This window comes from Camellia sinensis, chromosome 15 (assembly GCF_055761805.1).
Source record: "Camellia sinensis isolate YWXY chromosome 15, ASM5576180v1, whole genome shotgun sequence".
NCBI lineage: Eukaryota > Viridiplantae > Streptophyta > Magnoliopsida > Ericales > Theaceae > Camellia > Camellia sinensis.
In genome coordinates, this window is record NC_138975.1 from 107,228,795 (window position 1) to 107,300,883 (window position 72,089).

The 72,089-nt window shown below is 34.9% G+C and overlaps 4 protein-coding genes across 15 annotated transcripts; 3 read left to right on the forward strand and 1 right to left on the reverse strand.

Annotated features, from left to right (window-relative positions):
* The first annotated feature begins 961 nt into the window (after nt 1-961).
* LOC145813189 (uncharacterized) lies at nt 962-1,636 on the forward strand. Its single transcript, XM_082908459.1, has one exon. It carries the CDS (start codon nt 962-964, stop codon nt 1,634-1,636), a length of 675 nt encoding a protein of 224 aa, XP_082764585.1.
* Nucleotides 1,637-13,807: 12,171 nt separating this feature from the next.
* Nucleotides 13,808-23,273, forward strand: LOC114287990 (ABC transporter A family member 7-like). Its single transcript, XM_028231488.2, has 18 exons — nt 13,808-14,003; nt 14,952-15,333; nt 15,947-16,026; nt 16,201-16,345; nt 16,871-16,990; nt 17,078-17,202; nt 17,984-18,142; nt 19,129-19,291; nt 19,371-19,496; nt 19,596-19,679; nt 20,316-20,693; nt 21,077-21,273; nt 21,557-21,666; nt 21,794-21,878; nt 22,128-22,256; nt 22,363-22,468; nt 22,606-22,694; nt 22,873-23,273. Exons 1-18 carry the CDS (start codon nt 13,926-13,928, stop codon nt 23,170-23,172), a joined length of 2,856 nt encoding a protein of 951 aa, XP_028087289.2. The 5' UTR covers nt 13,808-13,925; the 3' UTR covers nt 23,173-23,273.
* Nucleotides 23,274-26,983: 3,710 nt separating this feature from the next.
* On the forward strand, nt 26,984-27,682 carry LOC114287989 (uncharacterized). Its single transcript, XM_028231487.2, has one exon. The coding sequence runs from the start codon at nt 26,984-26,986 to the stop codon at nt 27,680-27,682; it is 699 nt and encodes a 232-aa protein (XP_028087288.1).
* A 581-nt stretch (nt 27,683-28,263) lies between these two features.
* LOC114287988 (putative serine/threonine-protein kinase PBL3) lies at nt 28,264-48,851 on the reverse strand. Of its 12 annotated transcripts, none has more exons than XM_082907952.1 (7): nt 48,500-48,851; nt 48,070-48,129; nt 30,734-31,059; nt 30,354-30,489; nt 29,931-30,067; nt 29,573-29,696; nt 28,264-28,893 (listed from the first exon to the last, which is right to left on the reverse strand). In XM_082907952.1, exons 1-7 carry the CDS (start codon nt 48,561-48,563, stop codon nt 28,451-28,453), a joined length of 1,290 nt encoding a protein of 429 aa, XP_082764078.1. In that variant the 5' UTR covers nt 48,564-48,851; the 3' UTR covers nt 28,264-28,450. The 12 variants fall into 12 exon arrangements, with proteins under 12 accessions (XP_082764078.1, XP_082764080.1, XP_028087284.1 ...); XM_082907954.1 differs by having other exon boundaries at nt 29,976-30,067; nt 48,500-48,789; XM_028231483.2 differs by having other exon boundaries at nt 48,070-48,132; nt 48,500-48,786.
* Nucleotides 48,852-72,089: the final 23,238 nt, after the last annotated feature.

Sequence of the window (72,089 nt, forward strand, 5' to 3'; positions counted from 1 at the left end):
TGTCAAGCTGCTGAAGGCACAGTTCATCAGAAATGTGGACTATCCCAGATGGTTGTCCAACGTGGTCTTGGTCAGTAAAAACAATGGCAAATGGCGATTCTACGTTGACTATTCCGACCTTAACCGAGCCTGCCCCAAAGACAGCTACCCCTTTCCTAAGATAGATCTATTGATCGACGTAACTGCAGGACATCAGATGCTTAGCTTTATGGATGCTTTCTCTAGCTATAATCAAATCTTAATGCACACAGCCGACCAGGAGCACACCTCTTTCATCACTGGCAGGGGGATTTATCACTATTGTGTCATGTCGTTCAGTTTGAAGAATGCTGGAGCCACTTACCAACACCTGGTTAATGTCGTTTTCCAACACCAAATAGGTCGAAACATGGAAGTCTACATCGACGATATGCTCGTCAAGAGCAAACTCTCCTCCGACCACTTGGCAGACATGTACGAGACTTTCTAAACCTTGCACAAGTATCAGATAAAACTAAATCCAAAAAAGTGTGCCTTCAGCATTGGGTTTGGTAAGTTTTTGGGATTTTTGGTCAGCCAAAGAGGCATTGAGGCCAACCCAGAAAAGATCAAGGCCCTAATAGAAATGCGGTCTCCCAGAACGGTCAAGGAGTTTCAGCAACTCACAAGTAGAGTTGTCGCCTCAACCGTTTCATTTCGTGAGCGACTGACAAATGCCTTCCATTTTTCAATGTCCTCTAACAGGCCTTCGAATGGAACATCGAGTCTGAGGAGGCCTTCCAGCAACTGAAACAGTGCATGGCTAACCCCCCTCTTCTCTCTCAAGCATTGCCAAGCGAAACCCTCTTCCTCTACTTAGCTGTGTCCAACACCGCAGTCAGTGCTGACCTCATCAAGGAAAACGGCTCAGTACAGCGCCTAGTTTACTACATAAGCCGCGTACTCAGAGGAGCCAAATAGAACTACCCTCTATTAGAAAAAAATGGCTCTTGCCCTGGTCATCGCCTCCAGATGCCTCCGACCTTATTTCCAAGCTTATTCCATATTAATTCTCACTGACCAGCCTTTGAAAAATATCATGCAACAACCAGAATCATCAGGCAGGCTCATGCAGTGGTTCGTTGAACGAAGTCAGTACGACATCTTTTACCGACCACGAACAACCATCAAAGGCCAGGCTGTCGCCGACTTTATCTTGGAATTCACAAATCTTACCCCGCACGCACCCCCTCTACCAGCACACGACACTATTGAGGAAGAAAAACCCCATTCTTGGACTCTTTGTGTCGACAGTTCATCCCACAAAGAGGGTAGCAGAGTCGGTTTAATCCTCATCACCCCAGAAGGAGAATACTTCAAATGCGCCCTCCGATTCCTATTTGCAGCAAGTAACAACCAGGCCGAATATGAAGCTCTTATAACAGGTCTCCAACTGGCTAAAGATATTGGGGTCAATCATCTCCAAGTGTTTAGCGACTCTCAGTTGGTAGTTGGCCAGATAACGGGCGGGTTTGATGCCAAGGAAAAAGCCATGCGATCATATAGGGACATTGCTCTTCCTCTGGCCCACCTCTTTAATAGCTTTCGTATCCGACATGTCCCTAGGTCAAAAAACTCCCAAGCAGATGAAATGACACAGTTAGCCTTAGCAGACTAATCAGACCTCTGCCATGGCATGCAGGTTGGGTACCTGACCCATCAAGTAGTCTCACCAGATCAACGAGCAATTCACCTACTCCAAGACAAACCCATCCTATTGGGCCAGGACATCATCCCATTCCTCGTGCGGGGAACACTTTCAGCAAACAAACTCGAAGCTGCCAAAGTCAGGACTCGGTCATCGAATTACGTCATTATCACTGGCACCTTGTATAAAAGGGAATTCTTACAACCATATCTCAGTTGCCTCAATAATTACCGAGCAACCTATGTAATGAGAGAAATACATGAGGGAGTTTCTAGGAATCACTCTGGGGGACGATCTCTGGCTCATAAAATTCTCCGAACAGGTTACTTTTGGCCCACACTCAGTCAGGACGCCATTGATTTTGTGATGAAATACGATAAATGCTAACGCTTTGCTAACATCCCTCACGTCCCTCCAACGGAGTTGATCATGCTCAACAGCCCTTGCCCCTTCGCTAAATGGGGAATTGATCTCATAGGTCCCTTACCAACTGGCAAGGGCTAATAAAATTTGTCATAGTCGCCATCGATTACTTCACCAAGTAGGTCGAAGTGGAACCTCTTACCAAGATCATTGAGCGGAATACCACTAAGTTCATCTGGCAGTCCATTGTGTGTCGTTTTGGGGTTCCTCAAGCCATTGTCTCCGACAACGGCAAACAGTTTGACAATGCCAAATTTAGAGAATTCTGCGTAGACCTCAACATCCAAACCTATTTCTCCTCCCCAGGACATCCTCAAGCCAAAGGTCAAGTGGAGGTTACCAACCGCTCCCAATTGAAAATCATCAAGACCAAGCTGAAGGCCGCTAAGGGCCTTTGGGCAGAGGAATTGCCAAACGTCCTCTAAGCCTATCGCACGACCTCCCGACCTCTAACTGGGGAGACCCCATTTCGCCTGACATACGGTGTCAAAGCAGTCATCCCTGTGGAAATTGGCTTATCGACATCTAGAGTCATCCACCCTAATCCATACCTGAACGAAGACCTTTGGAGGGCCAACCTAGACCTCATCAAGGAACTGTGGAAACGGCCGCCGTCTGACTGGCCGCATACCAACAGAAAGCAAGGTAGCACTATAATCGTAGAGTCCGACCGAGGGCATTCACAATGGGAGACCTAGTCTTACGTGAAACCACTCTCGCTACCAAAAACCCAACCGCGAGTAAGCTAGCAGCTAAGTGGGAAGACCCTTACATTGTCAAAACGAGACTCTGCCTAGGCACATACCGTCTCCAAGACATGGAGAGCAAAGACTCTCTCCATCCATGAAATGCTGAACACTTGAAACGCTATTTCCAGTAAAGCGTCATTTCCTACTTTCTGTTTGATTTAAATTGTTGTATGTTTCATTTTGGTGATCAGAACACTTTTCCATTTTGGCTCTTGTCATGCAATGCATATATTTATGATCGCAGGACTATGACAACAATTCGAGATTCCCATTGTGTATGTCGTGCCTTAATCCAAAATTAAACAAATTCGGCTGAGTTAAATATAGACTAAACCTGAAGAGCTTAGCCCGATTGAGTTAAGCAAAGTCTCAGCCAGATTGAGCCCTCCAAAGCCTCAGCCAGACTGAGCATGAAGAACTCAGCCAGACTGAGTTAAACATAGCCTCAGCCAAATTGAGCATGAAGAACTCAGCCAGACTGAGTTAAACATAGCCTCAGCTAGATTGAGCATGAAGAACTCACCCAGACTAAGTTAAACATATGCTCAGCCAGACTAAGCCCTCCAAAAGCCTCAGCTAGATTAAGCATGAAGAACTCAGCCAAACTGAGTTAAACGTAGCCTCAACCAGATTAAGCATGAAGAACTCAACCAGACTGAGTTAAACATAGCCTCAGCCAAACTGAGCATGGAGAGCTCAACCAGACTGAGTTACGCAACACCTCAGCCAAACTGAGCCTCAAGAGCTCAGCTTGACCGAGCTTGAAAAGCTCAGCTAGACTGAGCCTTAAGAGCTCAGCCAGACTAAGCTAAACAAAACCTGAGCTAAGCAAAACCTCAGCCAGGCTGAGCAGTTTTTATAACTTAACTTTATTACAAACTGTAGTAACAAGCCGTTTTGACAAATTTTTGGCAAGTGCATTACACGCTTCGTTTAATTCATTTATAGGTCTCCCTGGACAAATTATTTCAAGTTCTTGACAAATCTTACGTCCTACCATACACACATTCATTATAAACACAAGTTCTTTACAAATTTCAAGCAAATTCATTATAAATACAAGTTCTTTACAAATTTTAACCATTCTTTACAAGGAGCTCTCTCAAAACAACAACTAAAAAAAAAACTACAACCAAAAAACAAAACAAAACCAAACAAAAAACCCAATCTTCACTCCCCTTCGCTAGACGCTAAGTCTTCCTCTTCCACCCCCTCATCCAGCGGAGTTTGGGCGATGTCCTCATCTCTTGGCTTCATCGGGTTAAAGTCCACCTCTGGGAACAGCTCCTGCGCCCTGTACTTAAAGCTTGTCCAGCCGCTGTTCCAGTACTGGCTCATCTCATATTTGTAGTAGTCTGACTATTGAAAACCCTGGATTATTTCTTCTTCGGTCCTCCCAGCAGTAGCCAATCCTGACGGGCTAGCACCACCTACTCCCTCTCTAGCCAAGCCCCTCACCACCACCGCATTAATGGCCATTTGGAACTCAGGGGACGCCTTAAACTACTCCACTGCCGCAACACACAAGTCCAGATAGACAGCCCTCTCAGACGCCATCATCATGGATAACTCTGCAGTCTTGGCCCTTTCTTCTCTTAAGGCCCTATCCAACTCAGCAATATGCGCATCTACCTCTTCTTTGTCCTTTAAGGCCTGATCGCATAGCTCTTCTTTGTTTGTGAGGGCCTCCTTCAACCTCTCTTTGGAGATGTTGCAGGCTTCTTGGACCTCGCCAACCTTCTTCTGCTCGCCCGCCAGCTCAAACTTTAGTGATACCGTTTTGTGGCGCACCACTTCAAGTTCAGACTTGGCGACTGACAGCTCGGAGGTGACCCCAACCAGGCTTACCCTGGCGTGCTCAGCCAAGTAACCCTGCACCACCACCAAAACCTCTATCTTTTTCGCCCTCTACGCATAGGCCAGGCCCTTTGCATAGGCGCTTTGCGCTGTCTTTCTCCAACCGGCCGTCTCTATTCTTAAGTTCTACAATTGTGCCTGCACCCCTTCCAGCTGGCCTTCAACAACTCTATTTTCGTTTTTGCGCCCACTGCCTTGCCTAATAGGGCCGCCGCCAGGGTTGCTGCTTCCATCTGCGTTGAGCAGAACCCTCTCATGAGGTCGACCTCCGTAAATTAGGCCATACTCCACAAGGCCGCGTCCTCAAGGACCCCTAACGGATGGTCTGCGGCGATCCTAGCTTCACTCCTATCACCCGCCAAGCAGCTGACCACCACACGGACGTGATGCGTGGTGGTCCTTAGCGCGGCGTTGGTCCTTGCTCTACCCGCTCGCTCTCTCCCTACTTCCTGACTTGGGAGGCACATCTTGTAAAGGCACGTCCTTGGAAGGTAGATCGGCCGACCGGTCGGTTTCTGCCAACTCTTTTTGCTCGTTTGTCTCGTTCACCACCTGGCCACTTGTAACCTTTCCTCTGCCCCCATACTAACCCTGGTCTCCCTCTCCTGACTTGGCGGCAACTCCACTTCTTCCTCCTTCACCTTCTTCAACACTGATCCTCTCTCACTTCTCTCTGCATCCACCTTCCTCTTCTTCTTTTTCTTCAACACCAACTCCACTTCCCTCTTGCTTCTTTGCTTCAGCGGATCCACTGGAGCCCACAAAGGCACAAAGTCGGTCAGGTCTTTCTCTCTCAATGGCTTGGAGCGTGGTCTGACTGACCTCTTCACAACCAGCTTCGGCGCTAGGCCTAATTTTTTCTCCTTATATTTATCTGTCATTACAAAAGCTTGCTTGTCCTCTGCCCTCTGAACTTACCTCATCTGGCGATGGATCTCCCTCGGCTGGTTGCGGCCCCAGATTCAAGGCAAACAAGGCTGAGGGTTGGACGAGGTCGTCACATTTTAGCCCCTCATTCTCCCTCCAGTCCTTCACCTATTTGACCTTCCTCTCCGCCTCGGCATCTAACTTTGGCTCCTACAACTTGGAGGGGACTTTCCAAATTGTACGCACTCCTCTTCCGCTACTCGCCGATACAAAAAACCACTTTGGCCGCCAGCCCTTCACCGATGAAGGCAGTCCCGCTATTAATCTCCTTCCTGCTACGGCTTGTAAGGTCACCCATGTCTCCTGTTGCCTTGATGCCTTGTAGTAGGAGAAAAACTCATCCACCGTCATCATCTCCCCTTCGGTCACCCGCGGCCACGCGATTGCACAGGCGAACAGAATCTTCCACGTGTTCGGCATAAGCTATCCTAGGGCCACCTTCAAGCAGTTTAACATGTCAACCACCAACTGTGGGAGGGGTAACCTTAGGCCCCCACGCAGCGCTAGGAATGGCAACGGGCCGAGGTGGGGCCGGGGATCACCCTCTTCGTCCCCGATCCTTGAAACTACAAAAATCCCGTCCCCGGCCCCGATCCCCGGCGGGAACCCATCACTCCCCTCACCCCCGCCCCCAACGGGGATCGGGTTTTCCCGACCCCAGAAAATCCCCGTACTCATCATCAACAACATCATTGAGCAACATCATCAAAAAAAAAATTCATCAACACCATCATCAAGGCAGCAACATCATCAACAAAAAAAAAAAAAATAAAGACAGATTTGGCGGAGGAGGGATCTTTTCAGATCTGCCGTGGCAGAGAGAGGGGGAGGCAAAAGGCGAAGGAGGAGAAGACCGCAAGAGGCAACGAAAGAGGAGGCCACAAGAGGCGACGGAGGAGGAGGAGGCGGCAGTGGCCTGGACGAGGAGGAGGCGGCGGTAGAGGCGATGAGAGGAGGAAGAGCCGACTGTGGAGGGAAGAAAGAGAGTAAGAGAGACAGATCAGAGAGTGAGGGTGAGAGTGATGAGAGAAACAGATCAGATTGTATATAGAGGGGGGTTATATATATGAATGGAATAGAGGGGTATTATGGTAATTTTATTTCGGGGAGAAACGGGGCCGAGGATGGGGACGGGTTGGGTTCGGGGCTATGAAAGTGATCCCCGTCCCCGACCTGAAACTGATCAGGGATTTAATTTCAAATACCATCCCCGGTTCGTTAGGGGTATTTTTTGGGAAAAAATCACACTTATCGGGACGGGGGGTCAGGTCCCCATCAGGCCGGGTTCAAATTGCCATCCCTACGTAGTGCCTCTTCATAAAATGCGAACTCCATCAATCGTGCGTCCGACGCCCTCTCCTTCGTCGTTGGCAGCCTCAACTCTATGTCGGTCGGAATCTGGTATCTATTGCGCAACTCCTTCAGATCCTCTACCGTTAAAGTGGATTTGTCCGCCTTCATATGCTAATGGTCCAGTGCCACTTGGCTAATCAGCTGTGCCACTAAGATCATTATCGACCCCAAGGGTCGCACTGGATGCTCCGCCCCCCTCTCCACCCACCTTTCTGCCGTATACTACTTCACCAACTCCACCCCATTATCCTCTCCTAATATATTCGCTCCTATGGCGAGCGCTCTGTGTTGTGCCGACTCTTTCACGTTTCTAACTATTGCTTCGGTTGCAGGGCCCAAAAAATTTGCGATATGCCAGATGGGCGAATCTCCTGCGATGAAGGAACTTAAATCTGAAATGTGCTGGTTTTTTGCAATTAGGTAGGTAAAACACACAAGTCCAAAAGCCCAGAGTTTACCTATTTCCCAAGGATCGCGATTAAAATTTGCCAGTTTGAAAATTCAAACAAAAATACAACCCCCACCTTTTCAACATCCCAACTTACCAACCCCCTCACCTCCTATACCCTATTTGTCTCCCTCATCAGCAACCCTTGTTATGCCACGTGTACAGCCACGATCCCTTCCTCGCCCCACTAATTCTCTTTCCTCTTTCCCGTCTATTCCACTTCACATCATCACATGCTTTTCCCCCCCTTGAGCCCCGCACGCCGTCAATCTTTCTTGGTCACCTTCGCGGTTGGGCCACCTCACGGTCGGTCACCTCGCGCTCAACCACCTTCACGATCAACCCGCCTCACGATCGGTCACCTCACGCTCGACCACCTTCGCGGTCGGCGCACCTCACGATCGGTCACCTCACGCTCGGTCACCTTCGCGGTCAGCCCACCTCACAGCCAGTCACCCCGCTCGACCACTTCGCGGTTGGCCCACCTCACGGCCAATCAACTGGCTCGACCACCTCGCAGTCGGCCCTCCTCACGGTTGGTCTCTTCACGCTTGACCATCTTCTCGGTCAGCCCACCTCCCGGTCAGTCACCCCGCCTGGTCACCTTTGCGTTCGGCCTTCCTCCCGGTCGGTCACCCCATCCGATACCCCTCGCGGTCAACCTACCTCCTGGTCAATCATCCTGTTTGACCACCTCCCGGTCAGCCCTCCTCACGGTCGGTCGCCTCACGCTCGACCATCTTTTCGATAGGCCTACCTCCCGGTCAGTCACCCTGCTCGGTCACCTTCGTGTTCAGCCCTTCTTACAGTCGGTCGCCTCACGCTCGACCATCTTTTCGATAGGCCTACCTCTCGGTCAGCCACCCTGCTCGATCGCCTTCGCGTTCGGCCCTTCTTGCGATCGATCACCCTGCCCGGTACCTCTCGTGGTTGGCCCACCTTTGGGTCAGTCACCCCGCTCAGTCACCCTTGTGGCTCGAACCTCCATACGATCGGTCACCGGGCTTGGGGGACTACCTCCGCCTCAACTATTCCCTTCATTGAGGGACTACTAATACTAATGGGCCTCCCAGAGGGTCCAGCCCACGACCTGCACACAAGGCCTAACCCACGGCCTAGATATTAAAGCCCAGCAACCTTGAGAAACCAATGATGGGTCAGGACCAATAGCATTCAAATACATATAGGGCAGGGAATCAGCCATGTAGGCAAACAAAGATCCTGCAAAGTTATTGCATCCACGCATCAGCCATGAGGCTCTGATAGCATTAAATACGACAACCCTTCCACGCCGACGGATGCAGACTCACCATGAACGATGCAAACTAAAACATAGACTTTCTACCAATAAGACAGGATGGAAAAGACAAGGAAATGATAAGCAAATGATATAAGGAAGCTTCTGAGATACAAAGAAAAGGTTAAGTTCTTCGTTCCCTTCTCTCTCTACACAGTTGATCTATCATATTCTAACTTGATCATCGAAGGGTCCGCCGGGGGATTACCTCCCCCTTTTGGACCTTTTTGCAAGAACATTCTGTGGGTTTCAAGACCAGCAAAGCCATTAGAAGTGTGGATTAGTCCGACCCACCGTTGTCGGAATTATCGTACCATCAATTATTATTATTATTGTATCATTATTAAATGAGTAGTGGGAATAGTGTATTGATCCCTTATATTATCTCTAGTATTTACTTAAAGCATGTAAAGATCAATTATTCAAATGTGAAGTAGCGAAAAAATTATATGCATTCAGAGGAAAAAAAAAAAAAAAAAAAAAAAACCTTAAAAATGAAACGTATAATGTAAATTCAAATTTAATATAATGCAGGTCACATTCAAAATAAATTTGATTTACACATTTCATTATTTGAGTAATTTTTAAAGTACTTTTTGTAAGTGCGTATTATTGTTATGTTAATTTTAGAGTGAATTATAGCCATAATCTCTCAAGTTTGACACATGTTTCATTTTAATCCCTGTAGTATCAATTGTATCAATTAAGTCCCTCAAATTTCAGTTTCAAATCAATTTAGTTCCTAAGCCTTAAATATAAATAATTTATCTGCCCAAAAGTTGGATTAATTACCAAAAGGCCATATCTATTTAGTAGTTGATGTATCAAGTCCTAAAATGTTAGGTTAAGTTTGTTTCAATTCTTCCTATGCTTTTAATTGCATAAATAAGAGCATGAAATAAATAGTAGTTTAACATATATTCCTGAAAAATCAATTAAATAAATTAAATTTTCTTTTATCTATTGCGTCTGGACAATTCATAGTGATTTATAGTCGCTGGCATTAAGGTGCAAATAGCCCTTAGAAAAGGAAAGTGTAGAATTCCAAAGATGAGTTTTACAAGATTTATTAATAAATTAGTCCACATATGTCAATAAAGTAGTCTGTATTTGGAAGCATAGTAGGTCTAAAACCAAACAACTTAAAAATATAATAATAAACAGAGCTATTGTTAAACTTATATAAATCAATAGTTATAATTACAGATTTTGATAAATAAATAAAAATACAATTTTATAATGCAACAAAACTTAAGGGGCAAGAGTATAATAAACAAAATCTTAGAAAGGTTGTTAGGATCAAATTGGAACAAATCAAAAAGTTCAGAGACCAAATTGATGAAATTCAAAGTAGAATGATCAAGCTGAAACCTTGAAGAAACTAGGAGGACCATGTAATTTTATGAGAAGTTTTGAGAATACTATCACACTCACAAGGGTTGTTGGAAGGTCAGGCTTACCATGTGTTTTTGTGTCTATCCAATGATAAGACAAAGGGTAAATTACACTAATAATCTATGTAATTTAGTTTTTGTAACATTTTGATTCGATTTTGATTATGAATTTATGATTTTGTTTTAATTTAATCAAATTGCTTACAATTGTTAACATTTTTTAATAAAAAAATATGCACATAAGTGACATATGCTTTTAAAGGTAAAATTATAAACTTGATCAACTCAGCAAGTGTTGATCATTTTTCTTCAAAAACACTAAGGGGCCTATCAATTGAATTAAATTGACACAAAATTTAAAATTGATGGTCAAATTTAACCCAATTAAAAGTGTAGAGACTAAAATAATGCAAAAGGCAAAATGTAAGGACTATTAATGTAATTTACTTTAAGACAAATGATCATCTTTTTTGAAAAATAGAAGATCATGTGATCGTGTGGGGATCAAATAGTTTATTGCTTGTTTTGATTCTTTAGACATGTTCAATTTATCACAAATTTTTGAATCTCTGTCGAACTTTATTTTATTTTTCTCTGGTCAACTGCTTCTCCTAGTTGTATGACTTGCACAGAATCATCTATTAGCATTTGAAAGTTGCATTTTTTTTCTTTCTTTCTTTCTTAGTTACTAAGGAATAATAAAATATATAAAATGCCCTTCCTAGCAGCTACATTCACGTGCAAAAGTATATATTAATTTTATTAGGTTAGTCTTTTTTGATCAATTTCTTTGTGTATCCTTGCTAATTGTCAAAACCCAACAATGACCCCATTTGGCAAAGGCTAAAATTGAGTTTTTAAGGCTAAAATTTATAAAAAGACAAAATAGGCTAAATAGTTAATAAGACAAAATGTCACGTCAAATTTATAATCATTTCACTTTTTCTTTCACAAATATCACATTCAACTACAAACCATCTTCCTAAATACAAAAATTTTAACTTACTAAAATAGCTAAATACTAAAATAGCCAACTTCCCAAAGACTTGAATATAAACTTTATTTATTAAGAAGGTGACAACAGTTTCACTTAATTGAAACAACAGGTAATCATTGAGAAGAGGCTTTATATGTTTAGATCTTATATATACTAATTCAAAGGGAGTACAAACTACATCTACTCACCCCAAAGAAGAAGAAAAAATTTTTTGGCAAGCACACAAACTCTATACTAACAAGCCAAGTGGACTTTGACCTTACGTAATTGTTTATGATGAAACTCTCTAGTGGATATTGATTAGGTACTTAAGAGCAATGTTACATAAATAAACAAAATTTACAAGTTTATTTTACAAACTGATGTGGAAAGTTATCAAGTTATAATTTTTTTGGGGTCAATCAATAGAATTACAATGGGTTTGTTTGGTGCAGCTCATCAAAATTGCTTATATACATACATATATACATATATATATATATATATTATTTTGGAAGTCTACGTCACACTGTTTGGTATATTTTTGCTTGCATCTTATTAGACAGAAGTAATTTAAATAATTTAAAAAAAATTGATTAGTTGGAAGATTGGTGCTTTTGATTTCTATTTTCTAATTATCAACTTTTAATTTATATAAGTTGTACCAAACACTAGATAATCATACTAGTCCAACAATACATATATGTAAACCTAATAACTAACACAAATAATCAACAAGTCCCATTTTACAAACCACAGTTTTAGTATTGCATGCTATATAAGTTTGTAAGAAAATTAATATCTACCAAAATTTTAATTAATTATTGTTCTCCCTCCATGACCAAGTAGTTGCTTTGAGTTTAATTGGTGGCATCTGTATATATTACTCTTCAAAACAAGAGTTGGGAAATTTCACCTGATGCAGACCTATTATTATTATATATTTCTATAAAATAAAAAATAAAATAAAAAATAAACCTGTCACATAGTTTCGCATAGGTTAAGCATTTTTCATGAATTAAGCTCATTATATATTCATATTCAAATTCTTACTTATTACCACACGCTTTTGAACTTTAGTCTAAAAACTAAAGAATCCATGTTGAGATAAAGACAACAATTGTAGACATTATTGTTGAGATCAATCCAGGTATTTTAAAACAAAGAAAATCCTGAGACAATAAAAAAGCACAAAGTAACAAATAGATAAAAGGGTGAGTGTGAGTAACCCCATACCAATCAGTGGGCTTCACATATCCTTTGACCATGTTTGTTTGGACGGACTGGATTAGCATTCCCATGACTAATAGTCCTAGGATTACGAATCCGTTGGATTATGTATCATATCTTAACTAATAGTCAAGTTTAAAATAATCAGTCTGTATTTTAATTGTTTAACCAAATATCGGATTAATAATTTTATTAGACTATTAGTCCAATCCCAAACTCATGTCCACCCAAACAAACATGGTCTTCATGTCTATTTTGTGTATGTTATTTTTTTAATATATAGCATTATTAAAAAAAAACTATTTTTATTATCAACATTTGAAATATTAAATTTAGTAGTAGCTTAGATGGGTGGAGACAAGGTACACATCAAATGTTGATAATAAAAATTGGGGAAATGCCTGAGGCCTCGAATCTGAGGCCTCGAATTTGCCTCGAATCCCAATTTTTTTTTTTTTTTTTTTTTTTGTCTTTTCTTTTAACTTAAGACAGTTAGTTTGGTATTTTTTTTTCTTTTCTTTTTGCAAGGATAGTTTATGTATAGGGATGTGCTAAAAAATTAGATATTTTGCAAGTGAGTTGGGTTAGACTGATTGAATGATAAAATTGACTGATAAATTTTTTTATTTTATTTTATTTTATTTATTGGGCTGTGTTATTTATTTTTATTTTTTTTAAAGGTAGTCATATGTATGGATGTGCCAAAAAATTAGACATCCCGCACCAACTCATCATACAAAATTATTTAAAATTAATAAATTTTAACCAGCAGTGATCAATCAATTAGGTTGGACTTGTTGAGTGATAAAATTGATTAATCCAAAATTGACTGATCAATTTATTAATTTTATATATTTTTATACGATGAACTAGTACGAAATATTTAATTTTTTTGGTACATCCCTACATATAACCACCCTAAAAAAATAAAATAAACAAAAAAAATAATACACAAAGTCAAAATAAAAAAATAAAAAAAAGCACTTTCGAGGCGAATTCGAGGCCTCGAATTCGAGGCCTCTATCACTGCTCTAAAAATTGTGTGCAGAGCAAATAGTTTTCTTTTAATAATGCTATATTTATATTAGATTAACCTTATTATTTTATTTGTCAACACAATATTTGTGTAATAAATCCTACAACTTGTGTATATTTCTAATGTAGCACAAAAAACTAAACTAACACATTAAATAATAAAATAAGATCGCAGAAATAAATAAACATTATAATATTACTCATTTTCTTTTTCTTTTTAAAATTTTGTCCCTCAATAATAATATCTATATTGAGGAATTCGAAATTGCTTGTAAATAGGTACTTACAAGGAATTCAAATGTAAATAAATAAGCATGAATGGCAGGCAGGGCAGTATAGTCATTTCATTTAATTAAGGGTAGTTTCGGCCGGTAAATAACTGAATAAATGATATTGAAAGGATAATACAGTCATTTTACCATTGGATATGTACACATACATGCCTTAAATCACCGAAAACACTTGCTTGGCGCCAAAATTTTTATTTTAACGGTCACATTTCAGTGTAGAAACAGAGAAGCAGATAGTAGAGAGAGAGAGAGAGAGAGAGAGCTATCAATCACACTGTCAATGGCGGATTCATCACATGATCGTGCGAGCTTCAGCAATCAAGCCAATGCTTTGCTCAGAAAAAACTTGACTTTTCAGGTCTCTCTCTCTCTAGTTTTCTATTTAGGGTTGATCTGTTTAAGATTGCTTTGTTTTGCTTCCTTTCTGATTGTTTGCTTTTTCTTTTTTTTATTTTTTGAATAAATTACCAATAGCTCCTAATAGTTAAATCGTAGCTATAAATAATTTTTTGTGACAATTTTTTGCATATGTCGTTAAAAATTGACAATTTACTTTTTTTTAATGATTTGTATAAATTGTCACTACATCTAACGAATTTTTTAAACTGTTGTTAAAAGTTGAAAATTAATGACTTTTTTATGACAATTTTTTTTACTTGTTATTAAAATTTATAATTAGTAACATTTTTTATGATAAAATTTTCAAACTATCTCTGAAATTAACAATTAGTGTCTTTCTTTCTTTTTTTTTTATATAAAAAATGTCATTAATTATTGTAAGACCTGTTGAAGAATAAGTATACACCCAAGTGCATATTTTTTTAATTTTATTTTTGCTTTAAGGATTTGTATTTACAGTTGATTGGTTAATTACTTGATTATTAGAGCTGATAATATCAAATTACGTGTTCATAATACTTGAACTCATTATTAATTTATTGAAATTTGGATCTGTTTGTAGATTGAGTGATCTTTAACACACACACACACATAATTGATGAGATTTCAGGATTGATTGATGTTAAGCCCTAATGATTTCATTGTTTGGTACGTGGCACGAGTGTTTGATGTTTGAAATTTTGAATTCACTTCTCAGAAAATTTGATCTTGAAAGGAGATAATTTTAGGTTGAATTGTGAAAGTAATTTTTCCTGGACTTCCCTAGGTAGCAAAAACTTAATAATTTCAATTTCTAGTACCAGAACTTATGGGTTTTACAAGTATTTATCATGGATTTTTGTAATGATATCTTCATATATTCTTTTTTCTTTCGTTTTTTTTATTTTTTTTTATTTTCTCTTTGCAGAAACGAAATATCAGGGCAAATCTTCGGCTCATCTTTTTCCCATTTTATTTCTGCTTGATACTTGTTTTGGTCCAAACTTTGGTTAACAAGGAACTGGATAAACCCAAAAACAAGTGTGGGTGCACTTGTATTGATACCAATGGGGATGGTAAATGTGAGAGGGTGTGTGGGATTGAGTACTCGACTTTGGATCAAGTGAGCAGCTGTTCCATTCCTAGTCCCCCAGAGTGGCCTCCCTTGTTGCAAATACCAGCTCCTGAGTTTCGTGCAGTTAGAACCGATTTTCTTTCATTCACAGACTTGCCTGATGAGTCTTGCAGGAGTTCGGGATCCTGTCCTGCAACTATTCTTTTTACCGGGAATAATCAATCTCTTGGACAAAGTATATCCTCTCTCTCTCTCTCTCTCTCTCTCTCTCTCTCTCTCTCTCCTCTATTTGTTTTATCTTATTTGGGTTAATTACACTAATCTCTCTCTCTCCTCTATTTGTTTTATCTTATTTGGGTTAATTACACTAATGGTCCCCAAAGTATACGCTATGTTACACTTTAGTCTCTGACATCAGCGCCATTCAAAATTAGTAATGGGAGGAGATATATTTTTATAATTTTACACAAAGCCTCAAGAAAAGCAAAATGACCAAATACACACATGGTCAAAAAATGTGCATTTTGTAGAATTTTGGTTCTTAAAATATCTGTTTTGTTTCATTTTAGTCTATCTTGCATTTTTTATCCTTATTCTTTTAATTTTGTTGCATTTTTTTTTTTTTTTTTTGTAAAAATTTGAAAATACTCTCCCACACTGATTTTGAACTGTGCTATTGTTGTGGACTAAAGTGTAACTAATTGCATACTTTAGGGACCAAAGTGAAACAATTAAAAGATTGAGGACTAAAGTATAACAACAGAACGAGTATAGTAGGGACCAATTGTGTAATTAACCCATCTTATTTTATTGCACTAAATGATTATTTGATCAACAAATCTTGTTAGGTTTGGCTGGAAATATGTTCCCTAGTTCTTCCACTTTGAATTCCTCTGATATTTTGTATAGCTTAGCCAATGATGTATCAGTAAGTTGTCCTTCCTCTTTTATTTATTTATTTATTATTATTATTATTATTTATGTTTTCTTTCTTTCAAAATCTTAGTTTCCTTGTTATAAAAATATTTGTTCATATCCATCTTATTTTCTCTTGATTTTTATATTCATTTTGCTGCTAATATGAATCTTTGAAACATTTCAGGGATCAGAAACAATGACTGGATATTTCAATTTTCTTGACCCAGCTTTCTTTTCAAATTATCCGCTTTGTCGCCTCCAACCACAGTGCTCTACAAATTCTACAACTTCTGTTACAATCCAGATTACATCCATTTCAGTACCGGCGGGTATAAATCATATGAATAGGAACTCCAATTTTGTTATTGTCATTAACATATTTGAGATTCACATCTATGTCACATCACACGGAGGCACTGGACACATTTAATGCTTTTCAGTCACAGTGACACAGCATACTCAGAGAACATAAACAAGAACTAAGCTAACTTACAGTAAGGAAAGCTTCCATTTTGTATCATCCTATCGTGAAAATCTTTTGCATGGTTAGTAGACCTCTAGGAAACTCACAAATTAAAGATTGGTATTAAAAAAATGTACAAACACCAGTATTGGTTCATTTCTGAGACCTACGCCTCGGACTTATATTTGGCATATGGACCATGTTAAATTATACATTGTTCAATATTCTCTTGTTTAGTACAATTTTGTCCAATTGATATTTATCCAAACAAAAAAAAAAAAAAATTGTCCAATTGATGATCCCCTCAAGTGTGTGTGTTTGCATTTATGTATGTAATTTGGGTAGAATCTTTATGATTTTTGTTTATTGGCTTTTTTTTCCTTGAATTTAGAGATTAGATGTGCTCAAGGTCTACATTTGTGGCGCAATAATTCTTCTGAAATTAATGATGAGCTATATAAGGGATTCTGGAAGGGAAATTCAGAACGGAAAATTGATGAGATGGTGGCAGGTGGTCTGCTAAAATATTCCTCACTACCATGTTATATGTTATCATATGAGACTAGGAGTGACCTTACTTGTGAATTTTTTGTGGCAGCCTATGATTTCTTGAACTCAAATTTGAATAACTTCAATGTGAGTATATGGTACAATTCTACCTATAAGAATGACACTGGCAATGGTCCTCTAGCATTGATGCGGGTTCCTCGCTCAGTGAATTTGGTATCTATTCTGAACTGGATAACTTAACTACTTTCCTTTTCTTCTATGTAATCTTTGCCGGTTACAAAATCTAATTCAATTTATTTTTATCTCCTTCTTTCACTTTCATTAAATAAGTTGGTCATAAAGGTGTCACTACAGCTAAAATATTGGCTACAAAAATATAAGAAATGTACAATGTTTTTGCAGAAGAGTAAAATACTGTAGTCGTTATCTGATGCCTCTTGATTGATTTCTAATCCATGAATATAGGTCTGTGTTACTTTCACTCACTTTTGCAATTTTGGTATTTTTTTCTCTCAAAATAAAGTTCACTTGGTCTCTTCTGGGCTTCACAAATGTTTTCGCTGAATATGTACTTGACAACATAAAGCAAAAAAACTATGTAAAGTAGTGCTACCTCCATTTGTTTTGGTAGAAAACATTGTCTGGAAAATGTTTTCTGTATTTTTTGGCGTTTGGTAGAATAAAAAACAAGGCTATTTGGGAACAAAATCTTTTCCATTTTAGAAAGGCAGAAAATGTTTTCCGGACTAAAGTTTTTCCAATGTCACCACATTACCACTGCCACCATCACCTCAACCACCACAGCATCATCACTACTATCACTGCCACCATCACCGTCACCATTACCACCCTACTACCATGCCACCATCTCCACCTCCACCTTTGTCCCACCATACATAGAAAAATGTTTTCCGTTAAAAATGTTTTTTGCCCAAACAAAGCGTAAACAAAAAGCAATGAGAATTATTGACTTTTACAATTCATACATGTACAGGTCTCAAATGCCTACCTCCAATTTTTGCTTGGCCCTGCTACAAATATCCTATTTGATTTTGTCAAAGAAATGCCCAAGCCTGAAACCCAACTCAGGCTGGATTTCGCTTCTCTCCTTGGACCACTCGTCTTCACATGGGTCATTATCCAATTATTCCCTGTAAGTGAGCAATTATTATTATCATTTTTTTCACTAATAGTGGAGTTGGGTTGAATTAGAGTCATTTGAGCCATGCATGTTCTTCCAAAGTTTTATTCAGTTACAGTTGTAACTTTAAGCTGCTCTCAATTATTGATCATTACCTAAAAAGCATGGAAAGAGTAGGGATATGAATATGGCGTCACAGGAAAACATACCAATACCACAAACCATGCAAAAATAAGATATGAATGCAGTGGGAAACAACAACATTCATTTTTTAAAGCAATTATGTTGGGAATTTATCAATTATACTCAGTTTTCAACTAAGGCTACTAAAAATCATGTAAAAAACCAACAGTTTAGACAGAGAAAAACTTAGTATCAGATTTAACACAATTTTCATGCTACATGTCACATACAAGAAATGCTTCAAAACTTTAAAACCCTTAATATGTTTTTTTACATGCATGACACGACAAGTGGGTGACAGTCTTGAAATATTTAAGTTTATATATTTTTTGGATGTCATACATATGAATACTTTATTCAAAGATAAAAGAAAAAAATACTACACAACATTAATTTCTAAAGTTTAAAGGAGTTATTAATAGGTATAATATCTACATTTTTTTTTTTTTAATCATTTGATCCTAAGTTATTTTGCTAAACTTGTAGTGTGTTTCATTTGTATCTAAGTGATGGACTCGTATGCCCCCCAGGTGTCTGTAGCATGTCTAGGTCAAAAAAAGTTTGAAAAAATAATAAGATACATTTGGAGAAGTGTCCAATGAGTGCCCATGTCCGACACAGAATAGATACATCACCTTCTTAGAAGTGTCCATGCTTCTTAGGATGGTATGTGTCATGTGGACAGTGAAATGATTGCTTTAATTTAGGAAGATGTTATTTATTCTTTTTAATTGCTTTAATTTATATATTATAATTGCCTTCAATCATTTTTAATTTTAATTTTCCTTTTTTTTTTTTCTTTTTTTTAAATCTAGGTCATATTGACATCTTTGGTTTATGAGAAGCAACAGAAGCTAAGAATCATGATGAAAATGCATGGGCTTGGCGATGGCCCTTATTGGATGATTTCTTATGCTTATTTTCTTGTCATATCTTCAGCCTATATGTTATGTTTTGTGATATTTGGCTCAGTTATAGGTAAAAAGACAACAAATGAACTGTTTTCCTTCTTCTAACTTTTAATCAAGTTGCTTTAATACAGCTGATTTCCATGCAGGTTTAAAATTCTTCACACTTAATGATTACAGCATCCAATTTGTGTTTTATTTCATCTACATAAACTTGCAAATTTCACTGGCTTTTCTAATAGCTTCCGTTTTCTCAAATGTGAAGACCGCTGCAGGTTTGGTCTCAGATAATTGATTTTATTCAACAAAACGTGTCAAATTCTTTCCTTTTAGTTGAACAATAAGAGATGCTGCCTGTAATTTGATGATCACAGCTGTAGCATACTTTATCGTCTTCGGAAGTGGGCTCTTAGGAGGCTTTCTTTTCCAGTTCTTTATTGAAGATCCATCATTCCCAAGTAAGTAGAAGGAACCTTAATAAAGATTAAGCTGTAATTCTTGTTCACCAGATCTTGCATTTGTACTCTGCCTTCCTATCCATCTAAGCACATATCATTTCCTCAAAATTCATATTGCTGCTAGATACCCCATCTAAACAAGTTAATTTTAGATCAATGCATTTATGACTAGTTTTTTTTAAAAATATTTTAAAATTGGCTCAAATAAATTTCTTTTGACTCCTATGTCTAGAAGGAAGAGAAACGCATGCATAACAAATTTGGTAATTCTGAAAATTGTAGCCACTTTTTGGTTTGTGTATTTGTGCCAAAACATACTCCACCCTAATGGGTTAAGAAGGGTTTCCAACTAAGCAACAAGAAAGCCATTGCATTTTTAATTTTTGTGGCAATGTGATGCTCCAAATTAGTGATGGCTTCTAAGGTTGCACAGCACAACTTAGAGATGAGGCTTATATGACACTTTTGTTACTGTGTTGTTTTGATTGTCCAAATGAATTTGACACAGAGGATGAACACAATCATCTAATCAGGTTGAGTTTCGTTGGTACTTCTGCTTTTCTTCCATGTTCTGTGTTGTCTTTACATTTGTACTTTTCATAACTCTAATCAACACGATATGTTTCAATGTTGCAGGAGGCTGGATTGTTGTTATGGAGTTATATCCCGGCTTTTCTCTATATCGTGGGTTATATGAGTTTTCACAACATTCCTTCATGGGAAATTATATGGGGACTAAAGGGATGCGCTGGGGAGACATAAGTGATAGCAATCATGGGATGAGAGATATTTTAATAATTATGTTTGTGGAGTGGTTGGTGGTTCTGTTTGTTGCATTTTACATAGATCAAGTTGTATCATCAGGAAGTGGTGTTGGAAGAAGTCCTCTATTTTTCTTGGAAAAGTTTCGGAAAAAGCCTTTGTCATCTTCATCCATGAGGAAACCAAGTCTGAGAAGGCAAGGATCTAAAGTTTTTGTTCAAATGGAGAAACCTGATGTTGCCCAAGAGGCAAGTTTTTCTTGGTTATGATCTGTATTCTTATCTTTTAATTTAGGAAAAGGGTATTTGAAATGGAATGACGAAAACTTTATTGACTAGAATACAAAGCAAGTTGCTCTCATTGCTCCAAGATCTCTTATGCTTGAATTTTAGACCCTTGATCTGTCTTTACTCTCACTCAAATCAGTCTCACGATTATATTACCTAGATATAAGAGACCTCTTGGTGATGTGTAAATTCATGTCCACAATGGGTCTGCGTTAAACCATCTAACATTTTTAAATTTTTATTTCATGTGTACCTTTTATAGGTGCATTCTTGATTTTACTCACTAGAATGTCTAATGTTTGTTCATGATTCCACTTGTTTATGTTTCTTTTTACCTTTTTCAGACAGAGAGGGTTGAACAGTTGCTACTTGAGCCAACAGCAAGTCATGCTATCATCTGTGATAAACTCAAAAAGGTGTATCCAAAAAGGGATGGAAACCCTGAAAAATATGCAGTGAGAGGGTTGTCACTTGCTTTGCCTCAAGGGGAATGCTTTGGTATGCTTGGCCCCAATGGTGCTGGCAAAACCTCTTTTATTAATATGGTCAGTATAAAATGGTCTTGGATCTGCAAATGATGTACTTAAGTGACTTCTTATTTCTTTTCTTTCTTATGATCAAGTGTTTCTCAAGGAATTAAAAAAAATGGGTTCTAAATTTGTTATCACGAGGTGTTGTCTTGATTGGTCATCCCTTTGTCATACATGCTTTATTTCTATAGCAACCATGGTTCATTGCATGAAATCATTCTGGAAAGCGATATATTCCTTTTATTTTTTGGTTTTATTTATTTATTTTTGCAATACTTTCATATGTTTTTGTTGATAGATGATTGGGCTTCTAAAGCCAAGCTCTGGCACGGCTTATGTTGAAGGTTTGGATATACAGACCCAGATGGATGAAATATATACCAGCATGGGCGTATGTCCACAACACAAGTAAGCACAGATATTCTTCAATTTGAAGAAAGTAGTTTCACTGGTCCTTGTTTCCTCCAATTTTGGAAGTCTGACTAATTTCGTGTTTTTTTATTTTTTTATTTTCATTTCATGGACAATTATACAGCCTACTCTGGGAAAATCCAACAGGAAGAGAGCACTTACTTTTCTATGGAAGGCTTAAAAACCTTCGAGGGTCTGCATTAACCCAAGTAAGTAGACATTGTATCACTCAAAAACATTTCATGTCAATTTCTATTTGCATTTGAGAACAAGTGTTGTATCACTGTATGTTGCTTTGCATCATCTGATTTATAGAAAGATGAAAATAAATTGCTGAAATTGATATGAGCTCAAGTGTATTGACTTCATAAAAATGATAGTAATGCTTTATTTTGTAGTCATCCCAAGCCAGAAAACTTCCGAATTTTTTTTCCTACTATCATATTCGTTTGCTATAGGCAGTGGAAGAATCTCTTAAGAGCGTCAACCTATTTCATGGAGGGGTTGCTGACAAACAGGCCGGGAAATATAGTGGAGGTATGAAGAGGAGGCTTAGTGTCGCCATTTCACTAATTGGGGATCCGAAGGTATGTCTGAAAATCTCCATATGATCTACTATGCTGTCTAATCTTTTTCTAGTACTACATCTCTTGACAATTGATAAAATGTCTAATTCTTCTAAATTTTGCAAAGGTTGTCTATATGGATGAGCCTAGTACTGGACTAGATCCAGCTTCAAGAAAGAGTTTATGGGATGTTGTGAAGCAAGCTAAACAAAATCGAGCAATCATTCTCACTAGAAATCTCTCTCTCTCATGGATTTTTATTACCTGAAGATCTTTTCTTATATATGCTAATTTTGTACTATCCCATCAAACAGTTACAATTTTATTTCCCAAGTACTTTCATTGACATAGCTCACTCAAATGATTTTATCACATTCAATGGAGGAGGCAGAACATCTGTGTGATCGCCTTGGAATTTTTGTTGATGGAAGCCTGCAGTGCATAGGAAATCCCAAGGAGGTAATTTTGAATTATATAATGTTAATTTGTATAATATTTTAGGTATAGTCTCCATAATTTCTCAATAAATGATATAGTGTTGTCACATCTTCAATATATACCCACTTCTCCTAATTAGATTTTAGGCTGTTCTTATTAAACATGTACTAATAAACAATATTCTTGTTTTGAATGACAGTTGAAGGCTAGATATGGAGGGTCTTACGTGTTCACAATGACGACAACATCAAATCATGAAGAGGAAGTGGAGAACTTGGTACAACAGCTGTCCCCCAATGCTAACAAGATATACCATTTATCGGGGACTCAAAAGTTTGAGCTGCCAAAACAAGAGGTGAGAATTGCAGATGTTTTCCAAGCAGTTGAGAATGCAAAGAGCAGATTCACCGTTCATGCATGGGGTCTTGCTGATACTACCTTGGAGGATGTCTTTATCAAGGTTGCTCGCGGGGCTCAAGCATTCAATGTGCTCTCATAATTCTCAAATATGATCGCCAATATCTCTACTTATATATATATATATATATATATGTATATGTCTGTTCATATGGTTTTATGCATTATGTATTTTATGTTATTTTGCTTCAAAAACAGTGTATGTATTGTAGAATTGTATTCTTTAATGGCATTATTATGAATGCCCTGAAGTTTGAAATTTATTATTACACATTGATTGAAATTTGTTATTATGCACTTGTGCACTGGTTTCAATCAAATCCTCCCTCATAATTTTGGTGTCATGATCTTGCTAAGCATGACACATCAACAAAATGTTTAATTCAACAACTCATGTCGAACAACATTACTAGGGGTGATTTGGGATGATTTAAAATACACTTTTTGACTTTTTATGAAATATGAATTCGGTATGGGTTAGGTTTGAAGTGATGTGTTAGAGGGGTGATGTGACTTAAATAAGATGATGTGACTTAAATAGAATAGTAACTTTTTAACTTTTTTAAATCATGCCAAACAAGGCCTAAATTTTTTTTTTTTTTTTTTTTGACAACATGACAAGTCAACACAAAATTAATCCAATGACTGTGTCAATCTACATTATTACAAAAATACACATTTCAAAATATTGGAAAAACACACAGGTCAAACTTAGTTCTTGGTCATGAATGGCCCATAAATGTTTGATCTTGCACTTTCACTAATTAAAGGTGCCCATGGGTCAGGTCAGGCTTACACCAGGGCTTTATTTTGTGGGCGCCACTTTGGGCTCACAATAATAATCTGAATGGTTTATCATGTAAACTTTATAGTACAGATTGTCCGTGTAAAAATTCAGTTTCATCAGATACTGATAAATAGATGAACAAATCACATTTTATTTTATAAAGTGGATGATTTAAGTTCAAATTCATAATTCCCGTTGTCATACATTTTAAAAAAAACAAATCCAATTTGTTCATGTGTCTAGTGATATTCAATGAAACAATTTTTTTGCACAATCATGTTTACTATTGAGCCTACAAGATGAACTATCATCATGGGTAGTCTACTATGGGTCCCATGTTAATGATCCGAATCATTCATTTTTTAGACTACAACATGTAGATCATCCATAAAAAAAATCAAGTTTATTCAATAAACGTAGCCATACTAGTTTATGATATTTATTTACAAAAAAAAAAAAATGAACGACAAATATAATTTAAAAATTAAACCATTTATTTTTTAGGAGAGAAATGCAATAAGATAACATGACTGATTTATACATTGTGATCTAAAAAATGAATAATTTGAATCATCAAGATATAATCCATGATGGACTCTAGGGCTGAAACATTGGGCCGGAGACAATCTGCCTCCATAATAAATAGTGGTAAGGATGGATCTTTTTGGCTTGTTTGGTTGTGAACCTTTACTTGCAAGACAAGCAAAGAAATTCAACTGTTGCATATTTTAAATCGATTCTCTCCAGTGTTTTCTTTTCTTCAGCCTTGCCTACTTGCAAGACAAGCAATGAAATTCAACTGTCCAATTTTTAATTTAATTCTTTCTATTGATTTCTCTTATCTAATTTTCTCTTGAAAAAGGTGTTCCTACAGATTATAGGCACAAAATATAAATATTCGGTGTTAATGTTAACATGCCATTTACATGGAAAGGAAAATTTAAAATTTAAAATCACATGCCAAATTATATTTTAAGTATATTTTAATTTTGAAAGGTTTATATATATATATATATATATAAATAGAAAATAATAAATTTTTTAAATAATGTGGATTGAATTATTATTTTTTACTCTTAAATAAATAACACTTCTCACGTCACTTTCCCTAATTCCAATTTGATTTATCACATTCTAAAATAAATAATCATAAATCACTTTCTTAATTAAATCTGATCCAAACCCTAGAATCACAATACCCAAAATTACATTCTCATCTCAAAACTTAACCTTATAAATAGCAATGTCCTCTTTTTAAAAAAATCGAAAGACAAAAACAACCTAAAACCTTTGTCGCTTTCTTCTTCTGTCTACACTGCAAAAAGGTTAGCTATCTTTCAATCTCTTTTAACTAAAAACTCATCTCTTCTTTGCACAGACAACTCTCTCTCTCTCTCTCTCTCTCTCTCTCTCTCTCTCTCTTGTTTAAGCTTTAGGGTTAGTCCGTTTCTATATTTGTATATATATATATATTATGTGATTGTTGATTCTTTATTAGTTGCAGTGCTTTAATAAATATTCATGAATATTATTGTTCATTGTACAATCATCTATATTAGGTACATAGGTCATGTTTATTTGAGCGGACATGCGTTTGGGATTGGACTAATGATCCAATAAAATTATTAATCCGATGTTTGGTCTCACATATGATGGACTATCCAATCCGGGGGTGGAATATGAATTGGGAGACTAAACCAAAGTCTTAGTTAACTCATTAAAGTATCAAATTAACCCTAATTATATATCAATATTTGTCGACTATTAATCATTCGTTATAATCCTAATTCAATCCAAATGTAAGATAAGATAAGTAATTGAAGGGATTCGTAATTCTAAAATTATTAGTCATGAGAATGCTAATTCAACCTAATCTAATCCGCTTAAACAAATATTAGCCCCGTTATAGAGCCCAAAAGCTTTGGCTCGAATTTGAGAAGGAAGAAGGAGGAAGAAGAAGAAGAAGAAGAAGAAGAGAAGGAGGAAGGCCATCAAAATGGGGTTGGAGGCGGAGGCGGAGGCGGAGGCAGAGGCAGAGGCGGGGCTGCGATGCGACGATTGGCCGATGAGCTGCGACGAGCGACGACGATCGGCCGACGAGCTGCGACGACTCTCTCTCGCCTCTCGCCTCTCGCCTCTCGCCTCTCGCCTCTCGCCTCTCGCCTCTGTTTCTCTTCTGTGTTCAAAAACAAAGAAGAAGAAGAAAAGAAAGAAAAGGAAGAAAAGAAAAAAAAAAAATGAAACCCAAAACGACGTCGTTTGGGTTTCGAGCCGAATTCGAGCCACTGATTTCGGATCCTCAAACATTTTTCAACAAATATTGCCTAATCTGATTAAACAAATATGGCCTAGTGTATGTTGTTTTTAGAGAAACGATGAAGGGCTTGACAATTTGGGCTGGTTTTACTACGAATATACAAGATATTTTTATATACATAATGTGATAAGGATTCAAAGCTACCATTCCGTCATATTGGTCCCGTTTTAAAGTAAATCATGTAACCAGACTATAATTGAATCATAAAAGCTGGTTTGGTTCGCTTTGATTCTATGATTCTAGATTGTTCTTTTTTCAATAATAAATAACAACAATTTAGTATGGTTGAGTTGGTTGCAACTTGTTAATTTGACAATCCAGATTTATGTTTGAATCTTGGTAACAACTTCAATATTATTGATTTTACATATAGAAATATTAAAAAATAATAAACAGATTTGTATATCAAGGTTCAATTTAGTTTAGAATCACACTGGAAGCCTTTGAATCATAAATTGGACCGATTCAAACGGTTCAAAGATCCCCCTCTACCAAAGCACAAAGCTTCACACACACAAGCACTGTTCTTGAATTTACCTTATTTTTTGTGACTTAATAAACCAGAAATTTGATAGTGTGTTTTTAAAGATGAAATATATTTTTATAAACTGCAATGGGTCCATTTTTTATTTAAGTGTGTAAATAAAAATACTTACAGACTAAAAAATATCATGTAGTCAGTCTTGTGTTTGTGTACTCTTCTTCGATAAATTTCTTTTACTGAAAAAAAAAAAAGCCATTGTTTTGTTATATTTTTCTTATTCTTTGTTGTTGTTCTTCGCTTTCAAGATGCCTTGGAAATGTTTCACTCCATTCAACCATTCTTGTAATGCGCATGCTGATAATTCTATCATACCCAACAACCTAGTAGTACCTTCGGATGATCGATCCTACTTCTACATCAAGATTGTTGCAGAGTTTTCAACACCATCAGTGGAAGATGAAGACGGTCTTCCGACAAATAACCCAGAAAGGATCGAGCATGTCCGGCCATTTTTCGTGCCATATGACCAACTGATACAAAACGAAGCGTCTTGGTATACCATATCAAACATGCTCTCTTCGGTGCATATCCCATTAGATACTCAACCAAACATGTTGCATCGTATCAGCCGGTGTGCTCATGTTATGGCTCGCACAGCTGACAGCATGGGACGCAAGGTACTACCTATGATAGTCAAAATCTACCTTGAGAATTGTGTGTATTACAATGAGGAAGATGAAGTCGATGTTTTTTCGCAAGATTCTATGGAAGAAATGTTGTCGAGGCAAGTGCCTGCTAGTAAAGCTTCAATGGAGGACTTGGAGCCAGTGAGAGCTGAAGGCTCGGGTTCAACAAAGCAATGTGTGATATGTCAGGAAGAGCTCCCGATCGGTTGTGACGCTAAGCAAATGCCTTGCGCCCATGTTTTTCATGGAAAATGCATTGTCAGATGGCTCGAAGTGAGTAACTTGTGTCCACTATGTCGCTTCCAATTGCCTAATTGAGGTGGTCTTTTTTTATTATTATTTTATTATCAGATAAATTTATTGATGAAACTCAGAAGGTCGTACAAACAAAATACATCAATAAAAAGAAAATTCAGAGAGTTGACATTGTATTTGGATTATATATAAAGGGGTTCTCTTTCTAAATTTTTCTGACTTCCAACATTTGGGGTTATTGTATGTGCACACACCTTTTAGTAGTCATTGCATTGAATCAAATGGACGATATTTTATCATATAAATGGTTTCTTTCTTGCCACAGCATGATAAATCATTGTGTAAGAAGTACTATCAATAGGTTCAACTTCTTGATCAGTTATAATTTTTTAACACTTTGGTTTCATATATCAAAAATCTACAAGTCTCTATTGATGCTGCTAATAGATATGATACACTTGGCCAAATGGTCATTCCACAACTCACAAAACATTTCCTCCAAAAACTACATTTTTGTATTAATGGTTTCTTGTTTTCTTTTTTCGGTAAATTGTTTCCACATTCATGTCGTGGATGAAGATGATCTAAATGATGACAAAATTTTGAGTGAGAAAAAAATAGAGATGTTGTCATACGATCAAAGATTCTATCCCTATTCTTTGGGATGAACTAAAAAAACCAGCTTATTGACTTATTTGGGTCACATCACCTTTTTACTTTTTTACACATCTTTTGATAATAAACAAAAAAGCCAGCTTATAAGCCATACCCAAAACACTAGGCTAAGAAGTATTTACATTGAAGAAGTAAACCGAGTTGAACACTTGCCAATCATCGTGCCTTTGGAGATTTCATGTGGGCCGGTAATGGAGATCCTCTAGGGGTTAGGGTGTCATGACATGCTGGGGACTTGGCATAGGGACTAGGTATTGTTGGTTTCTCTGAAGGGGAAGATATGAACATACATTTTGGGGACGGGAGCTCTTCTAGAATCGCTAAAACCTCATCCATGTGGGGCCGGGATTTTGGGTCAGAGCTTACACAGTCCATGGCAAGAGTGGCAGCCATGCAAGCTCCTTTTCGAGGGTACTGGCCACCCAACCTAGTGTCCATGATTCGGAATATCTTACGTTTATCGTCCAAGTGGCCTTGTGACCACTTCACCAATTTTTGCTCGATGCCAGTTTTCGTATTATCAACGGCACGACGCCCTGTAAGTAGCTCCAGCAACACAACCCCAAAGCTATATACATCACACTTTGCAGTCAGCCGACCTGCCAGCGGGAAACCAACGGTGTAAGTGTAATGACATCTAAATCACAATATCTAGATCCAATAATTCGAAGTTCAAAGACTACCTAAAGGAACTCATTGGCAACAATCAAAACCTCTCTTAGTAGAATTTTACCTAAACTTGCAACTTTTGTAACCATTCAAAATTTTACCAAAAATTTAGTTCATTAAACAAGTTTGAAATCAATCATCATTGCTCGACTCATTTAGAAACAGAGTGGCAATATAGTACAAAGAATCACCATTGATTGATTCATTTTGGAACAGAGTGGCAATAGTACAAAATGAGTAAGGAAAACTGAAAACAATTCAAGGATCTTGTTAGAAGTACGTGATCCTCTCTTCATTGAAAATATTAAATTCAGTGAAAATAAACTTTAAAACTATAAAAGCAAACACTTTAATCAGCAGTAATTGACTCTGAAGTCTAGCCTAAAGATCTTATTATAACTTCAATAGTATTCAACTAACTATCAAATGTTAAATAAGAATTTGATGAAGTGCAAGGTAAAGAATCAAAAGTTGAACAAAACAGGAACAGTCATTTTGTTGAATCTACTACATTGCACCATTTAAAGCCACCAACAAAATGCTAGCTACGGAAATGAAATATTGGAAATGCCATAAATAAAACTTAGTTATTGAAGCAAAGAAATAAACCTGTAGCAACATATTCGGGAGCAGCATAGCCATGAGTGCCCATTACTTGAGTAGATACATGAGTCTGATCACCAGTGGGCCCAGCTTTTGCCAATCCAAAGTCCGAAAGTTTAGCATTAAACTCCTACATTAAGCAAAGAAGCAAAATAAGTGCCCGAACATTCATTAAATGAACCCCAACAACCCAAGTAACCACACCAGATCTGCAAAGAGAGATGGGTATAGGGGCTCAAGTAACCACGTTTTTTAGCAGTGAAAACAAGTCAAATCTGAATTGACTTAAATCAAGAGGTCAAAGAATCACATGGACCGAGCCCATCCAATCACAAAACGAAAGTAGCGCATTTTTTTTCATTACTGAATCTAGCAGGATGTTGGAAGCTTTAAAATCACGATATATAACTTGTGATTCAGAGCTGTGGAGAAAACAGAGTCCTCGAGCAGCACCTATGGCAACCTTAACCCTTGTTTCCCATGAAAGAGGTTGTGCACTCCCTGAAATAAGGTATCGTTTCAAAATTAGCTATGACAATAGCATTTCTTTTTCTGTTTGGTAAAGTTTTCAGAATTTGTTTTCTGAAAAAATTTCAAAAACTAGTTTGGCAAAAAAATGAAAAAATCAAGCACAATCATTTTTAGAATTTATTTTTGTCAAACTAGTTACTAATTTTCTTTTAAAAAATTCAGAAAACAAGTACTGAAAATTCAACCAAACAGATGTACTTCAAAGATACTGTAAGGGAAAACATTAGAAAAAATAAAAATAAAAACTTTGACTAACTTTTGAATAGATGATTTTCCAAACTTCCCCTGGGCATGAACTCATAGACCAATAGCCGGTTGTCGCCATCCAAGCAGTAGCCAATAAGTTTGACCAGATTTGGATGATGAAGTTGGCCAAGACAATTGACTTCTGACTGTAACCAACTAGCTATTAGTAAATGGAAAAAAAGTCAAAAAATTATGGTTGCGTTTGGATCATGATTTGGATAAGAGTTTAAAAGGAAAGGGAAAGGTGAGTGAAATATGAATGAAATATAAGCTAAATTTTTTTCTTCATTTCCCACTTTTTCCTTTTCCTTTCCCTTTCTAAATCCTCACTCAAATACATGATCCAAACATTGCCTAGGAAGAGGTTAGTGGATTGTAAGAAAAGCCAACCAGCCATTCTTTATGGCCTTGAAAGCCTTGGGGTTTAAGCTTCTTCACAGCAACTACGATTCCAGATCCAGGCTTTGCGGCCGTAAGAGTCTGCTCATCTAGCCATCCTTTGTAAACATAACCAAATCCTCCTTCTCCAAGAAGACCATCGGGACGGAAGTTTCTAGTAGCGTTCTTAAGCTCACTAAATGATAAGGCTTTCACATGGGGTGACGGCAATATCTCACTCTCAGATATTCGACTTGGCAGTTTCCCAGTTCTACCCTTTTCAATGAATGTAAGGATGCTCAAAACTGGACGACGTTTGGGTGGACATTTTCTGGCCTCTGAATGAGAAAAACAATGGGATGGTATGTAAGAAGTGGAAATTGGCAAAAGAATTGATCGATATTAGACTAATATAAGGTGTTTAACAGAATCATTTCCAAAAAAGTTTAAATGTCATTTGCTATTGTATATAACAGGCTCATCTACTTTTGACAGTTGGCATGATAACTACTTGTCAACCAAACACCCATCTCCCTGTTTTGTCAAACTAACCAAAACAAGTATCAAAAGTAACCTAGCTGATCTACCTCAAAAATGTGTAGAAAAATAGTAAACATTAATTTTTAGCAGTTATGCACTAATCAATTGCATAGAAAATCTACTTCCAGACCATTTATAGGAACACAGCATACTTTGACCTAAGACCATAATATTCAGCACCAGAGATTGAGACCACGTGCATCAACTAGAAAGTGAACACTAAATATTTTATAGCCACCATTACAGGATCACAATATCAATCATTGTTGCAGCTTCACAGCATCAAGAGTATTAGATGAAACATAATAAGGGGTGGAACCCCAAATCATGAAGCTTTTACAGCATAAAAAACTTCTAGGACTAAACAATATGAATGACTCCTCTTTCTAGTGTTACCAAACTGATTTTATGAATTTCAGTGAATTTGATGTCATCAAATTGCTTAGTTTTAAAAGTCACTCTTATAAGTTTTAAGGAAACACTGCCAGTTATCGAGCTTGAATACTGTTAGATTTACATATGAGAGAAGAAGAATGAGAGAGAGAAAAACTGATGTTGTATTAACAATAAAATCAATTAGGGTTCTTCCCTCTTACACATGTATTTATAATGAGTGGTGCTATTAGCACTCCATAAATTATTTTGGACCCTCCATTTCTTTGGACCCACACTTATAAATTTTGAAACCCTTAAAATTTCTTTTCTCCCCCCCCCCCCATATATTACCAAAATTATCTTTAAACATTCCATCCATTGAATGCACACCCCCCACACCCCCAAAAAAACCTCCCTTCCAAAAAACCCTAACAAAACCCACTAAGAAGAAGAAGAGACTCATCATTTTCAAAACCTACGAAGAAGAAGAAGAAGAAGAAGAAGAAGATTGTCTTTGCCAGCGTAACCAACTTCCCATATGAAATTTTTCATTGTTCTCAAATCCAAGCTCTTAATTTGAGCCATAATAATCTTTCAAGGATGTTCCAATACAAAACTTGTCTATAGTTATTACCAACCTTACTTATTTTATCCTATCATACAATTACTTCTCAAAGATTAAAATCTCCGATTCTCAGTTCTTAAAACGGTTTAGTTCTTCGAGTTTTCTCCATTCTGGACTTATCCCATATCACAAAAAATTCAAAATCAATGTTCGGTTACCGGTTACCGAACAAATAAACAATGTTCGAGTCTGTATTCCCAAATTTCGATCATATGTTCGGGAGTTCAGCCCCAAAAAAATAACGAACATATTTTATTATTTTTGCCATTTTTTTCAAGAAACTTATCCTTACAAGGCCAATCTCCTCTGAGCTAAAAACAACATCAAAACTATGAACCTCCTTTAAGCTTTTATTGATGTACTCCTCTCAACTTATGGAGTTGTGGTTGCCAAAAAAAATTTCACTCATTGTCATTACCGAAAAAATATAGGTAATCAAATGGTTGCCACCGTTATTGCCGGAATATTGCCGCCAATAGGTTTTCAAAGTTTTGAGTGTGGATAAGTTTTGAAGGTGGGATTTGGGAAAGATGGATGGGTAGTGATGGAGGTGGGTGCTCTCATAAACCCTAATTCATGATGTAGTGGGTGTGTAGGTTTAATTATGAGATGAGGTGTTCTAAAATTAATGATGTCCTTTGTAGTAATTTTATTTGAAATTATTATTGTAATAAAAAAAAAAGCTAAAAATTTAGGGGTCCAAAATAATTTATGGAGTGTTAATAGCAGCACTCATTTATAATATAAGACTAGAGAATAAAATGACATAACTACCCTTAGATACTAACACTTAACAAATACTCTTTCTTACTAGAAATGCACTATTATAAGTACAATAAAAAATAAAAATAAAATAAACATTAATCTAATTGTGTTCAAATAGTAAAATATATGCTCAGGGGCATTAATAATGTGGTCAGAATTATACCTTCCAAAGTTCCAAAAACACTTTATCAAGTTTTGCTTTGAAGAATAAAAGGTCCACAGAAGGATATATTACTTGAATGTTGACTAACATACGAATCAAATTGAGCATGGAGGATTCCCTAAAAATTGCTATGAATGTTTTAATCTCAGAATTGAGTGAAGATCTTTTCAATTTTTTTAAGTCTAAAAAATATGCAAATCTGGCTAAAAAGTAAGAAGTAAAAACTCTAAAACTTAAACTAAGAAATAAATGATAAGTCTTTTTAATCAAAACTATCATTTACAACCTGTAAAAGACACTAATGGTTGTTGTGAAGTAGTCATAGGAACTTATGATGGTCCTCACGATAACACAACAGGGCAATTACACCGTGTATATAATTGTAATACAAGTCCTACAGTAATAACAAAGGACACTTTCACTGCAACAATAGTGTTACATGACAGTGTTCTCAAATTTTTCATATCATGACTGCCAATCACCCCATGCCAACAAGAACAAATAATCAATAAGAAATTGGTTTTAATTATCATTTGAAAGCAATACACTCCACCTTGTACCAGAATCAACAAGCACAGCCAAAATGTTGAGATGGTAACCAATGAAAACATCATAGTAATCAGTTAGCATGCTACTTATAGATCCGTTTATAGCTTGGAATCACATCAGTTATTACATCATGTTACGAAGAAGTCATTACAACTCAAGTTTAAAAATGAATGAGGGACACAAAAAGCATAAGGACACAAAAATTACTTTCCACACTTGCTATAATGGGGTGTCATGAAATGTAACAGTTGCTACGCCATTGTGAGAAGTGCAATAACTATGACAGTTGTAATTTTTACTCACATGTAATTTTTACTCACATGGATTGATAGGCCTTTATGAAACAATGTTGCATGAGGGTATTAAAAACTAAGCTGCAGCTATCCAAGGACCAAAATTTCTTTTTGGTGAATTGTTTTGGTTAGTACAGAAACGGAAATGTTTCAAAAATATTTCAATGAAGGGAAAAGAATTTGAAAATATATAGAAATGTTCAGCAACATAGATTGAAATCTATCTATATGTATAAAAGCCTAACAATTAATTAATTAAACATATTGAGATTTACATAGTCATTCCATAAAATGACAAATGTAAAATAAAAAAGCTAATGTCGAAATGAAACAAAATTGCTGAGCATTGTCAAATAATAGCTCAATTGTATTAAATAGGGGTGTTCACGGGTTGGGTCAGTTCGAGTTCACCCCTACCCTATCAACCAAACCGAAAATGTTGGAATATTGATCACCAGCTGTGGATCAACATATTGTTAGAAATCGACCGAACCAAACCTTCGGTTTGGCGGTCGGTTTGGACAGGTCCTTCACACACTAGTCTTCTCTCTAGTCTCTTATTCAAACAAAGCTCAAAATCACAAATGCATACAACTCACATAAATATACAATGATATAGTTTAAACACAACTCTCATACACACCAGATCTGAGAAAGAGAAAGTGGGGGGGAAAAAGATAATAGAGAGAGGAAACTCACGACAAAATTGCACAACACCACCATCATCGCCACTGCACACCACCATGAGTCTTCATAAATCAAAAGAGAGAGTCGAAACTAAGGTTGATCAATCTCATTATCATCATCATCAATTTCAACAATCTGATTAAGATGAGAGTTTTGGTAGATCTAAGAATTAAGATGAGAATTTTGGTAGATTTGATAAATTAAGATGAGAGTGTTGATAGATCTGAGAGATTAAAATGAGAATTTTGGTAGTAGATGTGAGAGATTAAGATGAGAATTTTGGTAGATCCGAGAAATTAAGATGAGGGTTTTGGTAGATCTGAGAGATTAAGATGATAATATTGGTAGATCTGAGAGATTAAGATGAGAATTTTGGTAGATCTAAGAGATTATGATGAGGGTTTTGGTTTGAGAGATTAAGATGAAAGTTTTGGTAGATCTAAGAGATTAAGATGAGAGTTTTGGTAGATCTAAGAGATTAAGAGGAGGGTTTTAGTAGATCTGAACATCTGAGAGATCGAACATCACTAAGGGAGTTCAGAGAGAGAGAGAGAGAGAGAGAGAGAGAGAGCGTGGAGACCAAAGGGTTAAGAGAGAGACAAGGAGGCGAGAGGCTTAAAAGAGAGGAAGAAAGGATGGAAAGAGGGGGAGACGACACGGTGAGAGTGAAAAGACTGAAAGAGAGGGGGCGACGAGATGGCAGATATAGAGAGGGTTAAAAGAGAAGGGGAGAGGAGAAGGTTAGAGAGAGAGGGGTAGAAGTTAAAATGATGTCTCAAATGAATTGAGGGCAAGGGACAAGGCTTCTGTCTTTGGAAGATAATCATGGGAATGCAAGGTAATCTAGAGAAAATAAGTCTCTGTCTCATTTAGGAAACGTTACAGGTCCTTGTTGTATAACTATAATGTGGTTGGGCCCAGTTGGGTTAAACGGGTTTTCATACACCAAACCCGTCACCTAATCGAAATTTGAAAAATTCCATGCATTTCAACTACAACATAGCGAATGAATTATCGAAATCATCTGTTCTAGGGTTGGGTTGGACAATTCAATTCGGGTATTTTAGGTGATTAGAATCCTTGAGCACCAAGAGTTATAGTATTAAACATATGATGGCACCTAACAAAATAAGGTCTAAAAATTACTTAGACAACAATAATAATATAATTAGTTTATTACTAATATAGTATAATATAGCCTTTATATTTTTTTCAAAAAAATTTGTAAAAACATTTACAAAAAATTGTAAATTTGTTTCGATACAACTTATTGTAATATATTTTTTATTTATTTATTATATATATATATTTTCTCACAAAATTTGTAAAAACATGTTAAGTTACCAATTGTCCCAAAAGCTTAAGTTGTTAGGAGATGGGTCTAACAATGTATATCGAACTATTCAACACCTTCTCTCATGGGCAGCCTCGTCTTGCATGTGGAGAGACAAGTAGAGAACCAAAAAGCGAAGAAGAAACCAAAACAGAGATAGAATACCAAATGCAAACGAAGAGGCTTGAACCTTAGAATTCTCTCAACCTGAGCTCTGATACCATTAGGCCTCATTCGGAGAGCACATACTTTAGCCAAAAAGTCACTATAAGTTGTCACATCACTCTCTACTTTTCTGCACATCTTTTCGTAAAAAACCAAAAAATTCCTAAAATAGCATGCACCCAAACGAGGCCTAAGTTACTTATTGTCCCAAAAGCTTAAATTGTTAAGAAATGGGCCCATCAATATATATTCAACTATCCAACAACATCTTCACGTGCAATCCTATCTTGCACATGGATAGACAAACAGAGAACCAAATAGAAAGAGAAAACGACAACCAAATAGAGAAGAAGAGACCAAACGAGACCAAATATCAGATGCCAACTTAGAGACTTTGTAGAAATTTAATGTATAAAGAGAAAAAGAGAATTGTATTATTGATTGATGTTTGTAATTGTTGAATTATTGAATGCTACAATGATTCATATATATAGAAGAGTAGGTGGTAGTAAGTGGTAGATGGAGTAGGTAAAGGTGGTAGTGGTGTAGTGGGTTAGGTTTAGTGGAGTAGGTGAGGTGGTAGTGGTGTAGTGGGTTAGGTTTAGTGGGTGAAGTAGGTGATAGGTTTTAACAGCCCCCCGCAAACTCAAGGGGGATAGGAACTAACCAACTTGAGTTTGGAGAGAGTAACAAAACAAGAAAATACATAAAAAATAAAAGAGGATAGGAGACACTGTATGGTCGTGTCAGACCGTTGTAGAAGACCGATGTAGAAGACACTGGCTCGTGTCGGACCGATGTAGAAGACAGTTTATGGGGTCATGTCGGACCGTTGTAGAAGACAGTTTACGGAGTCTTGCTGGACCCTTGTAGAAACTAACCGGAATCAATGTCGGGACAGTTTACAGAGTCTTGTCGGACCCATAAAGGAGCTAACTGGAATCAATGTAGGGACAGTTTACAGAGTCTTGTCGGACCCATGAAGGAGCTAACCGGAATCAATGTCGGGACAGTTTACAGAGTCTTGTCGGACCCATGAAGGAGCTAACCGGAATCAATGTCGGGACAGTTTACAGAGTCTTGTCGGACCCTTAAAAAGTCGCACCCTCAAAAGGTGTGCCCAAATTTTCAAAAAGGCGTGCCATCAAAAGGCGTGCCCAATCCATAAAAAAAGGCGTGCCATCAAAAGGCGAGCCCAAGTCATAAAAAGATGTGCCGGACATGATGGCGAGGCACGTGAGTGCCTTGGCTGGCGCGCCCGTTTGTCGTCTGGCGTCAAGTGGCGCGCGATACGCGTGGCTGCCTCGCTATTTAACCAAGGTTGATGTTGAGGCTGAGGCAGACAAAAAACTTCTGAAAATCCTCTGAAAAAACTCTTCCTTTGCTGAGAGAGAAACTCTGTAATACTCTGTATCCAACCCTTCTCGGAAACACTCAGTAACCCAAAAAACATGGCCTCTTCTTCCCGTTCAGCTACCCAGAATATGGCCTCTTCATCCCGTGGTCTACTCACTCTCTTTCCCGACCTCAATGAGTCAACAAGAGAGAGAACTGGTGCGGTGGCCAGTGAACCTCAACCAAACACCTCTGGTTTTGCTCCGTTGAACTTTCCGATGCGGTCGGTGGAGCAAAAAATGGCGGTGCAAACTGATATTGAGGCCAATCAGTATACTCTGAAGTCATGTGTGGAAACCATGACTGCGGTCACAAACTTGTCGCACCGGCTGCAGAGCAGGACAAATGAGGTGCAACAGTTAAACTCCCAGCTGGCTCTGCTCCAACGCATGTATAAGGATGCGCGAGCAGAGATAAGTGTGCTAAAGACAGAAAACAAGGAGCTGAAGCGGAAGGCCACCGTGATGTTCCGATTCGGAGGTCCGCCATATGCTGCAGTGGAGGAGCAGGGAATAGTGATCGTGCCCAGTGGAGTGGGAAACACGGAGGCAACACCGTCAAGGGCCGCTCAGGACGGAGGCAAGAAGAAGAGACCGGCGGCAGAGTAGAGAAGAAAAATCCCGCCTGTGGATGTGGTTGTTTGGGTTTGTTGTTGTTGTTTTTTTTTTTTTTTTTTTTTTGGTGTAAAATTGTGATCAGGGCGAAATCCCGATAGAAATAAAATGAGTTTATTGTGCAAATCCGAATGGCTTGAAGGTACAAGACTGAGCAGAAAAATTAGATGGAATGAATTTTTATTTTATTTTTTATTTTTTTTTATTTTTAATAATAAAAAATTGAGGTTCAAGGAAAAGTTGGGCTGTGGAAAGAAGAAAAAGAAAAAGTAGCACCCACGTGAGTTCCATCCAATTTTTTATATATATTAGATAAAAAAAAAGGTTTGGACGGTGGAAAAATATTTTAAAATAGAAAAAATTATATAATATAGTTATCTCTTTGAAACTATATGCTGGTGTTGATCAAAAAAGTGGGCCAAATTACCAATACCGCCAATCTTGTAGACATCCTGAAGTGGGAGACGAAGAGGCTTGTCTGATGGCCTCTTGGGCTATGTAATCATGTCGAGGGCATCAAGAAGGGTTGGGCCCTTGTACCATGTTACCGGTGTAGAAGACACTGTATGAGTGTGTATATAGACTGCCCAAAAGATATACATGGATATAGATATCGAGCCCTCAAAAGTCGTGCCCTATTTTGTGGCTTGGAATAGCAGGGGATTGAAACCAGACGCAAGGAAGGCCGGTGTCGCGACGGAGCTTTGGCAAAGGGACATCGACGTGCAAGCGGTGGTGGTCTCCGGCGACTGAACAGTAGTGCACTCAGAAAGGAAATTTCAAGGTATGTGTAGAAAAATTTTAGCAGATTAGGTTGAGGTCCGGCGGACGGCCAAGGCGAGGTTGCCGCCTGCCGGTGAAGCGAAAAATACTAAGTGCTTAACCTTGCTCTGATACCATGTAGAAATTTAATGTATAAAGAGAAAAAGAGAATTGTATTATTGATTGATGTTTGTAATTGTTGAATTATTGAATGCTACAATGATTCCTATATATAGAAGAGTAGGTGGTAGTAGGTGGTAGATGGAGTAGGTAAAGGTGGTAGTGGTGTAGTGGGTTAGGTTTAGTGGGTGAAGTAGGTGATAGGTTTTAACAGACTTGAATCCAAGACCTCTCTAAACCTCAGCTCTAATACCACGTTAAGTCACCAATTATCCCCAAAGCTTAAGCTATTAGGAAACAGGCCCAACAATGTATATCAAGCTATTCAACAGATACAATGCAACTTATTGTTTCAATATATTGCTTGTATTTTGGTACATTTCACTATGTTCTAGTGTGTTTTGGTAGAAACACTAGAATTTCATTATTTTACTAGTATTTTGTTTTGGTCTATGGAAACATTTCAGTTGTTTCAATGAAAACATATAGAAATCTTGTTCCTTGTAGCTATCAAAAAAATTATTTGAAAGCATGGTGTATCATTAAAAAAGTGAAAAAGTCATTCTAATTGACTCCAAATTCATTAACCAACCCATTAGTTGACACACCTTTTCAATGGATGGGAGTATTATCCATTCCAAGTGATATTACAACCTCGCCCAATTCATTGCATGACCCAATAGTGAGTTAGATGGAGAACTATATCATCTATAGCTTGGCCATGTAATTGGTAGGTACAATGTTATTAAAGGCACGCCTAGGGGTGTGCCTAGGCTCAAGTCTCATCTAGGCCCAAGGTTTGCACCTTGTAGTGTTCCAGGCCAAGCAACTTCGATAAGGCGAGCCTAGGCATGCGCCTAGGCCCAAGTCCCATCTAGGCTCAAGGTTTGCACCTTGTAGTGTTCCAAGCAAGGCGAGTTCAATAAGGCGCACGATTGGTCCAAGGCACAGTAAGGCCCAACTCATGAGGGCTTTTTTTTATTGCTGTTTTAATTGATTTTGTTTAGAAGCTGACCATTGATTTAAGATGATGCAACTACAAAAGATTCCTACTCTTATTACACATACTAATACATTAGGCATTCAGCCCTAAATCAATGATAGAAGAAAAATAAGCCCTAAGTCCTAATCTCTGAAGAACACTTTACTATACTGCACGCCTTCATTATCCAGTCCAGCAAATCCAAAAATTCATCTTCACATTGTTGTCTTCTTTATCTTCTTCTCTTCTAACATTTCTGTCTCATTCTCTTCTCTTCTCTTCTTCTTGTCTACGTTGTTGTCTTTTCTACTTTTCTTCTCTACGTTGCTATCTTCTTCCTCACATTGTTGCGATGATGGTGCCTTCTTCTTCTTCTTCCATCTTCTTATGCTTATTCTCTGGTCTCCTTTTCTTTCTCATAATTCTTTAGACTGATCTATTTTTCCCCCCCCTTTCTTATTCTTCTTCTCCCCTCTCATTTTATTCATGTTTTATGTTAAATTTTGCAATATTGTTCATTTGTCTATGTTAAAATAGTAGTGTTTCTTGGTGTATATATTTTTAAATGTTTAAGATTTCATTTTGCTTTTGTTGAACCCTAAATTATTTACTTATATTAAATTATATTTTTTTAAATACAAGGTGCGCCTCACTTCAGTGAAGCCTGCGCCTAGCCTTGCGCCTTGAGTCTAGGCCCCAGGAGACTTTGGCTACTTGGTGCACCTATCGCCTTTAATAACACTGTGTAGGTAGTCATCCCCTCTTGCCAACATTTTGGTCTCGGTCAAGATGTTGTCCTTCTTTATCAACCTTTTTGGTCTCTATGTAAGGAAAATGTCTGAAAATTCTTTCAAGCTGATTGAAAAAATGGGCATCATTGACTAGTATATGGTTAGTTAGGTGTTAGAAAATCATTCTTGAACCACTGGATAAAAGGTTGTCAACTGTTATGGCTTTCATTAACAATGGAACTATAAAAGTTCCCATCTCCCTTATAGCCTTTCTTTTCCTTTTTCATTTTTTCTCCATACATGCTTCTAGTAGATTTAAATTTGCATAAAGAAATGTCCATTTAGGAAGAAAGAGAAGAGAAAAAAAAAAAAAGACAACAACAAATGCACCCCAACACAACATACACCCATTAGATCCTAGTTCTTGTTTAGACAATGGAAACCCTAAACTTCCTATAGGCGGTCTTCATTTATATGTCAAAAAACAATCTAATGCTTTCATTCACATGTATAAGTTTGAGATTATCATTATAAATTACATTTATAATGCAATTGCAATCACTCTCATCACCCATACCAATTCAAGCCCATTTGTCCAGTTGACCTATGCCTCCACAAAAATTTCGGGGAGAACTAACTACCTTTGAGTTTGAGTGGCTTCACCCCTTGTAACAAACTATTCTTTGATCACATCCAATTAAATTCACCCATGCTCAAGTAATAAAGCAAGGTATTGCAAATTCTTAATCCCTAATTCAAACTAGATGTTGTGTACAATTTGTTGTGCCTTACACAACCAACTAGTTCTATGTTTTTGGTGGGAGTTCACCCCTAAACATAACTCATCTGCTTAATTTCAGCCGCATAACAGGGCAACATACTGCAAATCCCTTTTACTCAATTTAAATCAACGTCTCTTGAGAATCAATGTATCTCCCATGATTCCACCTTAAAAGTACTCATAGCCAATTGGAATGGTAGAATACCACAAATCGTTTTTCCACGTTCAAATCCACGCGTGACCTGATGAAAAAATATAACTTGTATGTTTGAGTAAAAATTCACCAAATTAATTTGTGAACAAAACAAGCCGTAAAAATAGGTACCAAGAGGTATACATATAATCTTAATATGACAATGATTTTAAGTTGCTCCAAACTTAAATCTAGAAATAATTTTCAAGTAATGTCATATTTTATTTCTATATACAATCTTCTCATAAAACTAAATTCCTAATGATGATCCTCGTTTAGATGGGAAATACTGGAGGATTAGCAATGGCATTACTAGGAAACTCACTCACATAACTAATATCGAGATTCCTATGTCAATACTTTGCAAGTGTTGGAAGTATTCCTATGTCAATACTATGCAAATGTTAGGAACATTCAAAATCCTATATTGGAAAATGGTTATTATTATAAATATTGTGGACCCGCCTTCATTTTGTCATTCTCAAATAATCAATTAATGTGAGTTTCCCATTTTAGGGTGGGCCAATGTTGTAAAAGGCGTGCCTTGGCTCAAGGCGCAGTGAGGTGCTGCTCATGCAACTTGTAAATGGCGAGGCAAGGCACATTCAATAAAGCTCAACAAGATACTTGAGACGCTGTTTACGGTGCTATGTTTTGGGCTTTATTTTTTCTTAGCTGGGTTTAGGGGTGCAACTTAGGCGGGTTGAGAAGTTGTCCAAGCCCAACCCCAACCCAAGTTGTGTTGAGAGTTGTCCAGGCCCGCCCAAACCCGAATTGTAACCTGAGATTGGTCACCCAAACTCGACCCGAGTTAAACCCGAATTGCCCGAGTTGTCCGAATTGCACATAATTTTCAATTTTTTTTTTTCCCCTTGTTTAGTGCAGCTAAGTTAATTATTTTGTCAAAATTAGATTATTTACAATTTTTTTGTATAAAATCATTGATAATATCAAAACAAATAATTTATATAATGTAAGAGATGCCGTTACGATGGTTTTCACAACTTTTGAGTGAGAAAAAATAAATAAATAAATTTTGTATTGTGTTACTTGTGTATATAATATATATTTAATATAATCTAACGATCTAAATTACTTTAATATCATTTAATAACTAATAATTTATATGTTTATTCAATATTTTTATATATTTATATATATTATTCGGGTTTTGGATTGTTTGATATCTTTGTCCAAACCTGTCCAAATTTAATTCGTGTTTTGCATTTTTACCCAAACCCATACCAAATTTAAAAATATTTTTCCCAAGCCCTAAAAAAATTTGGGCTGGGCTCAGGTTGCTTGGGTTGAGCCGCCCAAGTTGCACCCCTAGCTAGGTTGCTTCTTTTTCACATTGTTGATTTTGCTTTTTTTTTTTCCTCCTATGATCCATTCTTTTTTATCTTTTCCTACTCCTCATCTTTCTAATTTGCTTCTCTTTCTAGTCTACTTCTCTTCTAAATTTTTTTTTTTTCTCCAACTTTGCAACTATGTAGCTGATCAATTTTTTGATTTTTTTTTTTTTTTTGGATTTTTTCGTTGAATATTAATTATTTTGCATTTGGAATGATATGTGCTTTTATGGCATTGAGAATTCTTCTACAATTTTGTTGCCTTCTTTTTTTTTTTTAATTCATTGTCTTAGTGCTTATAGTTGTGAATTTTTTCATTTGGCTTATGTTGAAGTTTGAATTATTTGTCTATATTAATTTATCTGTTTTTACTAAAAATGTGGGCCTTGCTTATGTGAAACCCATGCCTTGCTTTGCACCTTGCACCCTAAGAAACCTTTGGCACCTTGATGCGCTTTGAGCCTTCAAAAACACTGGGGGGAGGGGGCAAGGGGAGTGCGGCGATGTCCGGATAAATTGATGTTTTTATCTACCATTTAGAGTTTAATATTTAGGTATAAGGTTTGATCTGAATAAAATGTTTTTTTCTCCATCATTGATTCTACGTCATTCAACTAGTAAATGATCTTGAGCAGCTTGACTTTAGTTGAACATGGATGAGCTGAGTTAGGAATACGATTAGCCAAGCTTGCTTGGATCTCATGATGACTCTAAACATCATCTTAATTTGAGCAAACATAAAACGGAAGCTCTTCGCATCCCACCTATGCGTAAGAACATTCACTTCTCCTGCATGGACGAACATGTCATCTCCACATTAGCATATCCTAGTATTATGGCACCATGTGTCAACCTCATAATGTGGCATGTGGGTCAATAATATATCTCCAAATGTACCCATTTCTCCTTCTTAATGTCCAGAGCACTTAAGACTAGACAAGCCTAGACACCTCATTTGGCTCAACCAAGATCTACCCAAGCAAGTGATCGTCACAAGTCGATTCCAAGTTGGTTATCTTCATGACTTCTCCAAGATTGTTATTAAGTGAGATCGATCGCATCTTGCAATTGGTCATAGTGATCCATTGCCGAAGATCAGCCATTCACCTAATAATTAGACTCAAAACAAGTTATTTAGGTTGGGAACAAGGCCAAGGGATCTCCGCACAGGAGAGGATCATTGGAGGATTGTAACTTGAAGGCTAGGGTCGATGGATTGTCAAGGTTGCTTGACTTATCCCTTTAGGGTGGTATCAAGGTTGCTTGACTCACCTCTTTGGGGTGATCCCCTCTTGACCAGCCATAGACAGAGAAGCGTTGACCAAGACATCTAAACTTCTTATACCCCTTGCACATTTTGATAAGGATTATACACGCTTTGCGGGGCAAAGAGGGTATGGAGATCCCAATGTTATGAGATCCAGGTCAGGAGATCCTAGGACAGAGATCTCAAGGTAGGAGATCCCCAATTATTGCACCAAGGGGATTAGGTCACCTATCCCCCCCTAAGTTGACCTCAACAGCCCAATCTCCTTATAAAAGGAGATTCTGCCCATGCATGGAACACGCATTGTTCATCCTTCTCTTCAAAAAAGGCCCAAGGCTCTGTCTCCACTGCCATCTTCCCCGTCTCTCTCCCTTGGCTGTTTTTTTCTCCACCTCTGGCGGTCCCATGCCAGCTGAGCGCCTACCATCTTCCCAGATCACCTTGGCATAGCCATCTTGAACACCATCATCCACACCACCTAACAAGAGTCTTACAACAAATAGGATCATACATCATGCTCTAAAGGGAAAGTAAGAATCTTTCATGAGAACAAGGTTGACCATGTGAATAAGCCACATCATACCTTTGCAATACCTTCTTTGATATTAGATTTTCTCTCAAGTCTCAAGCATCACCAAAAATAGCTTTTGAATGAGATTTAACTCCATCGATGAATTGAAAGAGAATGGAGCTAACTTTGTCTAAAGCCTATTAAAGGTTGGAGTTAGGAGGCATTTTAGTGGGGTCGCCATTAGCATGAAAAGATTTTGATAGTAATTGAGTAATCTTTTTTATCTCCTTCCTTTTTTCTTTTCTTTTTTCCCTTTTTTAAGTATAATGGAGGGCATTTCCTTTTTTTGTCCCCAAACCAATAATTCCCTTGGGTATGACATAAATTGGTCTTCTTCTAATTTTGGGGTTGTATAAGGATGACTAACAGCCGATGTTGCCAACTTTCCAAGAGGCTCCCACATTCTGGGTTCTTGGGAAAGTTATTCATTGCTCACAACTATGGCCAGATTGGTACATTATAGTTATTTAACAAAACTTAAGAACTAAGGAAGAGCTCATGGCCTAAGAGGAAGTCTATAACAGTGAATAAATGGTGATAATATAGATGAGAGAAAAATATAAAAGAAACACAATCAGGGATAAAGGCTTAATATGCAGCCCATATGGTCATTGTATAGAAAGAAACTTGAGAAAGCAATACAGCTAGTTACATTCAGTGTTGAAAATGAACAGTATAAGTTCTATCAAAGTGCTATCTAGCCATCACATTAGACAGTCATGCAAAAATGCAGCGTGCAAGACAACTTCGGAGGGTCAAAACCACCAGGCAACAGAATAGACTGAAGTTTGCCACAGGCGGAGTTAAAGATCATCTGCTTCCCTACCCCATTATTAGCATGTGTTTAAGTGGCAAATTTCTGGTTGCATAAACATGAGTTGAATAAGACTCAATTCCATCTTTGAGTATTTTTTGTGCATCTCAGGGAAAATCAAATATGTTGCATTTCAACTGAGTACCATGAGATTATTCTCTGAACCCTCCATCCATTCTGGATATGAAATGAAAAAGAATATGGTCCTCATAGGAGACCAAAACAACGCCCAATTAGTACACATTAATGTGTGTTTAGGGGGGGAAAGATTGAGTGTATACCTAACCTTTGGCATAATGCACAAAGTGGTGGTCCTCATATTATACCAAAATTCAATAAATATAAAACTTAGAGTCATCAAGTTCAGGACAAAATCAAAATTAGCATGTACTGCAACTTTCAACTTGATTGCGAAAGAATTTGATCATCTAATATATGAATGACTAAAATCATCAATATTTTTCAATATATTGTGAGTTTGCAAGACAAAAAAATGGAAAACTTATGGGGAGAAAATCTCAAAGACAAGAATCTGGTAGTTAATGAATGGGGAAAGTACAAACTTCCAAAGTAATTGACTGATGACATTCCTAACAAATTTGCAACCCAGGAAACTTAGATGCCTCTTTGGATTTACCTTAATACTAAATTTAGAAGCCTCTTTGGTTCAATTCTTTCTCTAAAATTAGTCACCGACAACTATTATCACATTTACACACATAACCTAATCCTAGATAAAACAAAAGAGAACTATGAAAACTTTAGGCACACTTCAGTAGAAAGTACTGGCTTTATAAAGATATTGTAAACGCAGACGAGTTTAACTCCCGACAACAATTAAAGTATTGTATCCATCCACAAATGGCAAGAAATTTGTCTTCCTAGAAGAATGTATCAATAAATAAGCAAAACATGGAAGCACTTTTACAATCAAAATCTAAAACCCAAAAAACAAATAAATAAATAAATATGATTAAAACAAGAAACTAAGAAGCCATAGCCAAGAACATCAAATTTTAATTCGAGCTCTTTAATCCATCCACAAATGGCAAGACATTTGTCTTCACAGAATGTATCAATAAATAAGCAAAACATGGAAGCATTTTTACAATCAAAATCTGAAACCCAAAAACAAAATTAACATTAAAACAAGAAACAAGGAGGTCACAACCAAGCCCATCAAATTTTAATTCGAGCAGTCCAGAAGCTAGCCTACTAAACACAATTCCAAACAATAATATGCATTTAAACATAGAACACCCAAATTTAAATGTAGAAGCAAAAGTAGCCAAACCTCAACAGAAGCAAATTAAAATATGGGTTATAACACCAATCAAAACCTTAGACAAGCTGTCATCCAGCAAATTTGAGAGGCAGGTTATACTTGCAATACCATTAATTGTTAATTAATGAAGAAGGTAAAAAGCTGTATGAGAAACCATCAAGAGGCTGTAGCTTTAAACCTCAAACACAGATTATGGAAACCAAATCCACAACCAGCCAAACCCCAAAAAAACCCACATATAATTCCCACTTCTACAGCTAACCAAACCCTTTCTCTCTTGACTAATGCTATACAAACAAAAAAATTCATACATAATGATATAGCTTATTGTGGACCTTTCACTTCAAAGCAAAACACTATTAAAGATGAATTTATTTACAAGAATGGTATTGCCACATCATTCTTGTGAAGTTTTTTGTATGAATTTTATGTATGAACAGAATTTTCCTTCTCGCTTTGATAATGAATAAATGATTAATTTCACTTTTATCCCCTAAACTAACACAATTTTTCTGTTATCTCTCTAAACTATCAATTTCATCTATTATTTCTAAAGTTTCTGATTTTATTTGATGTGATTCAGCAGGAGCTGTTGAAGCTTGATTTGATAGACAAAAAAATCATTTCAAAATTTGAACAACATAAACCATACAATCAAGCATTCATAAATTCATTTTTTTTACTATTTTGAACAAATACCATTATACCACACAATTAATTTTGTAGTTGTTTGGTTGTATGGTTTAAGTTGTTCAATTCTTTAAATGACAATTTTGCCTATCAAATCAAGCATCAACAGTTACTAATTTGTACAACTGTTTCCACCAATTTGACCATATGAACAAAAATATATATTAAAAAAAAAAAAATTTGCAATGAAATTGATAATTAGGATGAAACAGTGATAGCTTAGGGATAAAAGTGAAATTAACTCATAAATAAATAAATTTAACCAAATCTGAGCTGTGGATGAGATGTTTCCTTACCAAGCGCGGTTCTTGGGTTCGAATCCTGCTTAGTTTTTCCTCCCTTTTCCCCTCCTACCACTGCTAAAACCCAAAAAATAAAAGGTTGTACAAATTACAAAACCAAGAGACATTAAACCGAGAAAACAAATAAATAAAAAAATAAAAAATAAAATAAAATAACCAAAACTTTTTTGAGAAACAACCAAACCCCCAAAGAACACACCAATTATAACCCCATTCTATGTCCTAATCAAAACCTGAATAAACCAAGAAGAATAGAACAACCAATGTACTACGAAACCCAAAAGCCAGAACATTGAACAAAACAAACAGAACACAAACTATTAGCTTCACAAATGCAAACCCAAAACAGATTGAAGAAGAGATTATAGGAACCCAAATTGCTTGAAATCGAAAGAAACAAAGCAAACCCAGAAAGGAACAATACCAGAGTGACCCTTTGAGCTCACAAAGTCGTCAACTTTTGGAGGTACGTCCAAGCAATTGCCCATGTGAGTACAACTTCTACAAGCTATACGTACAACAAAAATTCATATAAACGGAGCTGTGTAATCTCCCGTCTTGCTCTTCTTCTTCTACCACTGTTTTGCGCAGAGAGAGAGAGATACGAAAATCGATACAAATGAGAAAGCAGAGAGAAACTCATTGGACAGAGGTCATGAGAAGACGACAAAACCAAATGTGTTACTAGGACGAGAGAGGGATCATTTGGCTGGTGTTTTTTTTTTTGGAAACCACGTGCAGGTGGAAGGAAGGAAAATAAATTATTCGCGGAATATACTTGGGACTCCCATTTTGGGACCTACATGATTTTTAAATGATTTTGATTGGTCATGTGTATTTTTTTTTTTTTTTTTTTTGTTATCTCTCTTATACGTATGCATGGGGTCATGAGAATTTTAGGCTTAATTTTTAATAATTCAAATTATTTACATTTTAAAATTTATCATGTATAATATATTTATAAAACATCAAGTTGATTAGATATTAAAAATCACGTAAACTAAAAATTTTATTAAATAATAAAACTGTTTATTAAATTTTTTTAATAAACGGTTTTTAATTCTTCTAATATTCGATCAATTTGATTTTTTACAAGTATGATGTGTGTGACAAATTCTAAAATGTGAATGGCTCGAATCATCGAAATTGGATCCAAAAGTGGACTCAATGACCTATCAAGTAGGAAGTCAAAGAGGTGAGTCAATGAGGAGATGCTTGCTCGTTTATGGGGGTCCGTATCATTTCTGATTATTCATACATGATAGGAGGGGATATAGGTGATACTTGTATCTTTACAATTTTTTATTTACACCTCATTATAGATGTAGCAGTGTTTTGGAAAGATGGTTAAAAGTTATTTTTTGAATTTTTTTAACTTTTTTTTGTGAGAAAGGTAAGTAGGTTAAAAGCTGAGAAGTGACTTTTAACCCACTTTTCAAAATGACCCATAATTTTTTTTCTCTTTCTTCCACCTATATATAATTCTTTTTATCTTTTAAATGTGAATTTACCTCAATACCCTTATACATGAGGGTGATGAACTGTTCAATAGCTTTGGTTAGAAAACTTTAATAATTTTTAAAATTTATTTAAATTTGATTTGTTAAATTTTTAAATCAATCTAACCGAACACGAGTAATTTAGTATTTTTATATAATCTTAACGAGCCGAACAAATAATTCACTATTTAAAAACTTAGGCTGTGTTTGGTTGTGATTTCAAAATGTGATTCAACGTGGTAGTTTGAATATGGTGTTTGGATGGAGCTGTGGAATTAATTTTTCACAGCTCTGCAGAACGCTTTGTCTGTTCTATCAAAACCGAGCACGTGTTTCAAATTTTTTTTCAAAACGGGACATCTGGCTGGTCGTCCGGCCGGTTGATCAGAATAGTGATTTTTTTTTTTTTTTTTTTACAAATTTCTTTTTTTTTTTGCAATTGATATATAATTGAAAAAAATATTTTCTGAAATTTTTAAAATTTTTTATGTGTTTTAAAACAATTTTGAGTTGTATGAGTTGTAAATTTTTATATCAAATTTCAAACGTCACATCAACAATTCCTCACTCAAATCAAAACTCTTTTCAAAATTATTTTCAAAACTCTTTACCGAACAAATTTTTTACACTCAAATCATAATTCCACAATACACAAACTCAAAATACAACTCATACTCTCAAATCACATTTACAAAACTCTACCAAACGCTACCTTAGTTTCAAAACTTTAAAGAGTTTAAAAATATGTTCAGACTTAACTTGTTTACTTAGCAAAAAGTTTGAACAAACTTTTAAAGAATCAAACTTGAGTCGAGTTTAAACTATTTAGTTTGTTTATCATTCCTATTAATGTAGTTATCGTTTGACAAAAACTTTTTTAATTGCCTTTTTGGAATTGAGACTTTTTTAATTTGGGACTAAAAAGTTCGTTTAAAAAGAATTTTTTTAGTTTTTTAGTTTTTATGTGAGAAAAATTAAAATAATTATAATTTAAATATAATATTTTATTTTATCTTTCGTGTTTTTTTAATCATAATTAGGATAGCCAATTGAAGCCATAATCAAAAGATTACAAGAATTTAAAGGTAGTTGTAAGTACAGGGGTAAATGTGGGAATTTATATAATCATGAAGACGTTTTTGGCCCTGATCAGCTTCTCTGGTAAACATGTGACGTGATGCGTGGTAGTGGAGTGTAATTTTGACTGTTGTGTCGGGTAATTGGATTAGGTGGTGCTGGACGGAATAATTAATATATTAATTAATTTATTAATATTAATTATGATATTATTATTGATCTCACTAATTATAAATATCAAAAAAATTTAAATTATATTATATTATTAATTAATATATTAATTAATACATTATTTAATTGGATTACATACTTTTTCTAATAGAAAAACAAAGGGTATGTTTGGTTTGTGTTTGAGAGATGTGTTTTAAAGATAAAAAGTACGAAAAGTTGTTTGGTTTGGTTTTTTTCAAAAGATGTTTTGGAAAATTATTTTGAGAGAGAGTTTTAGAAAAAGTGATTGATTTGATGTGTGTGAGAGAGAGATTTGTTTGGAAAACTTGTTTGGTTTACAAGTTTTGAGAAATTTTTTTGGAAAAATTTGTTTGGTTTGATTACTTTTAAAAACTTATTTGTAGAGAAAATTTCTCAAAAATTTTTCAGTAATACAAACCAAACGAACCCAAAGTGTCCAGATCAACTATTATGCCATTGGTCAAAAAAAAGCAACTATTATGAGTAACGTCATTAATTGCGGTCAAAAAAAAGCAACTGTTATGAGTAATGTCTTTAATTGCAGTAGATAATGGAAATCCAACCTTTTGTGGATTTTGTTCTATAATAACATTTATAAATTAATTAATTAAATTTATTTATTTAAAAAATTGATTACTAGTATTTGATTGTAGTTTAATTTATTTTATTTTCAATTTATTGTTTCAAAAAAATGGGATTTTCTTAAATTGCAATTTTTATATATATTTTATTGAAAAATACTAAAAACAATCTTTAAGACTATTGTTAGTATTGAAAAATATGTAAAAAATATATTGAAATATATAAAAATATGTAAAAATGTTGTGAAACATGTGAAATATATATTGAAATTATAAATATTTTGACATTATGTAATGCTTGTTGATAATAGGATAAGTTTTGCTCTATACCTCATCTCTCCATACATTTTCATATTCTTTTTGTAGGTTGTAATCTGGACTCGCATCGATGATCTGAATCGCCTATCTTGTAGACTCCACAATAAAAGTCATCTATGTAAAAAAATCAATTTCATTAGAAAATTATAAATACAAAAATAAATAGCATTTTATTTTATAAAATGAATGATACATAATTTAAACAATCTATTTTATAAAATAAAATTCGATTTGTTTCTATAATTATAGTTGTCCGATGAAACTAATTTCTTGTATGAATGACCTTTATTGCAAGGCCTACGAGATAAACAGTTTGAATTATCAGTATAGGTCTAAATTAAAACCCATAAAAAAAGTATAAAGATATATAAAGAGATAAGATATGAAGAAAAGTTTATCCGGTACACAACCCTTAAGCCTTTTTTGTTCTAGTTCGGAAGTGTTAGGGTTGGACTAAATCCCCTCCGAGGGAGGTATTTGCAATCTAAAGAAACGGTTGGGTTCCACAATCCAATTGGAAGTAAAAATATACTTTTACTTTACAAAAATAACAAAATTACTTTTTACCTATGGACTTTTACTTAAATTTATAGATTTCATTTCAACTAATTAATATCTCACACACACACACACATATATATAATTATTATTTTTTTCTTTTTTATGTAACACATTCTAAAGACTTATTTTTTTCTTAAAAAGCCACATCAATGTGTCTTTTCCATTTACATATAAAGTTCTACACAGACTCAATTTCAATTATAATAACCAATTCTATATAGACTCAAAATTCTTATTTTTCGTATATATAATTATAATTTAATTATAATTTATTATGCTCATCCCTCTTTTTATACATAATATCGGCCACCACCAGGTCAGAAGTCAACGCAAAATCTAAAGTACTCTCTCCAGCCTGACCTCTCAACATAGGATTTTAGTACTAGATTTATGTTTTAGAGGGCAATACCAAGCTAGGAAGGATGGTGGATGTTGTAGAATGAGATGGTGGCACCTAAAAGGGGATAAACTAAAAATATTTAATAATAGAATGAATAAGGAAGATACTTGGGACTTGAAAGATGATGCTAACACTATGTGGAACTCGATGACCAATTGTATGAGGAGAATCCCAAAGGAAGTACTTGGAGAGTCGAAAGGGACGGGACCCAGCGCTAGGGAAACTTGGTGGTGGAGAGAAGAGGTTCAAGCGGTAATTAAGGCAAAGAAAGAGTGCTTTAAAAAGTAGCAGAAGGATAGAACTGAGGAAAACCTTAAAAGATATAGATTGGCTAATAAGGAGGTCAAGAAAATAGTGAGAGAGGCTAAATTGAAAGCTTATGATGACCTATACACTAGACTAGATAGTAAAGAATGAGAGAAGATGGTATACAAGCTTACTAAGATATGGGAGAAGAAAAAAAGATATTTTAATCAAGTTAAGTGCATCAAGAGTGAGGATTCTAAGGTATTGGTGAAGGATAAAGTGATTAAGGAAAGATGGAAGAACTATTTTGAAAACTATTAAATGAGGAATATGGAGGTACGGCAATAGGGGAAAGAAATTGCTAGTACTGCGATAAACCAAGACTATAAGTTTTATCGCAGGATTAGGAACTTTGAAGTGGAGATTGCACTTAAAAAGATGAAATCAAATAAGGTTTTAGGACCCGATGATATCCCTATTGAAGCTTGGAAATGCTTGGGTAAAAAGGAGGTTGCTTGGTTGACTAGATTGTTTAGCAAAATTTTGTTGACTAGGAACATACCAAATGAGTGGAGTAAGAGTATTTTAGTGCCAATATATAAGAATAAAGGAGATATCTAGAATTGCAACAACTATAGAGGAATCAAGCTAATGTGTCATATAATGAAAGTGTAGGAGAGGGTGATGGAACACCGATTGCGAGATATAGTAGAAGTGTCAGAGAATCAATTTGGGTTTATGCCCGGCAGGTCAACAATGGAAGTAATTTATCTTTTGAGGAGAGTAATAAAAAAGTATAGAGAAAAGAAAAGTGACATTCATATAGTGTTTATCGACCTTGAGAAAGCATACGATAGAGGCCCTGTTTGGTAGAGCAGTGGGAAAGTGCTTATAGCTTATGCCTTAACAACTTATAGCTTATAACTATGAACATAAGCTGATTTCTGACTTATAAATTAAGCTTCTCCTGCCCCACTCAATGAATAAGTTGATTTCTGACTTACAAAAAGCTATAAGCTGCATTGTTAAGCTAAACCAAACACATCAAAATAGCTTAAATTAGGCTGAAAGTTGAAATAAGCTGAAAAAAAGCTGTACCAAATAGGGCCAAAGTGTCCCAAAATATAATATGGTAGGTATTAGAGAAGAAATGGGTGACAAAAGATTACATTGATATGATTAAGGACATGTATGAAGGGGTGGTGACCAGTATTAGATCGCTTGCTGGAGAGACAAATGAATTTCCTATCACTGGAGGGTTACACCAAGGATCTACCTTAAGCCCTTATCTTTTTGCTTTAGCTATGAATGAGTTGACGAGAAATATTCAGGATGACGTGCCATGATGTATGCTTTTTGCAGACGATATCGTGCTAGTAGTTGAGACTAGAGAATGAGTTAATACAAAGTTAGAGATTTGGAGAAAAGCTCTTGAATCTAAAGGTTTCCGGATAAGCAGAAATAAGACAGAGTATATGGAGTGTAAATTTAGTAACAATAACAATAAAAGTAGAGGAGAAGTGAAGATTGAGAACCAAGAATTGCTTAAGAGTGAACATTTTTGTTATTTAGGGTCGATTATCACAACAGCGGGGGAGATTGATGCGGATGTGGCCAATAGGATTAAGGCGGGATGGTGTAAGTGGAGAAGTGCATCTGGGGTTCTGTGCGATAAACGAATACCCACTAGACTAAAATGTAAGTTCTATGAAATGGCTATTAGACCAGCGATGTTGTATGGGACGGAGCGTTGGGCAACAAAGAAACAGCATGTAGATAAGATGAGTGTAGCTGAGATGAGGATGCTAAGGTGGATATATGGCAAGACTAGACAAGATAGAATTAGGAATGAGTGTATTCGGGAATGAGTAGGAGTAGCACCGATAGAAGATAAGTTAAGAGAAAATCGATTGAGATGGTTTGGTCACATTCAACGGAGACCAACAGAGGCAGTGGTGAAGAGATGCGATACTGTAACGGTAAATGGGAGTGTTAGGGGACGGGGTAGGCCTAGATTAACGTTGACTAATGTTGTAAATAGAGATATGGATCTACTTAATTTGACTAACGAAATAGCCTTTGATAGGACCGCGTAGAGAAGAAGGATTCATGTAGCCGACCTCATTTGATGAGACTTAAGGCTTGGTTTGGTTTGGTTATATTTGGAAAAAATTATCTCGATATACAAATAAATAAATAAAATGTGCTTAATTATGTGTATCGCATGGATCAAATTAATTTTTTTATTTATTTTTTGTTTATCTTATTGATGTCTTAATATTAATTTATATTTAATTTTTTATTTAACATGAATTATTTATTACAAAAAAATTATATTTAATTTAAATTTTATATACTTGTATACAATATGTATAAATATTCAAAAATAATATTAAAGAAAAATCAATACTCTACATAATTAATTTATGCATTTTCTTCTTAATCCAATCACAGTGTATTTATATTTACTCTTTTAAATAAATTTTGTATAGTTCTATTTTTATATATTTTTATTATCCAAATAAATATAAATATAAAAATAAAAATAAATCATTAGAATCACCTGTAGTTTATGTTATTAATTCTTTTTTTAATTTAACTATTATTTCTAATATCAAAATAAGTGTTTATTTTACTATCTTATAATTTAGTATACATCATATAAAATCATTATATGATAATTACACTTTTATAGCACAATAAAACTAAAATTAACAAAATTAACAAATAATTTAACCAAATTTATTATATATAGGTATAGTGACACTTTTATAGAATGATAAGGTTAAGATTATAAAAATAAATAATTTTAAATTAAAATTAAAATTATTTTTTTATAACACATATCATAATATAAAATATCATGACATTAATTAAATTTAACTCCATTGTGATTTTATGTCAGATATGATTTATACACACATGTAGTGTCCAATTTGATATTGATTGATTAAAATAATAAAACTTTTTAAAAGATAAATTGGCAAATGCCAAATGATAAATAGTGTGGAGTATTATTTTAAAAAATAATGATTCATCAAAAATGATTGTGTATATTTAAGGCACCTATTAATGTTTCTTGAATAATTTTTAAATAAGATTATAATCAGGCACAACTTGAAATATAATTAAATATAATTAATGACCAGATGCACTACTTAAATAACAAAAGTTAAGAAAATAGAAAAGATATTTTTGATTAATAACCAGTATAATATACCATGAGTTATAACCAAGTCACAATTTGTATATTATAGAATTTTTTTTTTATTTTTATTTTTTCAAAAAAAAATATTTTGATACAAGTGAAATTCATGATTTTTGGTAAAATTAATTAACACAAATGAGAATTTGATTTCAGGTTGAGAATACAATTTTTTTTTTTTTTTTAACTTTGAAAGAAATTGTTTTTATTTAGTCTTTTACATAGGATCACATACACAGTGACAAAAAATTTCATCAATCACTAGCAAACATGTTTCTATTTGACTTTCAATTGTTAAAATTTTCTACACATAAAGTATTAAGGCTCAAAATTAATTTTTATTTTAAAAATAAATTCTCATGTATCGCACTGGTCACCTCCTAGTTACTATACAAACAAATACAATTTATTTCACATTTTCAACTTAATACTATTATATTAATAATCCCCTCACCTAGGGCGGAAGCATAAATTATAGTTAGGGGGCCGAGGTGTGTGCAAAAAAAAGAAAAAAAAAAAAGAAAAAATTGATATATGACTAATCAAAGACAATTTGTTACATGAGCGTTGTGAAAATAATACTTCCTAAAAAGAAAATTAAATAAATTTAACAAGTCATTTTTTCATTTTTTTTCTAAAATTTTGAAATAATTTTTTCCCATCTAAAAAACAAAATATTTTTTAAATCATTTTGTTAGTTGACATAATCTAATAAATAGAAAAATAAATCATATTGATCTCTTATGAGATTAGGAGATAATACAACAAGCTCCACATTTTAGCGGTGTTACACCAATCACTCTTTTAATGAAACTAAAGGGATCAAAGCTAATGTTGATGGTGGGAAAATATAAAGATAAACAATGTATAACATTCATTTCAATGTAAGATATGACAATATTATTTTTCTAACTATATGACTAATGAATTATTGGTAAAAAAAAAAAAAAGGCCAAATATTATGCGAATTAAATCTTAGGAAAGCCCAATGTAATTAAGTCAAATTTATAGAGTTTATTATATTTTTTCTAAACTTTATAAGAGGTTAGTGTAATTTACTCTAAATAAAAAGAAGTGATATATATATATATATATATATATATATCTTTTACATATAAAATTGACTCGACAAAATTGATACTATTAACTAGATTATAAAATAATTAGAGATCACATCATTAAACCTTATAAAATTCTAATGAAATAGAAAATTAATAAGTGATTTTCATAAAATTATGAAATCATTTCATCACATTTTTTATAAATATACATAAGATATAGGGGCACTATTTTGAAATATAGGGGTATACCCCAATGCCTCTGTGATTTCGCCTGTACGCTTACCTAATCTATCGTACTAGTAATTTCATCTAACTTAATTTGATAAACAATCAAGCCTTTATAATTGTCATTAGTAAAGCATTTTTTAATTTATTTAAAACTTTAAATAATATGAACAAAATACAAAAGTGTCTCTTCTTTTTAGGAAAAAAAAATCTTTAATTTAAAATTTTAATAAGTTAAAAATAAATATTTATTAAAATTATTTTATAAGTTTGAGTGAGTGCTGACATCACAAGTCTTATGAACGAGAAGTTATTTAATAGTCTTAAACTATTGTTTCACACCCCTCAGAATTGGACACTTGTCCATTTTTCTTTTAAGAGGAGACACAAAAATAGTGAGGTCCACTCTTTTAACCAATCAAATTTAAATTAGAACATCATTTGCCTATGGAATAAAAGAAAAATATTTAAGATCACATAAAATCTCTCATAATTTGATACACGATGGTATGATATTGTCACGACCCAAACCCACAACCCAAGGGATTAGCGAAGTGACCGGCCAGTAATCTGAGATTACCAAAGGCCTTCTTAAACAGACACATAATTATAGAGGCTTGCGGAAGCAATCATACAAAAATAAATCGTCCAATGAACTATGCAGACTTAAATGAAATAGAAGAATTCCATCATTAAACACATAATCATTAACATAACTTCTTAATATAATACACTTATTAAAGTCAAGTCATAAGAGTTAAATCCAACATACAAAAACTTGTCCTCATTTTTCAATCAGCTTAATTACATAGTAAGAGACTAACTCCTCAGCTTATGAGGTCTTAACACTTGGCAATTCTAAAAACCTCAACGTAAGCCATAAGGGTTGGCTGACAAAAACAGAATCCGGACAGATGTCTCTAAGTTTGGTCACACGCTTAGTCACTTATATACATATATATAAAAAGTGAGCTGGAGCTCAGTGAATAACAATAGAGTAAAGGGTTAATGAATGATGTCCCATATCATAATTCCATAAATCAAAGTTTTCGATCATAACAAAATCATATACATATTCAAACATGTATTCAGTCATAAATGGTACATCCATTAGCTAAACAGAGCATATGGTATTATATGACCTGTTCAGATTAGACAGATGATTATGTATAATCGTAATAGATAACCATTAAGGTTTATCAGACAGACAGTTCCAAGAATTGGAATCCACAGAGATCTCTCATAACAGATAATAGATACAAATGCTAAGGATACCATGATTACATTTCAGAAAATGGACAATCATTTATTAATTAAAAAATTATCAGTTCAAAAACAATATATATACATATATATAACTTGTTTATCAGAAAATATTTGTAATCAAACATAGTTTTACAGAGTTATTACTCACAGATGGCTCATCACATAGATTGGACAGATTGTTGAGCATGACCTACATAAACACATAACAGATCTACATTTTATTGGAAAAAATGATTTAATATAGGCATATTTTTTAGCCCAAAATTGAGTGGGCTTCGAACGTATTTTGAGGCGGGTCCGAAGAGGTGAAGTGTTCCTTGCCGTGTGACAAGTCACACGGTGAAGACGGAACGTCGAAACCATTTATGAGTGAATAGGAAGTTGACATCATGTTTGAGTCTAACATTAATTTTTTAGATAAAATTAATTTGAATTTTTTCAATAAAAATTATTGTGGGAATTTAATTTAATTCTAAATTTATTTTTTGGTTTCCTTAAGTGATTTCCTAAAAATGATTAAACTATTCAAATAGTTATATATATATATATATATTCAAATAGTTTAATAAATATATATATTTAAATAGTTTAATATATATATATATATATATATATATATTTCAATAGTTTAAATAAATTAAGTTCCATTAGGTTTGACTATTCCACCAACGGCTCCAACGGTACTATTTTCAATTAATTTGGAAAATATGTTCCAAGTTGGAACGGTCAAATCAAATGTTTGAATTAGTGGTGCACCTGTTCAGTCCACACTACACCTGTTCATTACATGTTTTGTACCTGTTCGGATCATTTTGTTTACCTATAAATACAATTCATTCCAGCAGTGTTGGGATCCGAAAAATTCAGTCTCCAACTTTCTATTTGCTGTCCAAACTATTTTTGTTTGCATTTCTCTACATTCTAGTTTTAGAATTAAAATAAAGAAAGTATAAAAACACAAAGTTTTAGTTCGCCGTACAAATTTGTGTGGAGTGCTACTACAAGTTTGTGAAGATCATTGTATCTTGGGAGATAGACGCCACTCAACCGTAAGCACCGTAGCGGGGCGAATCTGTCTTAAGGACAGAGTGTCACATACTCGACTTGGTCTTTAATTATTGATTCGGTTCAACAAAATAATTTCTGTAAGTTTATTTTATTTTGTTTGAATTATTTTCAGTTTATTTTATTTACACAGAAGATTGTTTCAACAATCTTAAGACAGATTCGAATTATTCTGTTTACAGAATTTTTCGTTTGTTTTCCTTTTTCATTCTTCGTAAATAATTTCGAAAAAAAATTATTTTCTGTGGATTTACAAAATAATATTCTGGCTGAAAAAATAAATAGTGATTATATGCTATTTGACAGATAGTAGTAATATACTGTCTATTTTCTTTGACAACTAGTAGTACGATACTGGTGTCATTAACAATTCAGAATATATTTTTGTGGAATTTTGTCGGAAAATTAATTTTGGTTTTTAGAAATTATTTTATGAGTTTTCATTAATTAAAATTTTGTTTCAAGTATTTTAATTATTGAAGTGTTGCAGAATTTAATTTTCTGTGTGGAATTAATTTGGTTAAATAAAATATTATTTTATTTCCAAATTAATTGAAAAATAAAAGTTATTTTCTTATTTCTTTTATTTTACAGAATTTAATTTTCTGTGTGGAATTAATTTGGTTAAATAAAATTTATTTTATTTCCAAATTAATTGAAAAATAAAAGTTATTTTCTGATTTCTTTTATTTTACAGAATTTAATTTCCTGTGTAGAATTAATTTGATTGAATAAAATTTTATTTTATTTCCAAATTAATTGGAAAATAAAAGTTACATTCTTGTTTCTTTTATTTTTACAGAATTTAATTCTGTGAATTTGGATTAGTTTTCTGTGTGGAATTAATTTGGTTAAATAAAATTTTATTTTATTTTATTTCCAAATTAATTGAAAATAAAAGTTACATTTTGTTTTGTTTCTTTTATTTTAACAGAATTTATTTATGTAGTTTTGGTTTAATTTGTTTAAATAAAATTTTATTTTATTTTCAAATTAATTCGAAATAAAAGTTACAATTCTTGTTTCTTTTATTTTTACAGAATTTAAAATTCTGTGTTTTTTGGTTTAAATTTTTTGTGTAATATAAAATTCTAATTATAATTTAGAATTTGTGGCTACTAAAACTGGTCAAACTTTTGTTCAAACCAGTACTGGTATGGTGATTGCCATTACGCCAACCTCTCTTTATGTTGGGACTGTGCCAATGAATCATGATGGAAAACTAGAGAAGTTCTTGGGAACTGTTTTTAAACGATGGTAGAAGAGAATGCTATCTGAAGGAGGGGAAACTAAGAAGTATAAGTTTAATAGCAAATGTTACATCTGTGACAAAGAGGGGCATCGGGCCAAAGATTGCCGTTACAAACGTAAAGGTAAAGGAAGATCAAGTAAGAAGGTTGCTAAAGTCAAAATGACCGAAATGTATGAAATTTCCAATGGTGTAGATGCCATAAATCTTTCTGCAGTTGTTTCCGAGGCAAATCTTGTCGGAAATCCTAAAGAATGGAGGGTGGATACTGGTGCTACTTACCATATCTGTGCCGACAAAAAGATGTTCATATCTTATTCTACAGTGGACAACGGTGAACAATTTTTTATGGGCAACTCCTCAACTTCCAAAGTTGAAGGACAAGAAAAGATTGTACTAAAGATGACATCAGGAAAGGAACTCACTCTCAACAATGTGCTTCATGTACCGGACATTCGCAAGAATTTAGTTTCCGGATCTTTGTTGAGTAAGAATGGGTTTAGGCTAGTTTTGGAAAGTAACAAGTTTGTACTTACCAAAAACAGGATGTATGTAAGAAAAAGGTTACATGTCTGATGGCCTTTTCAAGATGAATGTAATGATTGTTGTACCCTCAGTTATTAATAATAATACATCTTCTTCTTACTTGCTTGAGTCTTCAAATTTATGGCATGGTAGACTAGGACATGTTAATTATGGATCTTTACGTAGATTAATTAATATGGAATGTTTACCTAAATTTGACATTGATTCAAGTCATAAATGTGAAATTTACGTTGAGGCAAAATTATCTAAAACTCCTTTTCATTCAATTGAAAGAAGTACGGAACCACTTGAATTAATTCATAGTGACATTTGTGATTTTAAATCAATTCAAACTAGAGGTGGGAAAAAATATTTTATTACTTTTATAGATGACTATACTAGATATAGTTATGTTTATTTAATTCGAACCAATGATGAAACTTTGGAAACTTTCATTCAATATAAGAATGAAGTTGAAAATCCACTTGGTAAGAAAATCAAGAAACTTAGAAGTGATAGAAGTGGTGAATATGAATCACCTTTTGGTGAATTTTGTAAAGAACATGGAATAATTCATCAAACTACCGCTCCTTACTCACCTCAGAAAAATGGAATTGCTGAAAGGAAAAATAGGACTTTAAAAGAAATGATGAATGCCATGTTAATAAGTTCTGGATTACCTTAGAACTTGTGGAGGGAAACAATACTTTCTGCTAATTATATACTTAATAAAGTACCCCGAAAGAAAGTGAATCAAACACCTTATGAATTGTGGCATGAAAGAGTGCCATCTTACAAATACTTAAAAGTGTGGGGGTGTTTGGCTAAAGTGGCTATTCCTAGTCCTAAAAAAACTAAGATAGGTCCGAAGACCATTGATTGCATTTTTATTGGTTATGCCAAGAATAGTAGTGCATATCGGTTTTTGATTCATAAATCAAAACATTTCGAAATGCATGTAAATACTATTATTGAATCTCAGAATGCATCTTTCTTTGAACATGTATTTCCAAATAAAACTAGACAAGAGACTAGTAATAATAAGAGATCTTTTGATGCTTTTACTAGTAATGATCAAGAACATGATCAAGAACAAGAGTTATATCAAAAAAAGGAAGAGGAACCTAGGCGTAGTAAACGTGCTAGAACCTCAAAATCTTTTGGTCCAGATTTCCTAACATTTTTGTTAAAAAATGAGCCTTTAACTTTTAAAGAGGCTATGTCCAGTCCTGAAGCTCCTTTATGGAAAGAAGCTGTCAATAGTGAAGTTGAATCTATCTTGCAAAATCACACTTGGGAATTGGTGGATTTGCCACCAGGTTGTAAACCTCTTGGGTATAAGTGGATTTTCAAAAGGAAAATGAAAGCAGATGGATCAATTGACAAATACAAGACAAGACTTGTGGTCAAAGGTTTTAGACAAAAAGAAGGTCTTGATTACTTTGACACATACTCACCGGTTACTAGAATAACATTCATTAGAATGCTAATTTCCATTGCATCTTTATACAATTTAGAAATTCATCAAATGGATGTAAAAACCGCTTTCTTAAATGGTGAGTTAGAGGAAGAAATTTACATGGAACAACCAGAAGGGTTTTCTGTTCCAGGGAAAGAAAAGAAAGTGTGTAAATTGGTTAAATCATTATATGGTTTAAAACAAGCGCCAAAGCAATGGCATGAGAAATTTGGCAAGGCAATGATGTCAAATGGATTTAAAATTAATGAGTGTGACAAATGTGTTTATATTAAAAACACAGACAAAGGTTATATCATTGTATGTCTTTATGTAGATGATATGCTCATCATAGGTAGTAATAATAATATGATTAAAATTACCAAGAAAATGTTGAATAAACATTTTGACATAAAGGACATGGGCATTGCTGATGTAATTCTTGGTATGAAAATTACCAAACCATCAGAAGGATATGCTTTGTCACAATCTCATTACATTGAGAAAATACTTGACAAATTCAGCAAAGATGATGATCGTCTTGCTAGAACACCTGTAGACGTTAATTTGTATCTTTCTAAGAATGTACAGGAAAGTATTTCTCAATTAGAGTATGTCCAAATTATTAAAAGCTTAATGTACTTGATGAACTGCACTCACCCGGATATAGCTTATGCAGTAAGTAAATTAAGTAGATATACGAGTAATCCGGGAGTAGAACACTGGAAAGCAATTATAAGGGTTCTTAGATATCTCTGATTTACTCGTAACATTGGACTGAATTATACTAGATATCTAGCAGTACTTGAAGGTTACTGTGATACAAATTGGATATCAGATACTAGAGACTCGAAGTCCACCAGTGGGTATGTCTTTACTGTTGGTGGGGCGGCTGTATCTTGGAAATCTTCCAAACAGACTTGTATTGCTAGGTTTACTATGGAATCAAAATTCATAACTTTAGACAAAGTAGGGGAAGAGGCAGAATGGCTTCGCCACTTCCTTGAAGACATTCCAATATGGCCAAAACTGGTGCCTTCTATATGCATACATTGTGATAGTCAATCAACTATAGGTAGAGCACAGAGTCATATGTATAACGGTAAGTCACGACACATTCGTCGTCGACATAACACCGCGAGACAACTACTCTCTAATGGAATTATTTCCATAGAATATGTTAAGTCTAAAGACAACATAGCGGATCCACTAACCAAAGGGTTAACAAGAGAGTTAGTTGAGAATTCATCGAGGGAAATGGGACTTAAGCCTATTAAATAAGAGTTACCACAACGGCAACCCAACCTAGTTGACTGGAGATCCCAAGATCTAGGTTCAAAGGGACAACCAAGTTATGAATGACTCAGAAGGATCACTGGGGAGTCTAACTCCTGCCCATTTCCTTGATGAAATAGTGATGTCTGCAACGTTTGAGGTTAAGTAAAATTTTAATGATTCTTATATCTAGGTATACCTAGTGGAGTATGGCAAGATACTCTTCATAAGAATCACCTATGTGAGTATGAACTGGGCCGGTTCTATAAGATTTGTGAAGGGCTACAAGCCTTTAGAGCACTCATGAAAGATCAGGTTGTTCAGGGCCAAAATGAACACAATAGTGAGAACTAAACTGTGTCTGGGGATATACTGTGTGAGTTCTATTGTCTTGGTTTACATAAACGGCTGAACAGTTCAAGACATCATGTTCACTGGTTAGCTAGTATATCCGATAGTGTCTCACAAGGAAAGGTTCAAAGCCAAAAGCTACCTATCCTTTGCAGAATATTTCCAATTTCTGTACTCTCTGTATTTAGATCATGTTGTTGCATTTTCTTTCCGTCAAATTCCATTCATGTGGGGGATTGTTGGAAAAAATGATTTAATATAGGCATATTTTTTAGCCCAAAATTGAGTGGGCCCCGAACGTATTTTGGGGCGGGTCCGAAGAGGTGAAGTGTTCCTTGCCGCGTGGCAAGTCACATGGTGAAGACGGAACGTCAAAACCATTTATGAGTGAATGGGAAGTTGACATCATTTTCGAGTCTAACATTAATTTTTTAGATAAAATTCATTTGAATTTTTTCAATAAAAATTATTGTGAGAATATAATTTAATTCTAAATTTATTTTTTGGTTTCCTTAAGTGGTTTCCTAAAAATGATTAAACTATTCAAATAGTTATATATATAGTCAAATAGTTTAATATATATATATATATATATTTAAATAGTTTAATATATATATATATATATATATTTCAATAGTTTAAATAAATTAAGTTCCATTAGGTTTGACTATTCCACCAACGGCTCCAACGGTACTATTTTCAATTAATTTGGAAAATATGTTCCAAGTTGGAACGGTCAAATCAAATGTTTGAATTAGTGGTGCACCTGTTTAGCCCATACTACACCTGTTCATTGCATGTTTTGTACCTGCTCGGATCAATTTGTTTGCCTATAAATACAATTCATTCCAGCAGTGTTGGGATCTGAAAAATTCAGTCTCTAACTTTCTATTTGTTGTCCAAACTATTTTTGTTTGCATTTCTCTACATTCTAGTTTTAGAATTAAAATAAAGAGAGTATAAGAACACAAAGTTTTAGTTCGCCGTACAAATTTGTGTGGAGTGCTACTACAAGTTTGTAAAGATCATTGTATCTTGGGAGATAGACGCCACTCAACCATAAGCACCGTAGCGGGGCGAATCTGTCTTAAGGACAGAATGTTACACACTCGACTTGGTCTTTAATTATTGATTCGGTTCAACAAAATAATTTCTGTAAGTTTATTTTATTTTGTTTTAGTTCGCCGTACAAATTTGTGTGGAGTGCTACTACAAGTTTGTAAAGATCATTGTATCTTGGGAGATAGACGCCACTCAACCATAAGCACCGTAGCGGGGCGAATCTGTCTTAAGGACAGAATGTTACACACTCGACTTGGTCTTTAATTATTGATTCGGTTCAACAAAATAATTTCTGTAAGTTTATTTTATTTTGTTTGAATTTTTTTTAGTTTATTTTATTTACACAGAAGATTGTTCCAACACATTTAAACACACATTCCAAACTATATTATATTTAATTCAATTTTTCTTAGGCCTCGTTTGGCATTCGCCTGTTTTAGCCAAAAAGTTACTAAAAAAATCAAAAAACCTATAATTTATACTAAAAAGTCAAAGATTCTTTTTTCTCTCTACTTTTTGCACATTATTTCGTAAAAAACTAAAAGGTCATTCCAAATAAACTAGTTTTTTTTACCCCATATTTTAGCCAAAAAGCTAAAAAGTTACTAAAAAAGCCTATTCTCAAACGAGGCCTTAGTGTGTTTCTAACTTATGTCCTTATTATCATTGCCTAAACCATTGCTTAGGAATACCTATGGTGGAATGAGGATGAAAGCATGCTCTTAGGATTGTGTTTCAAAAATGCTGAAAACAGAGTAGTTCGCTCAAGTGCACATTTGGTCGCTTGAGCGGTCTACAAAACTTCTGGATGCTGGAAATCTAGGCTCGAGCCAACTTCTTGGTCGCTTGAGCCATATGCAATGTAAAACTAAGTTCGCTTGAGTGCACACTTGGTCGCTCGAGCCAACTGTAATCGTCTACAAAAATATTGAGAACTTATAAAATGCGCTCAAGTGACAGATTGTTCGCTTGAGCGATGCAGCCAGATTATGGAATTTCTAGAATTGCATCTCAAATTCCAAACACCAATTCAATACATCAAAACTTGTATGGTTGAGCCAAACCCTTGAAAAACACTTAGGGCCTGTTTGGTAACCATTCCGTTTTCAATTTTCAGTTTATATTTATAAAAATTTTAAAAACTGTCATAAAAACTTGTTTGATAATTTTTTTGGTTTATAAATTGTTGTCTCAGTTTATAAATTTGAGGAAAAAGCGTAAACTCAAAAAATGAGTTTACGTTTTCAATTTTTTTTTTTCAATTATTTTTTTTTTCAAAAACTTTATTTTCAATCATTTTTTTTTCAAATACTTTTTTTTCAATTAATTTTTTTTTCAATTATTTTTTTTCAATTAATTTTTTTTTCAAATATTTTTTTTCCCAATTAATTTTTTTTTAAAATTATTTTTTAACTAATTTTTTTTCAAATATTTTTTTTCAATTAATTTTTTTTTCAAATTATTTTTTTTCAATAATTTTTTTCCCAATTAATTTTTTTCCAATTAATTTTTTTTCAATTATAATGTGTGATCCCATTGTCATAAATAATAAAAATAAATATAAATATTTTAGGCCTTAACAAACATATTTTTTAGTTTATGTTTTTAAATTTTTTTAAACATTTTGCTCAAATCAAACGCGTTTGTAATTTATATTTTTCTAAAAATAAACAAAAATCAATTTATAAATTTTTTGTAAACATAAACTAAAAATGTAAACGTTACCAAACGTTACCTTAGAAACTTATCCATGAACATGGACACAAAGCTAATTTACAAATCAAAGCTCAAAACCTTGGTAATTCATCAAAAGCAAGCTTAAAACTTCATTCTTTAAACATGAATATAAAGAATTTGGATTCTTTACTTTCAAAACATAAACAAATGAGGTGTTAAGTGTAAAATCATGTTGAATTCTTAAAACCAAGCAAGTATAGCTCCATGCATGTAAAGTATTTATTGAAATTCAAACTTAAAGTGATGAATTATGAATGCATGCATGCATGAATTTGACCCCAAATTCATCTTCTCAATTCAATTCTCCTACTTAATTATCCACCCCTTTTAAATTCACATAATTGATGGCTTAAATACAAGAATTAGGAGCTAATCACTTACCTAAATCCTTCAATGAAGCTAAATTCAACAAAATTCTTGAGCCTATCCTCCAAATCTTCAAATCTCAAGTCAAAATCTTTAAAATTAAGCTTCTCTCTCTAAGGAATGATCTCTCTCTCTCTCTCTCTACAAGTGTTAACCTCAAAGATGATGAGGATATATGAGTGTAAGGACGAGTTCTTGGCCTCATATTTGGCCTATATAGGCTAGATTAGTTTAAGTTAATTAATCTTGCTAAAACTAATTAATCTAGCTTAATTCTAATTAATTTATTCTAATTATTTGGATCCGAATCAAATTCTAATTAAATTTTCCATATGATTCTGAATATTCCAAGCAACATATTGACCTAGTCAATTTTGTGTTCTAACGCCGTTAAGGATTTTAATTTTCAAATTTTATCAGAGATCACAATAAATATTTTTACATCTAATAGATATGAACTCAAATATCAGAAGAAACACACAATTAACATATAATTTCACCTTAAACACTTATTTAGTATTCATAATTAATAATTAATGGCATGTTACGGAATGGGGTTATTACAGACATAATATATATCAACTTTTGATTTGTCATATACTCAATTATGTATTTCTCTTGTTACATCGTCTATATACCATTATAATTGTAAAACGTTGTCATCTTATTAAGGCTTAAAGTTGTAATTCCTTTTTCTCATTTTTTTTTTATTCTATTTAATTTTTGTTAATATGTGTCACAATATGATTGGTCTATAAAATAATTTTATATTCTTAAATAAAATTTTAAATTTGGATTCTTCATTAATTTATGTTACTATAATTGGAATGAGATCAATATTCATTCCTTAAATTATGCATCTTTCATTAAATTATAAAATAAAATTTTAAATTTAAATTCTTCTTTAAATTATGTCACTACAATTAGAATAAGATCAATATTCACATGTGTCATAATGATGTATCATAATATTATTGGTCTAAATATAATGTGTTATTAAATGCACATGTTCAAATTATTAATCGCTATTAAAAGTTTTTATTTTTTTAATTTTTGTCCTTTTGGTTTTAAATTTTATAAAGTTTTTGTAGCGATCTCGGTTTGACCCGTCTCTTGTGATGTTCCGGACTCGGGTTTGTGTTGTTTGAATGGTGGTTCATGTCGTGTTTCCCTTGTCTTCCCCTCATTGTTGGTTATTGGGTTGTAGTTATGTGTTTGGAAAAGATTGGTTGCTTATTTTTCCAAACTTTTAGTTGCCCAGAATTTGGCTCTTTCCCTTGAGCAGGTCTTTCTATGCTCAAGCAGGCTTCTGAAAATTTGCTCTACGCTCGAGCGGGCTGTAATAACCCGAACCTCCTATATGCTTTCTGGTATGGTTTCGGTCTCTTATTATGTGCCTTTATATGTTTAATGTGAAATTCCATGAGGAATTGAGTTTGATGGTGTGAATTACATGGTTATGGAATTATAATATCTGTCAAGTATGAGAATATCTGTTACAATTACGATGTTTGGGTCAGAAATTGAAAGCCTTAGAGGCTTAATAATCCGAAATTGACTTTATAATTGCAATGAGCATGATTTTTAGATCATAATAAGAATTTTCGTAAAAATCTGATTCGGAATGATTAAACTGATTAATTTTTTTGGCAACTCTTATATAACTCTTATATCCCTCTTTTAAATATCTTAACTTAGTAAGTCTATGAAATAAAAATATCTCTTGAGAGAAGAAAGAGTTAGAGAGGGAGATCAATGAGAGAGTTAGAGAGGGAGATCAAGAAGTGAGAGCTCAACAAGGAAGAAGATTGAGAAATTGAGTGGGATTGTAGGAGTTTGAACTCAAGGTATGTATAACCTACTTTAAATAACCCCTCTCTTGGTCTTGAGTAAGAATTTCTTTTCAATCATGCAAACTAGGGTTTGTGATTGGTATTGAGTGAATGATAATTGCCTAATTGGGAAGATGCTCCTATTATTTGGTTATTGTAAGTTAAATTGAGCTATGTATGAAGAAATTACATTTTATTTCCTTGGTTTTACATGTTTGAGTTCATCTATATATTTAGATGGTTATATATATATATATATATATATAATTGAAACCAAATATGATTAGAACTTTGAAGAAATTGAGTTGTGACTATGAAATTGAAAGGGATAAAGACCCAATTGAGTATATGATTCATGTTAGTGTGGTATTATATCATTATGTTGTATTAAAATCCTCTATTTTGCACCTTGTATTGTGTTGGCCTAGTTGGGTGTGTGTCTTATTTCGGACTGCACAAAACAGAGGTAGCAACCGTACGTGCAGGGTTCACTGCCGCACGTGCGGGAAGCGCCACCGCACGTGCGGGGCTCACAGCCGCACGTGTGGAAAACAGGGGATTTCGAGTTGAAGCTACTGGAATATATGCACGTGCGGGGTGCACGTGCGGCCCATCTTCCCACACGTGCGGCGAAGGGCTTCAGCACGTGCGGCCCAATGGGGAAAAATATGTGTGCTCCTTTCCTTCTGTTTGACCCTCTGGGACTGCTAAAATGTATATTTGAAGCTTTTAAAATGCTTGTAATTGAATGTGAATGGAACGAATCAGATATGGATTGCAAAGTAAAACAATTAATTTATAAGTGGCTTGTGTGTGTAGGTCACATACAGGAAGGAACTAACGCTCCACCCCAGCAGAATGAGTAATAGTACTGTAGTGACATATTTTGTTTATTGTTAATAGCTCTTATTAACGTTCTGTTATCCATAAGTTCGTTATGCCGTTTCATGTTGAACAAATGGAAACTTATGTGCATTGTTGAACAAATACCCTTAAGGACTTGAGATCATTATGCTTTATTAGCGATGGGCCTGAGGCCGTTCAGTTAACAGCTACTGAATGTGGACAACTCTGGAATTGAGGGAGGTAATGATATGCTGATGTCTTACCGACCCTAATCTGATTTGAATTAACTATGAATTATGGCCTACGGCCGAGGGAGGTAGTTTACATGTCGATGTTCTACCTACCCTCCAATGTGTAAACAACTGTTGATCTGTGGGCCCGAGGCCGTTCTGTATAATGTGCTGGGCCTAAGGCCGTTCTGTATGATATTGGGTCTGAGGACGTTTTGCAACTACTAGGCCCGAGGCCGTTTTGGAAATGTTGACCGAACAAGATCAAACATGTAATCTGTACGTTTATGTGCATTGTAATTCATATTATTTATCTGAAATTTCCTATCTACTATTATTCACTAAGCTTCGCTCACTCCGTGTTATGTCTGTCTCTGTAGGAAATCAGCTCGGAGGTCAATCCTAGTCCAGCTCTAGTAGCTTTTTTTTTTGTCAACCCCGCAGTGTCTAAGAGTCAGATGAAGCTTATTCATTTTTGTGGAGTTCTTTGTATAGCTCATAGCATTGGCCTCTAGCCTTTTGTTAAAGGTGATAATCATGGGTATCCCTCTCTCTTGATGCTTTTGGTATACCCCAGATGTGAGGTTGGGACTGTATGTATATGCATGTATATAGCCACCACTTATGAGTGTGCTTTATTAGGTATAAGTTCATGTATTGAAATGTTCTGTGATCTTGGCATATAGACGTTAGCTCAATGGATGTTATTTTAAATTAATGACTACTTCCGTTCAAGCTCCATATTATGTAATGATTGTGTTATGAAACTGTTATCAAGTTGGTCATGCCCAAACTTTTAGGGGCGAGCTTTGGGATGTGACACGGGTACTCAGACGCTCGAGCGGGGTCTCTGTCTGCAAAATGTACCGGAGGAGCGTATTTTATGCTCAAGCGTAGAGTTTCACGCTCGAGCAGGAGTCTATGTCTGACACTCAAGCGGGGCTTTCCACGCTCGAACAGACCGTGTTTTATTAGTTTGAAAATGTGATATTTCAGATCACTTTTTGCAATCCTCTCTCTCTCTAAAACTCTCCAAGATCCAGATCTTGAGTTTCTCTCCCTAGAGATTATTTTCTTTCTTTGATTTCTCCAAATCCATTGGGATTTTGCTATAATTCCTTCATCAAAGTTATATAACTTCTCGAGAGCTTCGTTGTGTACGATGGAGATCGAGCTTCGACACTGTAAATTTTGGGGTTTCATCTCTATTCTTTTTCAATACTTAAGGTAGGGATTTACTTTGAGTTATATATATGTTTTTGCAAGATCTAGATGATTTTCGAAATCATCCTTTAATTAGTTTTTTTTTGAAAATTGATTGTTGATTCAAGAAGATGAGTGATTTTGAGAGTGAGTTTACTTCCTCTTCCTTTAAAAATAGAAATTGAG

What these genes read in the sequence shown, in the direction of transcription:
- LOC114287990 (XM_028231488.2), top strand. Translation starts at nt 13,926, where the DNA reads ATGGCGGATTCATCACATGATCGTGCGAGCTTCAGCAATCAAGCCAAT. An exon ending in GCTTAGCCAATGATGTATCA is followed by an intron (nt 16,027 to 16,200) that starts GTAAGTTGTCCT and finishes GAAACATTTCAG; the next exon opens with GGATCAGAAACAATGACTGG. An exon ending in GCATAGGAAATCCCAAGGAG is followed by an intron (nt 22,695 to 22,872) that starts GTAATTTTGAAT and finishes TTTGAATGACAG; the next exon opens with TTGAAGGCTAGATATGGAGG.
- LOC114287988 (XM_028231481.2), bottom strand. Translation starts at nt 48,563, where the DNA reads ATGGGCAATTGCTTGGACGTACCTCCAAAAGTTGACGACTTTGTGAGC. An exon ending in GAGCTCAAAGGGTCACTCTG is followed by an intron (nt 48,133 to 48,499) that starts GTATTGTTCCTT and finishes TTTGGGTTTTAG; the next exon opens with CAGTGGTAGGAGGGGAAAAG. An exon ending in AAGGCCATAAAGAATGGCTG is followed by an intron (nt 30,490 to 30,733) that starts GTTGGCTTTTCT and finishes AGTTGGTTACAG; the next exon opens with TCAGAAGTCAATTGTCTTGG.
- LOC145813189 (XM_082908459.1), top strand. Translation starts at nt 962, where the DNA reads ATGGCTCTTGCCCTGGTCATCGCCTCCAGATGCCTCCGACCTTATTTC.
- LOC114287989 (XM_028231487.2), top strand. Translation starts at nt 26,984, where the DNA reads ATGCCTTGGAAATGTTTCACTCCATTCAACCATTCTTGTAATGCGCAT.